Here is a 72,089-nt window from a genome sequence, read left to right as displayed (position 1 = left end):
AATATCATATATATGATATTTAATATTTTACATATATAAGTATATGACTTTAATTTTAAAAATTAAAATAAACAAAAAATTGACAAGTGGATAATATTTATTTCAAAAATGTCACAAAATGATGAGTGTCAAAACTCATGAGAGGTTGACATGGGGCAAAAAACTTTCCTTTATTAAGGAGGATTTTGAGCGTTAAGTTCTAACAGATAGTTTTACTAGAAATGAAGTAAAACTATGTTTAGAATCGCTCTGAAAATATTAGAAGTCTTATGATATTCCAATCAAAAGTCAAATATTGAAAATTAACGAAAATATAAAGTTGAAAATAAGTAAAATTATATTATTGAAAGTTGTAAAGAATCCCATTAGAAACATTTAGGCGAAAACTTCATCGAAATTCGAGTTATAACGAAGAAGTTATGACTTATTGAAGTTTCGCGACAGAACCGGTACGACGCCGTATGACGTAAAAAGTGAGTTTTCGATAAACTATTTTTTAGCTTTAGTGATCTAAACGAAAGTCATAGTATTCGTTAAACCAAGAATTTTCATAAAAAGAACGTCCAAATCTGACTTCGTATGAGGAAGTTATGATTTTTCTAAGTTTCGGAATAACAGTAGACAGCTAAAACTCGAAATAAAGATCGAGTGATTTTTAGCCGACGCAACCTAAATGAGAATCGAATGTCTCGTCAATAGTAGTACAACGGTAAAAAGACAGACGAAAGTAGACATCGGATGAAGATGTTATGAATTTTTAACGGACTTTTCCAGTCCCGACCCGTTAAAAATATAATATCAAAAATAAATTCAAAATTAGCCAACGGAGTCTAAACGAAAGTTGTAGAGCATAATTTCACCAACACGTGGATATATATAACGTAAAAAAACAGAGCTCGTATGCAACATATGTGAATTTTTGAAGTTTTTAAATGAAAATTCAAGACTTATCCGAAGGGTACGCCTAGCATACTTCGCTTCATACGCCCAGCGTACTTCACACGTATGCGACCCGGAGTTAGCCACATCCCTACTTCTTCGCATGCAAACACGTATCATAACTCTTGACATGTCCGAGGCTCGGGTTCCGATCAGACGACACCTTGCAACTACGCCCAGCGTACCAAGGAACTACGCCCCGTGTAGTAAGCTGCTTCGGACCCTATATAAGGGATGTGAAGGCTGTCGTATTTATGTTACAAAATCTCTCATTTTACACCTTATATTCTCTCTAAATTTACCCTAACCTCCCCCGAAGTCTCGATATCATCCCCGACACCCGAAGCAAGTCCCGACGCCCCGAAGTTCCCGAGAAAATTATATTTTCAAGTCGAAACTTTGCCCGAGTAACGCCGGTTTTCAACTAAAATCCCCGGTTTTGTCACAGAAAGTCATAATTAAAGTCGAAGTGCTGCCCAAATTAATACGTTAATCCCTGGTTATTTCGCGGTGAGTTCAATATATAGGAACAATTGTATGTTATGTCTTATATGCAGTGTTGTAAAACTCGCTGATTTTCCCGAGTACTCGTCCGAGTACTCACTACTCGGCCCCTTACCGAGGCGAGTAACAAAATCCGAGTACTCCCCGATCCGCCCCTTATTAAAGCAAACACTATTGTAAAACTCGGCCAACTCGGTAATTAATATGTATAGTATACTTAATGATTTATTATTTAACACACACATATGTGAATATTACTACATATATCTATATATATATATATATATATATATATATATATATATATATATATATATATATCTTAAATCTTCAATAATTATTCACGAAGTGGGACCATTGTGTGTTTTTTTAGTTTTTGTGTATTCACATGTATCTAATTTTGTTATATATTTCATTCAACTTATGGTTTTAACTTATGATTTTGACATATATAATTTCCCTAAAAATTTTCTTTATGAATTACCGAATCCGAGTACTCCCCGAGTACTCCTAAGTACTCCCGAGTACTCCTAAGTACTCCCGAGTACTCGCTACTCGGTAGTCGGCCGAGTAGGTACCGAGTAGCGAGTTCTACAACCACGGTTATATGTGTCGTGTGCTTTTCCGTGTTATCATCTCGTGTTATTATTTCCGCTATTATGGTAGCAAAGTTGTATCTTTGACCATGTGATCAGTGAAAGGACTTAGATTCACGGTGGTACTGGTATGTAGCCTCTGCCCATGTAGAGCATGTCTCGTAAGAGAATGACTTCTATTTTATGGCATTGGCAGAAGGTTAGATAAGGCTAAAAGCCTAAAATCTACCAAAATGTTTAATCAAAAATCGTATGTCTTCTGTGCCATTTGTGTCAAAGTGTTATTGATCTATATCAAGTATTGAAATTGTAATGTCTCATTGATTGTATATCATCTATTGATATGGAAAGCTTGTCGCATTTCACATATGCCTTTGTTGGTCCTTGTACCCCTTTGCTTCTGCCATATTAAAGTATATATATTGCATAACGTTATATTGTATCTATTATTGAACTCACTAAGCGTCACCGCTTACCCCTCTCAGTGTTTAACAATTGCAGGTAATGAAAATCCAGTATAGTCATATATTGTTGGAAGATTTAGAATAGTTTATACTATTACTTTTGTACTTGGGTTTACGTATGTATAAAACTATATTATCCTGGGTAGTTATGTAATAAGAATAACACTTTGTAATATACTAAAACTTAGTCGGTTTGTATCCAGTCTTTTGTAATCACATTATAAATGTAAAATATTATTTATAAATATGCATGTAGCATGTTTTGGAGTGATAATAGTGTCTTTAGTATGAAAGTTAGAGTTCTTTCAATCATGGTATCATAGCAATAGTTTAAGTGAACTAAATACCACGGATTGGTATTTAGACTTAAACCGTCGAAAGTTCAACATATGAACGAATTCATTGTAAGTATATGGATACAAAACATAGGAAATATTTAATTAAAAGTATTAGGTAATAATAAATCCTAATATTCTAAAATACTATGTTGCTCCAAAAAATTTCAGAAGAATGGCTGAACAGGAAGGTAGTTATACACCAAAAGTGGGTGGAGATCCTCATCCTGAGGAAGTAAATACTCCAGTATCCCCTTGTGAGGAGCGACTCTTGGGTAAAGTCACTGGTATTATTTGGAAAACTCTTGAAGAACACAAGAAGAATAATAAAGGCAAAGAGAAAGCCACTGGAGAATCTTCAAAAGGAGAGACGAGACATCCCTCATTCAAAACTTTCAAGAGTAGTGGTGCTACATAGTTTTCTGGTTTCCTTAATCTCATAGTTGTTTTAACTTGGATTCAGAACACAAAGAAAATATTTCGTATTTCCAATGTGGATATTGAAGACAAGACTAATTATTCTTTGGCAATGCTCATCGGAGAATCCTTGGTCTGGTGGGAGGCAACATATGAAGCTCTTAACGGGTATGACCAGGAAAATTTATCCTGGGAAATGTTCAAAACTCGTGTGCTAGGGAAGTATTTTCCTCTAGACATAAGGAAGAGATTAAAAAAAGAATTCCTCGAGCTTAAACATGGAGGAATGACTGTGAATGAGTATGAAACTCAGTTCAATCAAAAAATATGGTTTTCTGCAAAGTATATTCCAACTGAAGACGAGAAAATTCAGTTATTCATGGAGGGACTACGGTATGAAATCCACGATTTCGTAAGCAATCGGGATGTTCTATCATTTGATAAAGTTGTTGAGTATGCTCGAAAGTGTGAGCATGACTTAAAGATATGTGGTGCCACTTTTTCTGTTTCGAAGCATCCACGTACTGATCGAACTGTTCCTGTTTGCTCTATTTCACTAACTCAATCCGTTCAATCTGAACCTAGCCAGCAATTGCAATCTCAGAGCGTCATTCGTGGTCGCGATAGATCACGATCTTTTTCTATTCAATCGTCATCATGTCGCATTTGTGGAAATAATCATCTAGGCCAATGCAGAATAGAAAAGGGATACGTGGTCTGTTATGGATGTGGAGAAACGGGTCACATAAAGCCAGTTTGCCCAAGGAAGGATGTTACTTGGTATGCATGTGGTATTACTGGCCACAAGAAGCGTTTTTGCCCTACTCTTACTAGTCAAATGGCGGGAAGTCAAGCTTCCATCCAACAACCAAAGAATACTCCAACTAAAAAGGAGGAGGTGCCAAAAGCTAAGGTTCATGCATCCAAGATTACCACAGAGGAAGCATGTGAGGATCCAAATGTTGTGACGGGTACATTTCTTGTCAACTCTAGACCTGCCCACATCTTATTTGATTCTAGTGCCACATATTCTTTTGTGTCTCATGAATTTTCACATTCTTTTCAAATTGCTTGCTATGCACTCACGCAACCATTTCATGTAGATACCATAGGAAGTGTATCATTACTTGCTGGTAAAGTCCATAGAGATTTTGTCATAGAAAATGAAGGTTATAGTTTTCTTGCTAATCTGATTCGTATCTTCTTACTCAACTTTGATATTATTCTCGGCATGGATTGGTTATCAAAAAACCGTGCAGAACTCTTGTGTTATTAAAAGATAGTACACATTCCCATTGAATGGGAGAATCATATTTATGACTACGGTGAACAAAGACTCAAAATCGTAATAATAATAATAATAATAATAATAATAATAATAATAATAATAATAATAATAATAATAATTCCTAAAAATTCGTAAACTTATATCGAAGGAGTATTCTACTTATCTAGCCTATACAGTTGATAACTCAAAAGAGAAGAAGAAAATTGTAAATGATGTGTACCACTGAAGATTATTTCCAATCGTGATACTCGCTCCACCTGTCATTTTTAGGCGAGTATGCAACGTGAATTAGGATCTCGAATTGCTCTAAGCACAACTTATCATCCCCAGACAGATGGTCAAACGGAGAGAACAATCTAAACAGTAAAAGATATGCTTTGTGCATATGTCTTGGAGTTAATGCTCGTCAAGTGGAAACACCATCGAGGCCTAAATTATAATTGGGAAAATAAAAATGAGATAAGAACAAAATATCCCCATTTATTTAAATCGTAATGACTTCGGGGACGAAATCCTCAAAAGGAGGAGGTATTTATAACATACACGTTCAGTTATCATGTTATGTAATTTTAAAAATGAATAACATTATGAAATATTATGTGATTTTAAGCATTGAGTTATGACAGATAGTTTTTACTAGAAATGAAGTAAAACTATGTTTAGAATCACTCGGAAAATATTGGAAGTCTTATGATATTCCAATCAAAAGTCAAATATTGAAAATTAACGAAAATATAAAGTTGAAAATAAGTAAAATTATATTATTGAAAGTTTTAAAGAATCTCATTAGAAACATTTAGGCGAAAACCTCATCGAAATTCGAGTTATAACGAAGAAGTTATGACTTATTGAAGTTTCGCGATAGAACCGGTACGACGCCGTATGACGTAAAAAGTGAGTTTTCGATAAACTACATTTTAGCTTTAGTGATCTAAATGAAAGTCGTAGTATTCGTTAAACCGAGAATTTTCATAAAAATAACGTCCAAATCTGACTTCGTATAAGAAAGTTATGTTTTTTCTAAGTTTCAGAATAGCAGTAGATAGCTAAAAACTCGAAATAAAGATCGAGTGATTTTTAGCTGACGCAGCCTAAACGAGAATCGAAGGTCTTGTCAATAGTAGTACAACGGTAAAAAGACAGACGAAAACGGACATCGGATGAAGAAGTTATGAATTTTTAACGGACTTTTACTGTCTCGGCACGTTAAAAATATAATATCAAAAATAAATTTAAAATTAGCCAACAGAGTCTAAACAAAAGTTGTAGAACATAATTTCACCTACGCATGGATATAAAGAACGTCAAAAACAGAGCTCGTATGCAAAAGATATGAATTTTTGAAGTTTTTAAATAAAAATAAATGAAAATTCGAGACTTATCTGAAGGGTACGCCTAGCGTACTTCGCTTCGTACGCCCAATGTACTTTTGCACGTACGCGACCTGCGTTGGCCACATCCCCCTTTTCTTAGTGAAAGATAGTAATGGGGACAGTTATTCTATATATTTTGATATTGAAAATCATATTTTTGAGATTGCCAATGATCATCCTTTTTGTAGTGAACTAGAAAGTTCTTTCGCATGCAAACACGTATCATACCTCTTGACACGTCCGAGGCTCGGGTTTCGATCAGCGACACCTCGCAAGTACGCCCAACGTACCGAGGAACTACGCTCCACGTAGTGAGCTGCTTCGGACCCTATATAAGGGATGTGAAGGCTACCGTATTTATGTTACAAAATCTCTCATTTTACACCTTATATTCTCTCTAAATTTACCCTAACACTCCCCCCCCCCCCCCCCCGGGAGTCCCGATATCATCCCCGACACCCGAAGCAAGTCCCGACGCCCCGAAGTTCCTGAGAAAATTATATTTTCAAGTCGAAACTTTGCCCGATTAAGGCTGGTTTTCAACTAAAATCTTCGGGTTCGTCACAAAAAGTCATATTTAAAGTCGAAGTACTGCCCAAATTAATACTTTAATCCCCAGTTATTTCACGGTGAGTTCAATATATAGGAACAAGTGTATGTTATGTGTTATATGTGCTATGTACTTTTCCATGTTATCATCTCGTGTTATTATTTCCGCTATTATGGTAGCAAAGTTGTACCTTTGACCATGTGATTAGTGAAAGGACTTAGATTCATGGTGGTACTGGTATGTAGCCTCTGGCCATGTAGAGCATGTCTCGTAAGAGAATGACTTCTATTCTATGGCATTGGCAGAATGTTAGATAGGGCTAAAAGCCTGAAATCTACCAAAATGTTTAATCAGAAATCGTATGTCTTCTGTGCCATTTGTGCCAAAGTGTTATTGATGTATATCAAGTATTGAAATTGTTATGTCTCATTGATTGTATATCATTGAATCAAATCATCGATTGATACGAAAAGCTTGTACCATTTCACATACGCATTTGTTGTTCCTTGTACCCCTTTGCTTCTACTATATTAAAGTGTGTGTGTGTGTGTGTGTATATATATATATATATATATATATATATATATATATATATATATATATATATATATGGCATAACGTTATATTGTATCTATTATTGAACTCACTAAGCGTCACCGCTTACCCCTCTCAGTGTTTAACAATTGCAGGTAATGAGAATCCAGTATAGTCATATACTGTTGGAAAATTTAGAATAGTTTACACTATTACTTTTGTACTTGGGTTTACGTATGTATAAAACTATATTATCCTGGATAGTTATGTAATAAGTATAACATTTTGTAATATACTAAAACTTAGTCAGTTTGTATCCAGTCTTTGCAATCACATTATCAATGTAAAATATTATTTATAAATACACATGTAACATGTTTTGGAGTGATAATAATGTCTTTAGTATGAAGTTAGGGTTCTTTCATCATATCATCCCATTGTATAGTACGGTGGAAGTATGCTTGCGGGCCTTAATAATTTTATGAGTAAATTACACGAATGATCTCTATGGTTTAGAGTAATTTATGCGTTTGCTCACCAACTTATTATGTTAACTCGGAATGTCCCTACTTTTTGTTTTTGTTAAACATTTGGTCCCTGTGTTACCTTAAATTACTATTTTTTTTCATTGATTTTTTAATTTATTTAAATAAACACACCCCCAACTCCACCACTCAACTTACCGTACCTACAACACTTATTTTTCCTATTTAAATAATAGTTTTTTTAGGCAAAACAGTGACCAAGCACGTAAAAGAAACAAATATTAGGGACCAAACACATAACAAAAACAAATAGTAAAACCTTTCTGAGTTAAAAAATTAAGTTAGGTGCGCAAATTATCTCAAATCATAGGGACCATTCATGTAATTTACTCTAAATTTATCCGTTTTTTCTATAAGTATAAGTTAATCTAAAAAATGGCAAAATATACTATCCGAAGTACGAATAGTTAGGGGTGTTGGACTTATCTTTTTGGAGGCCAAAAGTTCTTTTGACAAAAGTTACAAAAAGTCAGGATTTCCTCACTTTTCCAAAAAGTTATTTTTCCTTATATCAAAAATCCAAAAATTGTTTTTAAAATGTTTTTACAAAACACCTCTTTGCAAAACAATATATGAAACTTTGAATCTGTATAGAGTTAGGCTATCCAAAGGCTACACACCTATCGCAGATGCAAGTTAATCTGTTTGATCAGTAAAAAAAAAATAGTAAGTTTAATCATTTATAAAGATGTCATATCTCAATGACTCAATGAAAGATATAACGCAAATATATGGATGATAGCTAACGCCTTTAATTAAAGTAAATGTGACACCCACCTGTCCACCTCCATAAAGAGCACTTGACTTGGTAAAGTTTTTTTACCGCTGGTAAATAACTCATTAAATAGACTAGAAAAGGTTTAGAAGGTACAAAACGATAATAAGTTGGAAACTAGTAAACAATTTTTTTTCTTCAACAAATCATCGTATTAGCACTGGATCACGTTTCTTTTCAAAAAATCTACACTTACAATGACGTGGTGAAAGTTTGTGAATGTAACAACCAAAACAATCTCTTAGGATGCGTTTGGTTGGCAGAAAATAAATGGAATTCGAACGAGAATAATTTCAATTCTCTCGAATTTATGCGTTTGGTTGGATTTAGAGGGGGAAAAAGATTCCTAAATGAAATAATTTTCTATCACATGGAGGAAAATGAATTCCTTCCAAAGTTTGATGGAAAACATTCATTCTTCTCAAAGAAAGTGGCAGATTATGAAAATAATCGTTGTACTTATCAGAAAACCCGTCACTACTACCACTACCACCATTACCATCACCGACCACCACCGCTACCATTGTCGCCGCCACCACCACCATCATCGCTGCCGCCGGCACTGACCACCCACAACCACCACCACTGCCACTGACCATCCCGTGTCGTCACCACCACTACCACCACTATCGCTGCCACCGACCACCACCACCACCGACCACTACCGCCACCGTTACCACCACCACTACCACTACCGTCATCCACCAACACCTCCACCACCACCACCACCACTACCAACGCCACCACCACCATCACCATCACCGTCACCACCACCACCACTACCATCACCCACCACAACTACCACCACTACCACCGACGTCGCCACTACCACCGACATCGCCACTACCAACACCATCATCGTCGTCGTCACCACCACCAACGTTGCCACCACCACAGCCACTACCACCACCAACACCATCATCGTCGTCGTTACCACCACCATCCACCACTGCTACCATCACCACTACCACCTCCACCACAAGCAACACCACCGCCACTATCACCACCCTTGTCGCCGCCACCATCACCGCCACCTACAATTGTCGTTGTTGCCATCACTGTCGCCGCACCACCGCCACTGCCCCCACCACCACTACCACCACCGCCTAAATTTTACCGTTTTTATAATTTATATAATGTATATTTATATATAAGTTAGAAAACAAGGTAAAATTAAGCAAAAACAGGAAAAGGTGGAATTTTGTCATTTTACATGAATTCTAATTCCATTTCCTACTAAACCAAGCAGAATCTAGAATTAATTCTAATTCCATTTCTTGCCAACCAAACAACATATGGAATTGGATTCAAATTCCTGACAGATTCCTTTTTCAATTACAATTTAAATTCATTCAGCAACATTCAGCGAACCAAACAACACCTTACTCTTGTTTCTGGTCACAAAACCGATGATATGTCATCTGGACCTAACTACACAAGGTGGAATTCTACTTGTTTTATATTTAAGAATAGGGTAAATGTCACTGTAGCCCTACGAAGTTTCATCATTTGGTTTAAATGGTCCCTTTTGTTTTTTTTTTTTTTTGGCATTTAAGGGGTACAAAGTGTAGTTTTATCGGCTAAAATGGTCCCTTGATCTGTTTTAAGAGGTTTCTTAGCCAAGTCATAGTCCAAGTCATCTAATGAGTTCAATCTGAGTCAACTCGCCCTACACGTCACCGAGTTGAGTCGAATCGTTTGCTTGGGCCCTAAGGGTCACTGTGGTCCCAATATATATAAAAGGTATGGTTTAATAAATCAAATCCTTTTCACGAGGGTCACTGTGGTCCCAATATATATATACCCATTTTCGGCCAAACATTTACCGACAAGAAGGAGACAATCCTTTTCACGAGAATCACAACATGGCTACCCCACCACCGTCACCAGATTCGATATCTTTAAATTCTCGAGACCGGATGAACTTCAATGACATGCACATAATATTTTGCGATTGTGAGGAGAGAATGGCGGAAACACAGGTGGAGATGGATCGCATTAAGGAGGAAATGGGGCGTGATTCTGTGATATCAAGGGTCGAAATGCTTGTTGTGCAGAGTCGATTAGACTGTAACGATAAGAAGATGCAAGCTATGACAGTTGTGCTGGTGGGACTCATGGTGGTGACGCTTGGTTTTCTTGTGGACAAAATGCACACTCTAATGTAATCATGATTCTGGTGTTGTTTGTTGTCTTAGGTTGTCTGTGTTTTTTGTGTTAATTTGCAATGTTGTCTATTAGGGTTTATGTGGATTACTATCTTTTTGGTGTAATCGTTTGAAGTGGATGATGAAGTCCTGTCTTAGTAGGCATTTTGTATAAATGACTATGTAATCGTTAACTAAGCTATATATCAGTTTAACATTTAAATAAACTATTTTTATAACACTAGCCCAAGAATTGTCCCGTTAGTTAATGACATACTTGGGGGTATTTTTGTCATTTGACATTGTAGTCACGAATATATACCACTCACATAGATCTGTTACCATTTAATCCTTGTTTTTTGCTTGCTTGTCCTTCTCTCGGTGCAAATTGAAGGTATGAAGATGGAAGGAAGCATGAAATCAGTGGAATGTTCCTATGGGTAGGATGCTATAATACGAACCTCAACCACTCGGAGCAACCCAGGACGACCCTACGCTTTCCCCAAAAAAGGTAAAAAGTGATTGCAACTTTCCTTGTACTGTATCCCTAGATTTGAAAACGATTTTCTGCATAAATCATTTGTTTCTCACAAATAACTAATCTCAGGATCCCGGAAATAGGTTTATTTGTTAGGTAGATGAAGTTGATACAACAAGCACAACTGGTGAGGCTATCATGATTGCAACTTTGCATAGGTCGAATAAGAAGCTTCAGTCTGATGTTTAGAAGATGAAAATTGTTTATTTCTTAGTTTGACTATTTTCTTTGACATAATAGTGTACAAGTTGTAATGGGTTGTTAATGGTATTTTCTTGATGATTTGTAATAATTTGGATAAATGTGGCTCTGTAATCCTGTTGGAAATTAATGAAAACATCGTTATTTAGTGGACCACAAAAGTTGTAATGGGCTATTTTTTTTGTCATACTACTGTCCCACTTTATCAATAATTTGCATGGACATATTTTAATTGGAAATTAGTTTAGTGGACCACATAGATATACAATAATACAGGAAGTTATTAACACAACCATGCACGTCCATTACATAATATTAAGTTGTATATCGGATCTCAAATAACATAACCATACACATATATGTAACACAACCAAATGTACTAAAAGCATGCATCAAACATCCATACGTAAATCCAAGAACATCCAACAAACATCCATAAGTAAATCCAACAACATCCAACAACTTAAATACAAAACAAACACATTATCCTTATTCAATATCTAGTAGATTAGCACTTGTATTCCCTTATACATTCTTTCCTTCAAACCCTCTTAGCCAACTTCTTTTTTTATAATCCTTTCAGAATGTTTCCTTGTCCTTGTAGCCTCTTTTCCTTTAGGTTGTGTTCCACTACCTCCTTCACCTCGATTACCCCCCTTCATTTGTTTTTTTTTCACTTCCTCCTTCACCTCCATTACTACCTTCATTTGTTTTTGTTCCACTACCTCCTTCACCTCCATTACTTCCTCCATTTTCTTTCTTTTTCCTTTTGGCCTTAAGTTTTTTGGGCTTGTCAACTTTAGGACATGTAACCTTGTTATGTCCAACTTCTTTACACACACTGCATAAAATTATCTTTCTAACCTTTGAGACCGTGTGCCATGTATCCTTTTCACTTGGTTCCTTTCTTCTATTCACTTTCGGTCTGCCTGACATTTTTTCCTCAATGGTGGTAGTGGTGGACTATAGTCGGTACATGGCCACATATTGCTCCCATTCATCCCCTTCATTGGATACTTGTAAGTGTTCCTGTAAAATGCTCCAAAGTACATTGGATCCACATAACTTCCAACATCCCTGTTAAGAAAGGAAATGGTTGCAACTGAATGCACACAACTATAGCCATTCAGTTGCCACACTCTACACGAGCAGGTTTTCTTGTCTAAATCCACCATGTAAGACTCAGCCATGTTTCTTGTCTCGAACTGGTTTAAACCAGTTGGTAGAACCTGCAAGTATCTAAACACATTGGATGGAAGTTAGTATATGTTTATAGTAATCAAAGTAAACATATTAAATTATATTTACCTTTGAGATTTTTAAGTTTATTAAGTAAGGTTGTAATTGCAGGACATGGTTTAAACTCAGGCCATGAACTACCTTTCATGCTCAAATTAAACTATCTTTCCATAACATACAATCTAATTTCCTCTAGCATTGTGATGATTGGTTTTTTCCTTGCATCTCTTATGACATTGTTAAAACTTTCAGATAATCAATTTCTACTGCATCACACATCCTACCCTCCTGAAAGAAAGCTCTGCACAATGATTTAGGGTTCTTCTCCATAAGATATTCAAAGGCTGCAGGGTTAAGATTTTGGATTTCCTTCATTGCTGCATTAAACAAAGGCTCAGTGGATGCTTTGCATGCCCTCCAAAACATCCTCTCATAATGTACTCCTGTGAATCTTTTCTTAAAGTTGGCTACAGTATGTCTTGCACACTGCCTATGTTTTGCAATAGGAAAAATGTCTTTCACAGCCTCCAACAAACCCTACACCATAAAGGGAAATTATTAAAACAAATAACTACAATTAGACTAAAATTAAAGGATATGGTAGTTAACATACCTTATGTTGATCTGACATCAAAGTAATACCAAAACCATTTTCCATTCCTAGGTCATCCCTTCAATTCTCCAAAAAGCATTTCCAATTCTTTTCGTTTTCCCCACAAACAACTGCCCATGCAATTGGAAATATGTGATTATTAGCATCCTTTCCAATTGCACATATTAACTCTCCTATACATAAGCCTTTCAAGAAACACCAACCATATTTATTACTCTTCTTCAACTACCTCTGTCACAACTAGTATTTTAGCTAGAAAATTATATTCTCAAGTAAACATCATCTATTGTAAGGCATGTATTCTAAGTAAAAATCATACTCTATGCTTAATCAAACCCATCCATTTGAATCCAAACTCTTGATTTGAGTTCAAAACCTAATACAATACATTCCATATAGTCAACTATGGGTTGAAACCCCTATAAATCCTGGTTCAAGTTAATATGGACTAGGATCCTCTTATTAGGCCTAATGGACCAATAAACTTTCAGTTTAACTACTTTGGGCTTGGAACTCTATTTGGGCCCTAATTGGACCCACATTCATTAAACTATAGCATTTGGGCCATAATGGCCCTAGAATGTCTCATATCATTTTCATGGACCTTATTGGGCCAAAACCCACATAAATGATGCTAATGGGCCTAAAACCCATTGTGTTTACCCTTTTGGGCCGTAAACACACATGTGGGCCCAATGAGCCGAAAACTTCCTTATTAGGCCTTATAAATTTGGTTGATAATCAATACTAGCCCAACAATTCTTTTTCTTTTCACCTCCATCTCCATTCTCGGGTTTAAAGAGAAAAAAAAAGAGAAAATGAGATTTATTAAGGACTTTGACACCTCCTCATTGCTTAATGGTAATCCATGAAATATCCTCCATATATCTAGAATTAAACCTACATGTAATAACCAAGCTAACCCCTCTCTCTTCCTTCTTAATCTCGGCTGAGAGCTACTCCCCACCATCACCCTTCTCCATTTTCAAACACATTACTCTCTCTAAATTCTCCAAAGTAAGCCTCTCACTTTCCTCCTAAAAATCGTGACTTGGTGTGTGTTTTCAAGAGGTTTTCATCAAGTTCTTCACACTCTTGGTAAGTTGTTATTGTTGGATTATTGTCTAAGTCCGTAACTATAATTGGTATGTACTTGACCCGACTCTGCACGGTCCATTTGGGTTGCATGGTATCGGAACATTTGGATAGACCGTTTGTGAGAAGAGGACATTTGTGACATATTAATATATTATAAGATCTAATATATTAATATGAAATCATGTTATTTAATTAGTATAGATCAAGAATTAATTTGGACTTAATTAAGTGCTCAAAAGAGACTAATTAAATATACGGGGATTGATTGCGTAAATCATTCATTCTTATATATGTGGGCTTATGATCCAAGATTCCTTATGTTGGGTTTAACCCATGAGGTGACCCATGGATACTCTATGGAGGTTAAAACACATGGAGCATAAGGAATGGGTAAAGTCATGAGTTACATGGTGTAACCCTAATAGCCACACTATATAAAGAACCCTTTAGCTTAAGAAATTGGCACTAGTGATACATATATGAGGGCTAGCCAATTTGAGCATGCGTGTCTTCTTCTCATGGTTATTCCATGTGTTGGTGATGTTGTGTGAACCATTTGAGGTGTCACACTTGGGGTACTAGGCTCTTGAGCTTTATGGAGTCAAGCTACATCAAGAGGTATGTATTCTAACTTGTTATATTACCCAAGTATTAAAAGATTGTATGCTATATAAGGTAATACCTTGGAAAATTCATATTTGCATGTATAATAGAGAAAACATAGATCCAAGGTATTTAGGGTTGCATGTACACTTAGGAGTGTTAGAATGCTCAAAACCCAACAGTTATCATACACAAATACTTACTCTCCATTTTATGTTGAGAACTCTTCCTTACAAAGGTTCATTTCGTGTTCTAGCTTCCTAGGACCATCTAAGTTCGAAACTCCTTCCAAAGAAGCACTCAAGGCCGAAAACAACATCATCTCCTCTCATCTCTTCATCAAAACCGAATTCAAAACCCAATGTGAGTTCATACCCCTTGTTTTTCGGTTTTACAATTTTTTGAGCGAGGATACAAGTTGCTTATGTGCTAGATCTATGTATTTGTGCATGTTTATGTGTGATTTCTAAGTTATATGTTGTGATTATGTGAGGAACTTCATAGATCTCGACAATATATGTAAACTAAACCACTTTATACAACTTACCTTGAAGATAAAAGTATTATACATGTTAAAGATGTTGAAAGACTAAGCTCGTGCTTGTAAAAAGGACCACTTTTGATAAGTGGGAAATCTCCAATAAAGTCCTAATATTTTAGGCCAGTTTACCATTTAGTCCCAGATTAAATTTTGTTTACAAAAAAGGACAGATTACCGGCTAAAACTTCGGAATAACCCTTCGTGGCCGGTTTCACAGATTTAGCCAGTATCTCATCTTTTTTCGTCAATTAATCCAAATTTTGGGGCTTTTTCATTAATTAATCAAAATTTTAGGGCTTTTTCATTATTTATTACCAATAAACCAAAATATTTGGAATTTTCTGAAGATTACCTTTAAACTAGTATATATTACATGATCTAACTTAATATGTATCATTCCCTGTCTTCTTTCTTATGCTCTTCTAGGTTCACCGTGTGTTTTTGTCGTCATCGTCAAACCCAACAACAAAAATCTCACTCACAAGCATCGTTAACTCCATTGATTTTCCAAAATCATCCATTCACAACTCTACGATCATCTTTCAATCTCCAAATAAAGAAATGAGAAAATCATTGTTGATTATGTGGATGCCCCTATTATCTAACCATGACTTAAACCATGGTTCCAATACTCAGATGTTCCTATTACCTAACCATGACTTGAATCCTATTTCGAACTCATATACTATTCGCATTGTCCAAAGTGTTGTTCACAATAAAATACGAATCCCACATGGTTTAACCACTGATACATTGGCTCAACTCTTACATGACCCTTGTTTCCTTACAATAGGGTTTGAAAACCATGAAGAATGAACCATTAAGCTTAAAAAAAACTCAACATAGGTAAAAAAAATCAACTCGATATTATGTACTGAAAACCATGAAGAATGTTAATTCTAATTGTAAAAAAATGTCAACAATCTATCCATCTTAAATTATTAAAATATTAATTTGGTATACCTACGAGCTACGATTCCAACACTCGGATGTTCCTATTACCTAACTATGACTTGAACCTTATTTCGAACCCATACACTAATGGCATTGTCCATAGTTTTCTTAACAACAAAATACAAATCCCACATGGTTTAACCACTAATACCTTGGCTCAAGTCTTACTTGACCCTTGTTTCCTTACAATAGGTGTAACATTCGACTCCCAGGTATAATATTTAATTAATTTATATTCTTGTAGTCTGATCAACTTGACGAGTTGGAGGCTGCAACTCGCCGAGTAGAGAGTGTTAATAGTCGCGTAATTTCTAGAGTCTACTCGACAAGTTGGAGGACCCCAACTCGACGAGTAGGAGCTGAGTGTAAAAACCCTAATTTTCAGGGTTTGGGTCCTATTTAAAGGACCTTAAGCCTTCATTTCTGCTTCCCTTATCATCTTAACACTCTGAGAGTAGGTACTTCTCAGGATCGCGGGAAGGCGCCAGCTTGCTTGTATACATCAGTTAGAAATCATGGTTTGAGGATTCTGGGATTTTATTAAACATTCGTTGACTTGTGTTTTGACAATTTATACATTTTGTGGTTTTTGGAAAATGTGATATTGAGTTTATGTGATTTTAAAAATGAAATTTTTATTTGGAAGATTAGAGTGTTACAATAGGGCTTGAAAACCATGAAGAATGAACCATTGAGCTTAAAAAACTCAACATATGTAAAAAAATCTCAACTCGATATTATGTACTGAAAACCATGAAGAATTTTAAATCTAATTGTAAAAAAAGTCAACGAGCTATCCATCATAAACTATTAAACTATTAATTTGGTATATCTACAAGCTATCCATCAATAAGATTGTGTTCCGATCTTTATCAAAAAGTTCATCATTTATTGGTTTTTGTCTTGCCAAAAACTAATGCATTCCTCTGGAAGCCCCAAATAGACTAAAATATAATAATGACAATTGTTGTGATGTTACGTTTAAGTCATAATGACAATTGGTGTGATATTACAATAATTGTCATTATTACGTTTTAGTCTATTTGGGGCTTCCAAAATGCTTTACTTTTTGACAAAAAAAAACAATAAATGATGAACCATGTGAGATTCATCTTATGTTGGGGCTTCAATAGTGTTGTAAGGAAACAAGGGTCAAGTAAGGCTTGAGTCAATGTATCAGTGGTTGAACATGTGAGATTCGTCTTCTATTGTTAACAAAACTATGGACAACGCCATTAGTGGATGGGTTCAAGTCATGGTTAGGTAATAGGAACATCAAAGTGTTGGGACCACTGTTTAAGTCATGGTTAGGTAATTGGGACATTCACGCATTCAACAAGGATTTTCTCCGTTCTTTATTTGGAGATTGAAAGATGGTCATAGAGTTGTGAATGGATAACTTTGGAAAATCAATGGAGTTAATGAGGCTTGTGAGTGAGATTTTTGATGTTGGGTTTGACGACACCGATAAAAACACACGGTGAGCCTAGAAGAGCATAAGAAATAAGACATGGAATAGTACATATTAAATTAGATCATATAATATATATTAGTTTAAAGGTAATCTTCAGAAAAGTCCAAATATTTTGGTTTATTGGTAATAAATAATGAAAAAGCCCTAAAATTTTGATTGATTAATGAAAAATCCCCAAAATTTTGATTAATTAACGAAAAAAGACGAGATACCGGCTAAATCTATGAAACCGGCCACGAAGGGTTATTCTGAAGTTTTAGCCGGTAATCTGTCCTTTTTTGTAAACAAAATTTAATTTGGGACTAAATTGTAAACTGACCTAAAATATTAGGACTTTATTGGAGATTTCCCTTTGATAAGTAAACAAAAAGAATGGAATTTTTATGAAACTTACGGTTTTACATGGACTAAAAGAGTAATATATACATAAAAATGGTTCTTTATGATAACCATAGTTTTAAAAGGGCCAAAAGTGTTAAATTTCATATAATGGGCCTTAATGTGGGCCTTCACGGTTTCTTTGGGCTTAAATTGTAAATTTATGATTTTTATGGATTAAATTGTCAATTTACACAAATTTGAGCCAAAAACGTAATTTTACGGTTTTATGGGTTGAAATTGTCACTTTATTTGGATTTGGCCATAAAATGTTGTTTTTACAAAACTTGGGTCGAAAATGCCATTTTTATCTAAATTGGGCTGAAAATGTAAATTATATATATATATATATATATATATATATATATATATATATATATATATATATATATATATATATATATATATGATGAAAATGTCATTTTTATCTAAATTGGGCTAAAAATGTAAATTATATATATAGCTAGGCCGAAAATGTAAATGTTTATAATAATGGGCTGAAAACATCAACTTATATATATACTTGGGCCAAAAATGTTAATTTATATACAAATGTGCTAAAGACTTAAATTTTCATGTTTATTGGGCCTAATATGTATAATCCATGTTAGTGGGCCTTAGTGGCCCATTTACATGCTTATTGGACATGGATTATACGTTACATATTTATTGGGCCTCAGTGGCCCATTTACATGCTTATTGGGCATGGATTATACATTACATGTTTATTGGGCCTTAGTGGCCCATATACATGCTTATTGGACCTAAATTATACATTAAATGTTTATTGGGCCTTAGTGGTCCTTCTACATGTCTGTTAGGCCTCGTACATTCATATACATACTCATTGGGCTTTTCAAACATAACATGCACACGGAAACATTATATTATATAATACAATATTCGCGTAAACTCAGTTAAGGATGCTAGTGAGACATGTCGGTTGATACCTCTTGAGTGTACAATCGTAGCATGTAGTTATAACCAGAGTCTCCTGGAAGGAGAGCGAGAGTTTGTGTATAGTTCTATACGAGGTGACACCCCACACCTGAGTTGTTCACTACAGCTAGACTAGGCCAGTTTAGGGTGACAAACCTTACCTTAAACAAGTTGGCACCTAAAAAATGTCACAACAGGCGAATTTGTCATAATCAAGTATGGTTAAAACGACCCACATAGAGATTCTCTCCATCATAAATTTTACGGAAGACATAAAGAATCTTGTTAATACAAAAACATACATACACTGATATTCGATCTTAGGGTTTGAGACCACGACACTTTGTAAATAGAAAATATAGGATTTTCTGGGGAAACATACAGTTAAACAATACCTTCTACTTACAACAGAAAACACAGGGTTTCTATCCAAATTACATTCTTAAATACATCTCAACAATAGAAAACACACATGCATTAATACTTGATTTTGATACATCACTTTCAAACCATTTTATAGAAAATATTGGATTTTCCGGTGTTTCACGAACAATACAAAACTTTTCTTCAAACATGCTTATGAACTCACCAACATTATATATGTTGACATTTTCAAAATAACTTGTATTCTCAGGGAATCATTAAGCAGAAAGGTCTGCAAGAACATGTGGAATTTGTATTATTTTGTTATCGTCATACATTGAATATTTTTGGCATGTAACTTATGATACTATACTTGATGTAAACAATGTTGGATGTATTTTGATATGTATGATGATGGTGTTGTCTTGTTTCAATTATATACATTGTGATGATATTATAAGATGAAGTAACACACAAGCCCCCATACGTTTTCCGTCGTCTGGTTCGGGGGTGTGACAACCTCTCCATCCTTGCTTTAGTCCCTCAAAACATACGTAAAAGTTACTGAAATAAATCTTCCCATCAGGCATACTATTGACACCAATCTTCACAATTGATCCAGGGTTTGATCTTCTTATCTCCTCACCATAAGACCAAAGTTTTGAATAGTGCTCAACAAGTGTTCCTTCAATTAGCTCAATGGCATGTTTCTTTGCTCTCTTACACTGTCCCATACTCACATCTATTCCAAAAGTTAGTTTGACCTCTTCTTTAAGCATCCTAACACTCATTTTTTTTTCTTATTTAAGAACTTAGTTGTAAAATGGCTGCCAATCCAAGCATAACTAACAATTGATCCCAATTTGAAATTTCTTGCACAATTGTGCTCATCTATGAGTGACTTAATCTGGAAAGATTGTTCTTCACTCATCCATGAGGCACAAAGTCTAAACTTACACTGGCCAGAATAACATTTCACTAAAAGTCTCATACTATCATTTTTCTTGTAGCACAACTAATATCCATTAGCAACAGCATAATTACATAACATATGTTTTAACTGTTTTGGACTTTCAAATCTCATACTTAACACAAGTTTTTTGTTTTTTCCAGTTAACATTTTCATTATAAGTTGTTACTTCCTCAACAATTGTGTCATTGTCATCCATACGAAAATATGCATCCTCATGAGGAGGACTTGATGAGATTGACTGCACCTTGGGGCATAACTTGCTCAACAAATCATCATTTATGGTCTTATTCATAGGAGTGGAATCAACATGTCCAAGGTCATCATGTACATTACCTTGCAAGTCATCAATCTCATTCTGAAAAGCTCCCAGGCTATGCAACTCCTCATTATTCCCCCTACACCCGACTTCAGGACTGCAAACTTCAGCTTGGTCATCCACTATCCATTGATGGACATTAGAACCAAGATGATCCATGTAAACTTGGATTACACATCCATTGTCATACCCTACTTGAATAAACTCTTGGTAGTCTTTCTCGATGGCTATTATCCTCAATCCATCAGGAAAATCTATATCTAGCATGCAAAAATACACATTCACACATTCCTCGTTTGCAAATCTTTGAATAAACAATAGAAATTCCTTCAAGTCCATTCCCGCAAAATCGACGTCTTCAAAGCGTTGCTCAGCTCCATCTTAGTAACTTATTGTGGGATACCTAGTAAAAATGCCAGCAAAATGAAGATCGCCCTCCATATACACAACCATAACATCGATTTGGAGAGATAACAGTAAAAGAAGAACGGGGAAGAAGATAGTGGCGGGTGAGTATGTTATTTACAAAAGGGTTAAGTAGGTCAAAAGGTCATTTATTGATGTGGTAATGAAAATTTCGACGTGGCAATATTTTAAATGACATGTCTTATGATACCTGCTGACTAGGATGGGGCTAACCGGCTGACCCCTTCATTTTCTATAGAATGGCTTCAAGAGTACGTAAAACTACACTTTGTACCCCTTAAATGCCAAAAAAGAAATAGTGACATTTACCCTTAAGAATATTTTACGACAAAAAAAATGTTTAAAAGTTTTTCATAACTAGAAGAAAAAAAAAGATGTGCTATCACAATCCCGATGGACATTGGAATGAACACCAAGAATTATGCAGACTTTTACAACTTAAAAAAAAAAAGAAATCAATGTTATTAGGTTGTCCGACATGGGAGGCCAAGCGACGTGTGAAGTCTAACGTGACTGGCCAACCTAGGGATGAGCATTAGAACCGCCGAAACTGGAACCGGACCGGAACCGGAGCCAGAATTGGTAATAAGGTCCGGTTACCGGTTCTCCATTTTTATGAAAACCAGTCCCGGTTCTAAAAATCGGAACCGGTTTAACATTTTTTTCATTTTTTAAAATACGCATAACTTACTCATATGAAGTCGGAATTATTTGATTTTTTTTCCAACATATAATTTGGAGTTTGTAGTTCATTTTTTACTGTACAAACATGTGTTTTAGTTAGATATTGAATCAGACACATGCCCGAAAGAAAGAATATCGATGTTGCGTTTTTTTCTATTTCAACATTTTTTTTGTTTTTTTTTTTAATCTGTCATATTTTTTTAAATAAGCCAACTCAATCATATGACGTCGGAATTACTTAATTTTTTTTTTCAGCATGTAATTTGGTGTTTGTAGTTCATTTTAGACTATAAAAACACATATTTTGGTTAGATATTGAATCAGTTATAGACTTCGGAAGACAACATATCAATGTTGCGTATTTTCTGTTTCACCATTTGTTTTTTGAAATCTGTCCCGCTTTTAAAATACGCATAACTCACTCATATGAAGTCGAAATTACTTGATTCTTTTTTCATTGTGTAATTTAGTGTTTGTACTAAAATTTAGAATGTAAAAAGTCATAATTTGGTTAAATATTTAATCATTTACAAGCTCCGGAAGATAACATATCATCTATAATATTTTGAACAAGTTCTATTTTGAAAAATAACCGAAAAACCGGAACCGGAACCGGAACCGGCGGTCCGATTCCCGGTTCTTATAATATACGAAAACCGGTTCTGGTTCCGAACTGGTCTTGTTCTAAAGCTCATCCCTAGGCCAACCTACGCATGAATACCTCTCCAAACGGGCATAGGTGTCATGCGACGTGAACCCCGCTATGAGCGAAGAGGAAGATTTTGATTGGTTAATGTCAATTTAACTGTTTTGCGTGCTTTAGAGGAATTAAAAAAAATCAAAATTTAAATTTAAACTTAATCCATTTACGAATAAATACATACAGTTGAACATATTTTTACATCCCTTAAAACACACTCTTTCATGAATATGAATAATTTTTCTACTTCAATTTCTTCTTCTTCATCATAATGATGGGTTGGTTTTCCACACGTTGTTGTCAATGGCACACAACATTGTACGTCAGATAGTCGAACATTCAAATGTCGAGAAGAAGCGTGGAATTTCGATCAACCAGGATCGTATCACGACAAACAAATTTTTGGTACGTGATTACTTTGCCCTTGATAGTTTATACGACCTATCGAAATTCGAAAATCATTTTCGTATTAGTAAAAATTTATTCTTACGTATAACTAGAGATTTGACAAATAATTATGAGCTTTTTCAATTGAGATGAGATTCTAGAGGTAAACGTGGTTTTATTAGAATTCAAAAATGCACAACAACTTTTAGACAATTAACATACGGCATAGTCGTAGACACATCAAATGAGTATTTTAAAATGTCTAAGAGGACGTGTCGAGAATGTGCATATCTTTTTTGTGAGTATATTATAGATCTTTATGGTGATCTATACTTGCGAAATCCAACTACAAGCAATGTCGAAGAGTTGTATACTGCATATCAAGCTAAACATGGTTTTCCAAGAATGTTTGGTAGCATTGATTGTATATGTTGGGTGTGGGAAAATTGACTCAATGCATGGCGTATCAATTCACGCGGGGTGATCATGGTGTGCCAAATATTATATTAGAAGCAATTGTTTCACATAACTTATGATTTTGGCATGTATTCTTTGGTGTGGCGGGGTCAAACAACGATTTGAATGTGTTTGGAGTATCTCCGCTATGTAACGACATTTTTCAGGGTAAAGAACCAAACATGTTATACGTTGTCAATGGACATGAATATAATTATGGGTATTACCTTCGTGATGAGATATATCAAGTGTACGCTACATTTGTCAAGTCATACGTATAACCGTTCAATGAAAAACGCAAATTGTTTAAGTTCACACATGAATTTGCAAGGAAGGATGGCGTTTTGAGTCCTCAAACAAAAGTGACACATAATCAAACATCCGACACGAGCATGGGATAGGGCAAATTTATAAAGGTGATGAAAGCTTGTGCTGTTTTACATAACATGATAATAGAAGGAGATGGTAGGGCTATTTGTATGTATAGTCTGAACGATAGACTTAATCCACTTGCATTAATATAAGTCAGCAACCCATCATAAATCACATGACTTTTTGAAATACAAAACAGGGTAACACATCACAATTTACATCACAATTTGACTGAGCACATATGACAAAAGCAATCCGAACAACACGATGACAATGCCGACGAAGGAAATGAGGATGCGGATGATGAGAACGAGGTCGATGACGATGACGACGAGTAGTATTTTTTATTTGCTAGTTTAATTTCAATGTTTTTTATTAGTAATGTAAGCTTTAATTTTTATGTATTTTCAATTTCTAATGCTCATGTATTAACGTTTCATTTTTTTTTATGTTTTTTTTATTAGTAGAAGTTTTGTTGAATTTTAAAATTATGTTTTTTTATTTAATTTATTGTTCTTTTCTATTTGTAAAATATTTATTTATGTTTAATAATTCGGTTTTTTATTTAACATAATGTAAAAGAAGATAAATAATACGGAGTGATAATCATTTCCAAATTATAGTTACGTGGTAATGAAGATGTAGTGGAGATGATATGACAACATTATTCTAATGGGTTGAAGATGATTATATCTTTTAGGTTTATGATGTGTTCATTATCCTACAAGTTTCTTAATTAAAATTTTGTATTAATGACATAAAAATTATCCCAGTACAAGTTGTCATCTAAATACTTGTTATTTGTGTCTGCGGTGTAGTAATTTTAATTTCATAAATTATCGGCAATTCAAATAAATCCAAAACCGAACCAAAAGTTTTCAATGTTTATTTTCAGTTAAACTTTCAATGGTTATTCCTTTATTATGCAAACAAATATGATCAATAAAGAAATCCATTTATTGATTAGTATTATACAAGTTTTTTAGGATTATTTCTGATTATAAAGATGAGGAGAGTGTTTACGTCTTTTACAGAGATAAGAAATTAGGAGCGAGTCCCGGTCCCATCTTTTTGAATGGGACAAAACAATTGCAAATTTTGTTTTATTGATATCAGTTCTAATTGTAGTCTAATGCATGTCAAACATAATATAATTTGTTCTTTTATGTCTTGTGCTACTTAAAACGGAGATTTAAATCATTTAATGTGATAAGGGGCAACGGGGAATAGTTTAGATGTCACCGAAATACGAACCATCAACTTTATAATATTTGCAAGAGGATGCTAGTAAACAATAACGAACTTACATCCCAAGTAGCGAATTGATAAATTATATAGCATTAAACTTTATACAAACACATGAGTGTTAAAAATATTAGAAAAATCTTAATATTTTAGTTTAGTGGAGTTTAGTGGAAAGAAAAGAAACCTCAATTTTCGATTCTAGAGTGGAGTGGTTTCGGAACCCATTTGTTCTCTTGGTGGCTGGTTGGATAACTCACTGCCTAATCAATGAACATAAAAGACCACTTCTATTACCCATCAAAAAGCAAATCCATGTATAAGAACTTGCACAATATTTGTGTAGATGAGTGTGTGATATTGCGGAAGAAGACTCCATTCAAGAATTTTCCTATTAGATAAAATTTGATTTCATTAACACAACCATTTGGCAAACTAAAAATATTTTGAGTAAATTACACGAATGGTCCCTATGGTTTGGGGTAATTTGCACGCTTAGTCCCTAACTTATTTTTTTAACTCGTAAAGTCCCTATTGTTTGTTTTTGTTGCGCGCTTGGTCCCTACTTTTTGTTTTTGTTACGCGATTAGTCCCTATTTTACCTAAAAAAAACTATTATTTAAATAGGAAAAAATGGTAGGATAAGTAAGATAAGGTGATGGGGGTTGGGGTGTGTTTATTTAAATATTTTAAAAAATCAAGGGCAAAATATTTTTTAGGTAAGACAGGGACCTAACGTGTAACAAACACAAATAATAGGGACCTTCTGAGTTAAAAAAATAAGTTAGGGACCAAACGTGCAAATTACCTTAAACTATAGGGACCATTCGTGTAATTTACTCAAATATTTTATTTTCAAATTTAGGATTAAATATTTGTATTTTTACCTTTTTCTATTAGTGCTTTTAAAATCATATAATTATAAACAATATGGTTATGTCCGATCCGAAATCAGGTAAACCGGATATCCATTTTCCAATAAAAAATTTGATTTGGATTAAATCCAAAAGTCGACTTTGAAAAATCAAACCGATCCGATCCCGATTAAAAAAAAATCCTAATCCCAAATTTATCTGGACTTTTGTGCAGCGTTTTCTCCATAATTGGCTCAGATAATTGATAATTCCTAAGGGTTAATGTCATAAAAACCATCAAGTTTTTAGGGTTTTGTCGGTTTTTGCCAAAGTTGAAATTTATGTTGGTTTTTACCCAAACATTTTCGGAAAAATGTTCGGTTGTACCCTTTTACCGGTGATAACAGGTTTTTCAGGTTACCATTATATTAAATTCGCAAAAAAACCCTTAAGTTTACTATTTTTTTTGCGTTTTTACCCTTAAGTTTATAATTTTTTTTTACAGTTTTACCATAAGTATATTTTTTTCATAATATACATATTCATATGATTTTTCTACTTGAATACGTATAATATGGAAAAAAATACATAGGGTAAAAGTCTAAAAAAAAATTATAAACTTAAGGGTAAAAACGTAAAAAAAAACCCTGTAAACTTAAGGGTTTTTTGCGAAGTTAATATAATAGTAACCTGCTATCACCCGTAAAAGGGTAAAACCGAACATTTTTTGGAAAATGTTAGGGTAAAAACGGACATTAAATTCAACTTTGGACAAAACCGACAAAACCCTAAAAACTTGTGGGTTTTTATAACATTAGCACCAAATCCTAATTCATAATAAGGAAGGATGAAGAGATTACAATAGTCTTCAATTTGGGCCTAAAGCCCAGTAGGCAGAACAGATGAAGACATGAACTAGTAACGTATGAATTGGGCCATAGAATTAGTTGGGCGGATAGGATAGACGTGCAAACGGTTGGCTTATTTGGATAAATATCAAACAGACAGTTACAATAAAAACTTCTATCATCAATTTCGAAAGAAAAAACAGCATTAGTGATTCAAGTACGAGGATTTTTGATGCTTGCAATGGTTGTCGAGGAAGAAGATCTCAAATTCACAAACATGACTAAAGGTATATATTTTCTTACATAAACTGAACATGATAACATTTGTGTTTGTAAGTATTATTCATTAATATAAGTATAACATGAATGTGGGAATGATGATGATTTTTATCAGATATTTTTTGTTATAAAAGTTAAAGAAGAAAAAACATACCTTAAAGTTTTAACTACCTTTTATAATATTATAATCATTGAAAATGCATTTTTGTATATAAAATATCTGTATAATATATGATAGATCTTCATCACTTTCTTTTGAAAGTTAAACGTGATAAACGTTGACACGTTAAGGGCACGAACCCAAATAAGCAATCCAGTGCGGGACGTTTGTGATAGGCAGTATCGATACGTGACGTGTCAAATTAATAACCGTAAGATGAGATTACTTTGAAGTCAAAAATTGGTTTGATGATGTCAGATATTGAAATGGAAACAGCTAATAAATTTTGAAAAATAGTCAAAGCATCGTCGGCAATGACTCAGAACCCCGTCGATTCTCTCATCTATTAGCTTTGGCGGTTAACTACACGCTGGAACTGAGTCATACTATCCTCATATTCTTCACTCGATTTTCCCTGCGCGTGTACATCACTTTCTAAAATATCTCAAATAAACCGTTAATATATTTCACGCGGTGATGGTGAGAGTGGGCAAGGCAAGCCTATCACGTGTATCAATCTATCTATCATCGCGTTTTTTTATAGGTGAAAACAGTAACATATAAATCTAATTTCAAACGAGGACTCAAAACTTTTCCAAATAGCAAACAAGGACCTCTCTCAAAACACCTATAAAAAACTTCGTATTTTTCATTGTTCATCATCAAAACAACACCAATTGTGTTATATCTCCTTTTTATTTTTCGTTATTCTCAACATGACTGTTTGCATCGACCAACCTCAATCAGGTAACTTTTTTTTTTGAATAGTTATTGTTTATAATAGAGAGTTGTTTGATGCTATGAATAATAACATTTTGTTCTTGTTTATTTGTAGATTCCGAGGTGGTGGAAAATAAGAACTATAGTAACAATAATAATAATAATAATAATACACATGAATTGGTATTAGATGGAGGGTTTGTAGTGCCTGATAATGTGGCTAGTGGTGGTTTTGATGCCCCAGAAATAAATGCATTTGGTCACACATTTAGGTATTTTTAAATTTTCAAACTCTCAAATAAGCGTTTTTTTTATAAACATCGACATCAATGAACGATGAATGATATTGAGATTGTTCTACCTTGTAGAGACTATGACGTCGAGAGTGAAAGACAGAAGCAGGTGGAAGAATTCTATAGGATGAATCACATTAACCAAACATATGAATTTGTGAAGAAAATGAGAGAAGAGTATAAGAAATTGGATAAGCTTGAAATGAGTATATGGGAATGTTGTGAATTATTGAATGAAGTCGTAGACGATAGTGATCCTGATTTGGATGAACCACAAATCGAGCATTTGTTACAGACAGCTGAAGCCATAAGGAAAGATTATCCAAATGAAGATTGGCTTCATTTGACTGCCCTTATTCATGGTATATATCTATATCTATATTTATATATTTAGATGTTTCATGGTGGATTATGTTGTTCATTATGGATGATATTTTTTTATTTGTAGACCTTGGAAAAGTTCTACTCCTGCCAAGATTTGGAGAGCTACCACAGTGGGCAGTTGTGGGTGACACACACCCTCTTGGTTGTGCTTTTGACGAATCAATTGTTCATCATAAGGTATATATATTTTTTTAATCTAGAGGTTAATTATAATTAATTCATAAAGATTATAGAATTAGTGACAATTGATAAATTATTTAATGTTTTTTATATATGGTGCAGTATTTCAAGGAAAACCCTGATGTTAAGAATCATGTTTATCAAACTAAGAATGGGATTTATTCGGAAGGATGTGGGCTTGAAAATGTGATGATTTCATGGGGCCATGATGATTATATGTACTTGGTATGAAATCTAAAACATATATATAAAAATATATATTTGTTCTTTTTGTGGATATGTTACCTTCAATGTAGGTCCCTAAAAGCATAATAAGTTTGATTATAATAAAAGAGAAATTAAAAACAATTTCTGCATTTTTAATTTGCAGGTGGCAAAGGAAAATGGGACTACTTTGCCTCAAGCTGGATTATTTATCATTCGTTACCATTCTTTCTATCGTAAGTTGCTATATATATTTAATATTATTTCTTAAAAGAAAATTAGAGTATGAATTTATTTTTTTAAATTCTGCCAGCAATGCATCGTTCTGGTGCTTATAAGCATTTGATGAATGAGGAAGATGTTGAGAACTTGAAATGGCTTCAAATCTTCAAGTAAGTACGCAAACTTTTGTGTACACGTAATGCAAATGTAATTAATGACATAAAAGTATTTAATTAATGATATATTATGTTTAATTGTTATTTGCAGTAAGTATGATCTTTACAGTAAAAGTAAAGTCCGTGTTGATGTTGAAAAGGTGAAGCCTTACTACCAATCACTCATTCAAAAGGTAAGACATTATTTTTTATGTGTATTTCATCAAATATTAATGAATTTTCACTTGATTACATTTTGTGTATTCCTTTTTTCAGTATTTCCCAGAAAAGCTAAGATGGTGAAGCAAGTTTCTACAAGATTGATAAGAGAAAAATTGATGATATATTGAGGGAACATTGTTGTACTACTGCAATTTGTAGTGTTGCTATCTATTTGATAAGAGAGTTGGGAAAAAGGAAGTTTGTTCATACGTTTTCGTTTTTATCCATTGAAAGATTTCTTTTCAAATTAATTGAATCTGTTATCTGTGTAATAATTTTTCATGTTTGCTTCGATAAATTTATAACAATACCAGACAAACAAGCTTGTTAACGTTTCGAATACGCTAAAATTACATATGGGACATTGTTGCTATTTTTATGTGCATGAAATCAATCTATTTCGTATCATATCATTACTATATTTATATTATATTATTTTTGAATTTTTTTAATATAATATATTCATAACAAGTTGACAAGATTTCTTTTATTGATTATTCTAATTTGAGCATCATTTTTTATGTATATATTAAGGATAAAAGAAACAATATATACAACAAAAATATAAACAATTAGAATATTAATAAGAAGTTTTATATTGGCTAAAAAGCTTAAATAGTTTTCAAAAATAATCATAGTCCAAGTATATATATATATATATATATATATATATATATATATATATATATATATATATATATATAGAGAGAGAGAGAGAGAGAGAGAGAGAGAGAGAGGTGTTATTTTGTTTAAAGTAATTATTGTGTTATTGTATGCATAAATATGGGTCAATAAAATTTACTTATTTTAAACAAGTGATTAATATATATTATTGAATTAAATATAATTGAAAAAATCATCTTAATTAACTATAAGGGTAATTTAATCAACTAATATAGATTTAATGAAGGAAAATTGCATTTTTTTAAGGGATCATAGATTCTATTAATTTTAAAAATCCGATTTTACGAATTATATTTCTTTTAATTCAGACATTCTGACAGAATCTGTTTATGAGTATATTCAAAAATAAAAATATTCTTAAACCATAAATAATAACAATATTCTTGAACCTATTTCTTGATGATGACATTAAAAACTTCTTGAAGAATAACAACTTCTTGTAGAATAACAAAATCTTGAACAATCAATTGAAGAATAAAAACAAAAAATACATTATTTCTTATAAAATACAGGTAACAATTGTTAAGAATTACATTTATTGTTAAAGAATAAAACTAAAAAAACAATTAAAACAGGGAAGAAAACATCAAATCTAACAACGACTAATACATTCTAAAAGAATAATGTGGTCCATTCTTTAAGCAACAACTTCTGCGATTCCAACAGAATTGGAATTCGTCATTCCATTCCAATATAATTGGAATCTCACCAATATCATCCATTGAATCATCTATATAAATGAATAATATTATTCCAAGATTCACAATGTACAGAAAGCCAAACAGGATCTGAAATAACAAGAAAGATATTAAGCCAACAACAAATTTATGTTAATTGTCAAATACCAAATGAAAGTAAAAAATCACTTGGGCAGGATACAGTTGGCCTCCTGTAACATATTGATAAATAATGTTTAAAATATATATATATATATATATATATATATATATATATATATATATATATATATATATATATATATATATATATATATGAGAAAATGAAAGAAAAACCATTGAAATATGAATTTAAAACCTTAAAATGGGTTCTTGAGCTTTTGTTCTGTTCTTTGACATTTTATGGTCAATCCATTGAAGTCTGAATTAAGTCCACCGAAGTAGTCCTGTTTTCAGAAATGGCATAACGAATTACAATCAGGACCTGTATACTAAAAATAGTGGAGAAAATGCTTGGTAGTTTGTTTTAATAATTCCTGTTTTTTTAAAGATTTGTGAGAAAATATCAATAACTACATCATACGTTATGATGAGTGAAACTATGAAAGACATTGCATTGTACCCATTAGGTTTACTGAGTCGAAATGAAAACAACACTTAACAATGTCTTTTTAGTATAATAAATACAGAAAAGTAATAAACTTGCCATGATTTATGAATTTAGGCTCGATGATGTTGCTTCCAGTGCCACTAAAGCGGCTGAGACTATGAGTCGATGTACAACTACTGATCTCGATTTCGCCTCTGATCGTTTCAACATATTCAGAATCTGGATCGTCGGGGTCAATTCTGGACCTATCGAGAACTAAATCTACGGGAAGAATTCTCTCTTGGGTGTAAGAACCCACCTCCGGGCTTGCGTAATCCACGACATCTCCAACTTTGCAGAAATAGGTTCTTATTGAAAAAAACACAGAAATCGACACAGTAGAACCGTAGGCGATGGGGGAAGAAATCGGCATTCGAAGTAAGGAAGAAGACGTGATGATCAGTAAGGAAGAAAGGGGGAACATCGATTACCACCACAAAGACCACCTCTGTTCGATGCTTGATCGCTCGATTCTTCCCTCTCCCGATCTATGAAGAAGACAATGAAGGGTCGCTGATGTCGATTTGTTCAATTTAGGGTTTTCAGAATCGGTTTTTAGATAAAGAGGAGAACGAGATTTAAACTGGAGAGATACCATGATTATAGGGATTATTTTTGGAATTTATTAAGCAAATTACTAAATTACCCTTTTTATTTATTTAATTATTTAATTTTGATTGGCCCACATTTATGCATACAATAACACAGTACTTAGTTAAAACATTTGAACCTAGCTCTCTTCTCTCTCTCTCTCTCTCTCTCTCTCTCTATATATATATATATATATATATATATATATATATATATATATATATATATATATATATATATACTAGCTGTAGACACGCGCAAAGCGGCGGCGAAAAATAGTTTCTCATTCGGCAATAAGTTCTATATGGAAACATGTTAGATTTCAAGTAACACAAAACATATGCATATTGTTATCGATCGGTTTTACGGAAACAAATTAATGTAACCCTCGCAATACAAAAGAAAATAAATATTTTGGTGTGTAGTGTACGTTTATAGTCCTTCATTTTAAAATTCAGGACACATCCATACAAAGTGACTTGCTTATACCTTTCTTTTATCTAGCATCCATCACAAGAATTTTATTCATAATGTAATATTTTATACTTTTCTTTTTATATCTAAGCCTATATTTTAATACATTATTCCATGCATGATATTGACTTTCATAAAATTATAATTGGAGAAATACAAATATGACGAAAAAACAACAAAACTAACAAGTAATAACTAAATAAAGTAATGAATCAAATAATATGTATCTAACAAAAGGTATTATTGGAAAAATAATAAAAAAGATAATAAATAACAACACCTTTCAATAAAAGACAAACTTTAGATATGTCTTGCCTTGCTTGCGTCATCACTCCAACGTAATTCGGCCTGACATTAGAGGGGGCAGTGATCCAATAGTCTCCATGGAGTATGGAGTTGAGGTTGGCCAACTTAGCCTCCTCAATGCCGTTTTCCAGCCCATACCCATCAGCCTAAAATAGATAAATATCCCAAGAAACCTGAATCAACACCCCTTCCTTAAGCTCCCCTTTCGCCAACATAGCAAGATCCATACCCTTCCAATAGAAAGTTATGTTAGAAGTAGTACTATGAGTCTATGATGATATCAGTAGCATCTTCACTTCTACCTACAAAACAATATTATCTATTAACCAAATTAATTAAAAAATTAAATAAATGATTCACAAGAACATATGTTTTACAGATATGGATAAACATTCCTTGAGCTCTCTAACAATGACATGAAACATAATTCATGCTTATTTGTAATATAGCTCTAAAGTAAAAATTGGTTTCCGGGTTCATTAATACCAATAGCAAAGTGTTAAGTCAGCAAGTGTAAATCTAACATTTCCTTAGGTGGGATAGGTTTAGGTTGTTGTTTTTAATATGATTATGAGTTATGGAAGCTTACATCCATTATAGTGATTAGAGAATCCGAAAAAAGAAGAGGTCCCACTGATGCAACATCACTTATTACAGTCAATCTGGAAGCCAAATCCCCCCAGGGTCTCAACCTGCAGGTTTTATATTTTTAACATATTTATTACGACATAATTACTTTAAACTATTGATTTTCTTTTTCAAATTATTAGGAAATAATTCAGTATGTGTGTTTATAAAACTCACCTGTGCAACAACAAAGTCCACAGAATCAGCAACAAATGGTTCATGTGGACCATTTGGGATTCCTGTTAGGACATACTGTTTCAACAGGAAAGAAGGGGTCTAACTAACAATGTTACATAAGGGTAAAATAGTCATTTACTCACATTTCATTCAGTCCAAAAAAAAAAACTTTTGTGTATAATTGTATATAGAAAGTGTCCTTTTTTATGATACGTACACACGGGCCCAAGGCATTGTAGCTAAGAAATATTTTGTATCCAAAAATGCATTTGAAATAATCAAAGACTTTACTCTTCTTGGCCTATGTTGAGCAAAAAGTAGTGCTAAAAATCCACCAAGTGATGTTCCATGAAGATGTCTGTTAAAAAAAAGATTCATTAGATAAATAAATAACAATAACATCAAAAATGGAATCAGATAATCTTACATGGTGGACATCAATAACATCTAAAAACTTCTCAAATGCTTGAACCCACTCTTGATTGTTCCAAACACGAGGAATATCAACAGAAATCACTCGATAATCCTGAAAAAGAAACAAAACAAAAAAAAAAGATTTCTGAAAACTTTGTTATGAAAAAGAATCCTTCAACTTGGTTTTTGTCTTTAACAATCTTAAAGTTGTTGTTACCTTCATGGAGAGTGCCATGATTTGTTTGTAGTAAACATCTGTTGTTCCAGCAATTCCAGGATTCATAATATCTCCATTATTTTGTGCAAATCTGTAAAATTTATGTCAAAATTAATGTCTATATATGTTATTCTTATATCAATTTGGATGTAAAATCTAATACCAACATTTTTCTGTTTATAGAACTTGCTATAAAGATTAATGCTTTATGCTTGTAAGTAATACACCAATCGGAAGCTATAAATTAGCCAATTTAATCTCAAAAGTTGAAGTATAGCTCCAGTTTAATGTGAATTTCAATAATTTTAGGTTCATTGAGAGTAAACATCGAACGATTGATGTTTAATCGAAACTGTAAATAGGGTTTAGACATAATGAAAGTAACAATCGATACCAACTAAACTAGTGATTTATCGAATTGGGTAAGTCAATAGATGTATAATCAAGTGAAAGATCGACGAAATCTATGACCAGAAAAACTTACTGGGATCTTGTGGAGAGGGACTTGGGACTTGAAGTAGATGTAATCACCGGGCGCTGAAAACCCACCTTTCATTGCTAAATTTGACGATGATCATGAAGAGCATGACTAAATTTGGTGGCCATTAACAGAGAGATTCATGTTATTAATTGTTGATCGTAGGTGGGTTGAGGTTGGGGTTAAATTTTAGGAATAACAAACAATAGAGAGAATGGTGTGCCAATGGATAGATATTTGCCAAGATTTTAGGAATAAGCATTGACTCAAACCGGGGATTAAAGAGATCGGGTCAAATTTTTGGAAGAGATAAGATTTCAAAGGTAATCAGATTAAAATTTAATATTATTTTATTCATGATTAGTTGTACTTTACGCTTAGAGAGTTGAACGTCTTAAAAAAATATTATTATTTTATTGGATCTATTTATAGAAATAGTAGGATTTCTTTTATAAGTTAGTAAATATATATACATACATATATATATATATATATATATATATACACACACACACACCTTAATAAGCATTTAGCCTCAAATGCTGAATTTTAAGAGGTATAACCTTTAAAGCATCATATACAATAAGTTTATGCATATATTTTATCTGGTCAAACAGTTTGATAAGTCAAATATAAAAGTAATTCAAATCTCCATCTCCTTGACCATTGAAAAAGTCAAAGATATGAAGGGGGTTCATTTACCTAAGTGTGTGCAACTTTTTTGGCAAAGATCTCAGATTTTGACTTGGCATTCTCATTTGAATTCCATGCAATATTATCGCATGATAATAGGTCATTTGAAATTCCCTTCTTATTTATCGCTCAAAGTACAGAAGTGGCATCCTCGATTTCTCATTCTCTTCCCCGTCATCCCCATCTCCCTTCATGGCTTATGCGATTGAACTATTCTCCATCTGTTGATTTTTTTTGATATTGAATGGCATCTTCTCCATCACCAAAATCACTAAAACCGGAACCTGTTTGGGCAAGAATAGGTCTTTTGTTTGATTCCATGGATGCCTTTCTTTTGTTTCCATAAGTGAAGGGGCCTGTTTGGGTTTTTTTGTCGATGTGATTTTAGTCAAAATGATTGGATAGCATAGTGTTGTGTGTTTTTTTTTATCTCTCAGACATGGTGAAGGATTGAAGCTTTACATTAAACAATCGGCCAATCCAGGTTTTTTCTCATGTCTTTTACTGTATCAAAACCTAACCCTGATCATTTGAATCTTCAATTCAAATGTTTTAGTTAAAAATCACAGGTTTTGAATTGGATATGGTTCTTTTTAAGAGAAACTTCAATATGTATTGATTTTTGATGTTTGATTCAGGTGGTGTAAGTCTCCAAAATTGCTTGTGTATCAATCAGATCCAATTGATGGTGCGGAATCTGTATGTGTTCAATTTTAAGTGTACTAGAACGTGTTTCCCGCTTCCTGATATGCCCCAGCCATCAAGAACTTCCAGAGTACTCCTTACACCGGGTGAGCAGACAACCATTCAGAGAGAAGATAGATTCAGAATTCTATTACTTATTACTTATTACTTCAGAGGGGTTGAGAAGTAGAAGGTTGCATATGTTGTATACCAGGTCGGATTAGAAGTCGCGCAGAGGAGACAACATATGGCTAACAGATAAGAAGTCTTTCACATATATAACCTGTAGAGAAATAGAGTTGCATATGTTGTGTACCAGGTCGGATTGGAAGTCACGCAAAGGAGACAACATATGACTAACAGACGGAAAGAAAGAAAATGATATTCTACAGACCTAATTTATCGGAATTTACCAGTCGCCCCATCCAACCGGAATTAAGGACAGAATCCGCACATCGAGGAAAAGTTAAGCCACGGTTCCAAGTACGGGTTCAATTATTGTGACGAGTAGATTCCCATATATATCTCCCTGCTCAACCTATCCGAGCGTCGTATTGTCAGGCTGAACGGATCTAACTAGGTCAAGATTTGTCAAGTCTATAAATTTCCTAAGTTCAACTCTCCCTAGTCAAGTCCATTTAAAAAAAATTTGTGCCTACCGACGCATCAAACCAAAGCATAGACCCTTCAACTTCGGGTACGTTACGCAGACTCAGGTTGCCTGTTATCACTTTATCATATCACTTCCCAGAACATCTCCCTCAAGCAGCACATTTCATAACCAACAATTTTTTTTTGATTATCTGATTTTCTAATGTTTTTGGATTTTTAAAATTTTCTAATTTTTGTTTTGTTTTTATTTCTCCCCCTAAATTTGTGCATAAGAGAGAAACGAAAGTAAATGCGCAAATATAAACTATCCTAAAACAAAACTAGTCTTTAAAGCGAATCAGGTTAAGAAAAACTCAAAAGTATAGAGAATAAAACGCAAACCGTAAGTCACCGATTGAATTTGCATCCAGAAGGTCTGAGAACAGCACGCGTAAACTCAGAACAGATCTGAAAATTCTTCATGTCGTTAAGCACAAACCCCGTTTGTGATCTCTTCCTTTCTTCCTTTCCCGCCAAGGACACATACTCTCAAATAATGTTCTGAGTACTGTACAGTTGAGAGCTGTCTCCTATCATGTGCCTGGAACAGCTACTACCAACAAACCGAAGTCTAATGATATGCCTCCATAGCTGCTCTGACACAGAGCGGGATTAGTTGGTCTTTGGAACCCAGTCCATTTTGAAATTGGGTCGACCTTTGTCATCGACACACGATATTTTCTCCCATGACATGTCCAGTTTATCACAAACAGAAGACATAGAAATATTAGAATCGTTAGTTGATTTGGGAGATTGAGCCTTTGGAACCCATTTGTAGTTGGGTTTAACCCATTTCTTTTTTGATCCAATGGGTGGCTCAGTACTTGCTTTTGAACTTGATGTCGGCCGTTGAGATGATTTTGATTTTGGCTTCACGGGAGCATCTCTTGGATTGGGCTTCTTGGCCGACATTCCCTTCTTGCCCTTGGGATTTAGATTCTTGGCCTTCTGCGTTGAATTTTTGGCCTTCTTGGCATTCCATTCGTCAATGTCTGATCGTGATCTCGAGGGGTATATTTTGGAGTATCTCCCTCTTGGCGCGTTATGCCAGCCTTGTGCATAATAAGGAACGTATGCGCGATTTAGACAATTTCGGGCAATATGACCAGGTGTTCCACAGTGAAAACAAGTGTTTTTCTTCACTGGGAAATTGTTTCTTCCTGCCCCTGGTGGCGTGTCCTTGCCTCGTTTCTGATTGTTCCCACACGTACAGTTGCAAAAGGTCGGCTGTTTCACTTGACTTGGTGGCCTGTACTTCTCAACAGCAGGTTGATCAGAAGCAACTGAGTTCGAAGCAACAGATTCAGAGTTCAAGGAGATGTTGGTTTGTTCAATGGTGTTCTCCTTGTTCTCATCCTCTGCTACTTTACCTTAACATGAAGTAGAGGCATTAGTATCGTTCAGCTCAGCACCCTCAGTTGGCCCTGATTGTTCAGTCTTAAGTGAATCTGGAGCAGGGGTTTGGCCATACTGAGCAGGCATTTCTTCCTCATTGGTCTCAGAGGGTGGGTTATAATTGTGATTAAAAGGAGGTGGCACATTGTGATACCCTAGACCCTTGGTTTGATTATCTTTAAAACTCAATTGATTTTCTACTAAGGACTCGACTGTCTTACTTGATGCAGTATAATTTTTGAAACTAACATCTGTTTTTCCATACTTTATTTTCAAAGCATCAAGTTCTTTAGTTACAGCAGCAAGTTTGCGTTTAATGTGATCATAATTTTCACACTTGTTGCTGTACTCTTCTTGTAATATCCTAAAGTCCTTAGTCTTGGCCTCTAATTGAGCTTTTAAAGGTTTCTGACCTTTCCTTAGAGTATAGCCTTCGTATTTGAGGTCCTCATTTTCTCTTTTTAATAAATCAATTTGTTCGCGAAGAAATTTAATCGTAGCTTTACAAGATGGAGTACATGAAACTTCATTTACCGGAATTGATGTGGAACTCATTTTTTTATTTAGTATTTTTTAATTTTTTTTATTTTTAATTGCCCTTTGACTTAAAAACCGAGAAAATCAACCTTAAAAGTCAAATTTAAAAAGTCAAACTCAAAAATCAAACTTGAAAAGTCAAACTTAAAAGTCAAACCGAAAAGCCAAATTTGAAAATTAAAAGACAAAGGAGAAAGTCAAAATTTAAAGTCAAAAGTCAACTTTTAAAAGTCAAATTCAAAATTTTAAGATAAAAAAAAACAAAAATAAAAGTCAAAAATAAAAAAAAAAAACTAAAATTTTGGATGAAAAAGAAATTTAAAAATAAAAAGAAAATGAGTTTTGGGCAAAAAGTGTTAAATTTGCGAAAATATGAACCGGGGATATAATATTTGAATTACAAAAGGGAAGGAAAGAATCAAGAAGGCGCCTAGCTGATTTGGTAAGATGCGAAGCTAATGATGCAGGAGACCCGGGTTCGATACTCGGCTCCTACAATGCGTTTCACCCTTTTTTTTAAATGTGCGATGCGAGGACTTCTGCTGCTGCTGACCGAGACCGAAGCGAAGACGCTGGACTGTACACGAGATTAAGCCGGCCGCACACCAAGGCGCACACTCCGAGCCGCACACTGCTGAGCCGCACACACCGAGGCTGCTGAGCCGCACACCTTCAAGTGGCCGCACTCCTTCAACAGATTCGCGAAAAAACGACGTTTTTCACCCTTTTTTGCTCCACAACTCGATCGAAAACTCGTTTTTATGAAAAATGCAAAGAAGTAACCCCCCTTATTTTTGCGACATCTATCCAAAAACGCTATTCTCTTTTCAAAATAAAATCAAATAAGCTCTAGATCTGAAAAAAATTGATTGATACAACCAAGCTCTGATATCAATTGTAAGTCCCCAAAATTGCTTGTGTATCAATCAGATCCAATTGATGGTGCGGAATCCCAATCAATTGGATGATGTCAGATCAAATAGAAGAGAAGGAGAAAAAGAATAACTTGAATCTAATGATGTATTGATGATATGAATTATGCTCCTTACAATAGATTCTCTCTCACACACACTTCTTCTCTAGTTTCTCTCTTCTCTAGCCTTCTCACCTTACACTCCCACATGCACTCCTCTATTTATATGGACCTCCATACACATGTGTACAACCGCACACCTAAAGCAAAGTATAAACCATATTTTTGACCAAATGATTTGAGAAATTAAGCATCAAGAGACAAGAATTAACTTCATGACGATGATTTGCTGCAAATAGGTCAAAATTGGCCACCATCGCAACCTGTACTTACACAACCACCATCAAATGCATCCGTACTTTCTTCTTCTTCTTCTTCATTGACTATTGATTTAAATCTACAGTATATTCTCACAAACGAGCCCTAAATGTATATGTATTCAAGCTTCTTGTTTTATTTTGTAACTTGTTGTTCCATTCTCAGATGGTGTGTGGTACGTGTAATTTTTTGCAGGTTGTCAAGTCAGCATTTTTGTTGGATTTGTGGTTTCTCTTAAATGAAAAACTTGAATTAATTTTTTCAGTGTTACCTTTTCATGTGCAGGTTCTTTGATTATGTTTATGGAACGATTTTGGGCCCTAAACCTCACGACGATGAATAAAGGTAATAGAGTAACAAGCATTATTGGTTTTTGTGTTTTCTTACTGTCGTTTTTTGTTCTTTTGATAGCTTAAATTTAGGGTCTTCATGTAGCTGGATCTGAATCACAAATAATAGATTGTAGTTGGATATGGACCTAAATTTGTGGCTTATTTCGACACCTCATAAAATCGAAACAAATTTTTTGTCTCATCTACCCGATCTCAGTTTTGACATTTATAACACGATTAGAAGAGTACAGACTTTCTCAAGTGTAAAGCCCTTCTAATTATGTTTCTTTTTTTCTTTTTCAAAAAAATTTAAAATGTTGTCAATTTGAATCTGTAAGCCAAGATCTGAAATGTTTTACTAACATCCACCACTAAAACTTCTCCATTTTTTCACTGTGATTTAAGGTTCACATTTAAAACATTTCGAGTTTGATTTAATGGTGGATATAAGAATGGGATATGATGATTCTTTTTGTTTCTTTATAATTCTCAGATGCTCTCTTTTAGTTACTATATGTTTATTGTGCAGAAAATCTCGGTGTCAACTATGGACTCGGTTGTTAACCAAAATAACATAATGACCTAACATCGTGTATTGGTTTTCTGTGATAGATGTCAATGACTGTTATTTGATGGAATATTGGTGAAATTAATGTGTGAAATTTGCATGTGGATCTTATAAGCAGGTAAAAAAAAATTGTTGGCTAACTTCAGGTTTGGAGAAAACGAATGGCCCAGGCAATTGGACCTGGAGAACACCAGATTATAGAGTAAATTACACGAATGGTCCTTATGGTTTAGGGTAATTTGCACGTTTGGTCCCTAAATTGTTTTTTTAACTCGGAAGGTCCCTACTGTTTGTTTTTGTTACACGCTTGGTCCCTGTCTTACCTAAAAAAACTATTTTGCCCTTGATTTTTTAAAATATTTAAATAAACACACCCTAACCCCAACCCTCATCACCTTACCTCACCTATCCTATCATTTTTTCTATTTAAATAATAGTTTTTTTTAGGTAAGATAGGGACCATTCACGTAACAAAAACAAAAAGTAGGGACCAAGCGCGTAACAAAAACAAACAGTAGGGACCAAGCGCGCAAATTACCCCAAACCATAGGGACCATTCGTGTAATTTACTCCAGATTATATATAATATTCATCACAAAGAGCCTGATGGCAATGATGGTTGTGGATGTTAGTAAAATTCATTGGTGGTTCTTTTTTACAAATGTTGTTGGGGTACTACTTTGAGATAATAAATAAGTTTTATTCATTATGTTTTTAGCGATATACTTTGATGCGAAATCGATTTTTTTTTCCGAACATTTTCTTTTGATAAGAGTTTGTTTGGTAAAAAGTTGAAACTTTTTTTGTCTAAATTTTTTTACCAATGGAATTTTATTGAAAAGAATCTAGGTTTACTAAACTTAGTTTTTTTTACTGGTGGTGTTATAAGTTATTTCGGAGAAAAAAGGTAAAATAATTGGTAAATAAGGTGCTTATTTAGTTGTTCTTCGTATTGGAATTGGTATAATTGTTAATGTCATTAGCAATTTAACTAAGTAATTGTTCTTGATATTGGAATTGGTGTAATTCTGTTTGGAATTTTCAATTTCAATAAGTATTTAAACAATTTTTATAAAAAACGCTATTTGAGAAGTAAAAAGCCCTTCAATATCCTTCTAAATGTATATTCTAAATAATAGTTGTTATATATAAGAATTAATATCATAAAAGAATTATGATGTTCTAAATTTGTTTCACATTCTTAAACCTTTTAAAGATTTTATCATTGATTAAAAAATAATGACTACGTTTCTCGATAAAATTATTAAATATTAATTATGTTTTAATTTTGTTCATCCTTCGATCTAGGCAAAGAGTACTTGGGTAAATTATTTATATAACAAATATCATAACTTTATTAATATGTATAATTTAATAGATGAATATAAATAGCAATTACATTTAAAAAAGAGTCAAGATCACTGAGTTTGACCAATTTTACTCAGTTTTTCTGAGTTTGATCGAATTTGACCAAATTTTTCTGAATTGACCGTGTTGTACCCGAGTTTGACCGAGTAACACCGTGATTTACTGATTCTGATTGAGGTTGACTGAGTCCGTGATTTTTTATTGGTTCCTAATAAAACGTCTCTAGACATGTCAAAGTCCAAATATGCCAGTTTTATAACACTAATATGAATACAAATCAATTTCAATCACAATAATTTATTTATATCGTTTGCATTGTGCAAGTAAAATTTGCATAAATTTCCAATATTGGTTTACAACTTACCCAAAATAAGAAACACACTTATATTTTTAAACCAAAAAATCATTGTATTTATACTATTAATCCAATAAAGCAACTTAACTTAACATTTTCTCAAAAATAGCAACCAAATTTTAATTTTTCAAAAAACAACATATATTTTGTTTTTAACCAAAAACCGCTACGTACTTTTCTTTTTTAACACAAAAAAAAAAGTAATTTAACCCAAAATAGCAATATACATATATTTTTAAGTGAAAACTAATTGACTTTAAAAACTAATTTATGAAAGAAATTATTCGTACTCGTCGCTTAGCGTGGGTAAACAGCTACTTTATATATATATATATATATATATATATATATATATATATATATATATATATATATATATATATATATATATATATATATATATATATATATATATAGGACTAGGTTATAATGTGGATGGACAACTATTGTGTGGACGTGTGGATAATGTTATTTTATGAAAATTACTAAGAGAATATGTTGTTTAGTAATGTGAATACATTCAATCTCACAGAACTATTGTTATTTTACTGGATTCTCACCAATTCTAATTTATTTTTGTTCTCATTTATCGTTTTTTATTTATTTTAATTCTTATAGAATTCGACTCAATAAACATTCTGATAACATTCTAACAGTGAAAATAATTAAAAAAAAAAGTGTATAATAACCTTATATACGATTTAATTAGTGAAAATGCTTAATAATTAAAATAATTATATAAGATTGAACGTATTCATATTAATAAACAACATATTTTCTTTATAATTCTCACATAATAGCATTATCCACACGTCCAGACAATAGATGTCAATCCACATTTGAACCCAGCTCCTTCTCTCTCTCTCTCTCTCTCTCTCTCTCTCTCTCTATATATATATATATATATATATATATATATATATATATATATATAGGGTTAATGTCATAAAAACCATCAAGTTTTCAGGGTTTTGTCGGTTTTGCCCAAAGTTGAAATTTATGTCCGTTTTTACCCAAACATTTTCAAAAAAGTTCGGTTTTACCCTTTTACCTGTGATAACAGGTTTTTCAAGTTATCATTATATTAAATTCGCAAAAAACCCTTAAGTTTACCATTTTTTTCCGTTTTTACCCTTAAGTTTATAATTTTTTTTACACTTTTACCCTAAGTATATCTTTTCATAATATACATATTCATATGATTTTTCTGCTTGAATACGTATAATATGAAAAAAAAATACATATGGAAAAAGTGTAAAAAAAAAAACTTATAAACGTAAGGGTAAAAACGTAAAAAAACTGTAAACTTAATGGTTTTTTTTGCGAAGTTAATATAATGATAACCTGTTATCACCGGTAAAAGGGTAAAACCGAACATTTTTTGGAAAATTTTTGGGTAAAAACGGACATAAAATTCAACTTTGGGCAAAACCGAGAAAACTTGAGGGTTTTTAAGACATTAACTTTATATATATATATATATATATATATATATATATATATATATATATATATATATATATATATATAATTTATAAAATTTATCACTAGCCTTACACAATTTGATTATAACATGAGTAAATTACACGAATGGTCCCTATGGTTTAGGGTAATTTGCATGTTTGGTCCCTAACTTATTTTTTAACTGGGAAGGTCCTTATTGTTTGTTTTTATTACGCACTTGGCCCCTATCTTACCTAAAAAGACTATTATGCCATTGATTTTTTTAATTTATTTAAATAAACACACCCCAAATCCCACCCCCTCACATTACCTCACCTACCCCATCATTTTTTTCTCTTTAAATAATAGTCTTTTTAGATAAGACAATGACCAAACGCGTAACAAAAATAAAAAATAGGGACCAAATGCGTAACAAAAACAAACCATAGGGACCTTCCAAGTTAAAAAAATAAGTTTGGGACAAAACATGCAAATTACCCTAAACCATAGGGACCATTCGTGTAATTTACTCTTATAACAATTATTAATAAATTGGTATACAGATATTTATATAAGAAAAGTTAAAAAAAAAATTAATATAATCGGACCTACACAACTTGTTTTGAGACGTGTTGGTGTATATCGACCGCCATTGACGTCTTGTTCCCGAGTAATTTTTTAAATTCATTAAAGAAAAGGGAAGGAAAATTTTGACAGAAAGAAAATGAGGTGAAAGAAAATATTCATTATTATGTGTTACCGAGTTCAAAGGAAATGAAAGGAAAGGAAATAAAAAAAAAAATTTAGTTTTTGTGTTCCTAAGTTAGGAGGAAAAAGAAAATAAAACTTAAAATTTTCCTTCCCTCACTTTCTTCCCAAATCCGCCCAATTTGGGAGGAAAATTTGGAAGGAAAATATAACTCCAAAATTTTTCATCTCCCCTCACTTTCATTCCATTAATGAAACTCGGGAACACGATTTTCCTTCGATACCCCTCACTTTCCTAACTAGGCAAACACCAAAAAAATCTATTTTTTTATTTTATATTTTTATTTTTTTATTTTAACGAATGCATTAAAAACTAGCAAGTTGCTAGCAAAAGATTAGAAAGTAGAAGCATAGAAACGAGACATACACCAATCAAACCAATAAATAGACTTAAACAAAGACTTATATGTTTGATCCAATTAAAAGCAACTAACTGGATATCATCTGCCGTTCTTAGAGGGGATCTTCTTCTATTGTTGAACACCAACAAGTTCCTCGCCTTCCTGATGAGCCACAAAACCATATATAATAAGGCTGATAAGAGCTTCTTCTGCTTTTACCAATAGTTGGGGCTCTCGAGCACAACAATAACTCTTCCATGCAACTTGGAATCAGCGGGATCGCACCATGCCAAGAAGAAAACCGATTCCAAATAAGAGAAGAAAAAGAAGAGGAGAAAAACACATGATCAGCATTATCCTCTCCAATACAATCCCCTTATCAACCAAATTACAAGCAATCGATATCCTGCTCAAAAGCACCCTCCAAACGAAACAGTTAATTTTAGTAGTAATCCAATTTACCCAAAAGAAGTTGTGCAACGTACCACCATCATTCAACTTCTATGCCATCACGATCCTCAATGACTAGACAAAAAAAATTATCATCGAATCACCTTCCCACAGCCACATGTTTGGACGATTAAAGAAGCACGAACCAACAACAGTAGCTTTTATTTTATATAAAGATATTTGCAAAAAAAAAAAAAAAAAAAAAAAAAAAAGCAATGGCTAGTTATTAAAGATTTAAAAATAGATAAAAGTTAAAAATTAGAACTTCAAAAAGTCAAAGGTTCTCAAAACCTAGTTGAATTAATTTTCGATTATGAGTTTTTTTTTTTTAAAAAAAAAAAAACAACAACAAATAAAACTTTTATTTTTAGAACGATTTTTTTCTTAAAGATTTAAAACGATTAAAAGCTACATACTTAAGGCAAGTTATACATTGCCATCAGTAGCTTGATAAATTGAGGAATCTAACCATTTTTTTTTTTGGTTTTTTCTTAAAATATAACCTTTTTTTGCAAAATAACCACATATTTTGGAATTGGTTGTTTCGAAACAAATTACGGATTATTTTTTGGGTGGCCCAACCCATTTCATTTGATCCGGAATACCTATCCCGGATCAAATGTATATGTCTCAGATCAAGATTTTGAATTTCAAAATCCGGAATATAATTTGAGGCGGCGTTATCATTCCGGAAAGACGCATTCCGATTCCGACGTTCTGACTCGATTCCAACACGCAACTCTCATCTCCGACACACATCGACACCCACCTCCGACATGGAAGACGAGCACTACGACCCCGTTATTTTATGGGTTCGTTATTTGTTTTCTCTTTGTTTGTTTAAGGTTCCTATTTTTCTACTGTTACTTACTGTTCCGAAATTCGTAAACCACCTCCTGAATGAATTGAAAACGTTTCGGAGTTTAAATTAAAGATATCATTGTTTGCAGGACCAACTGAAAAGTAGTTTAGATGTTTAGGTATTGTTGCTTTACACCGAAATGTCGTGTTCTGGATCTTAAATGTTCTGGATCTTAAATTTTCATTTCGGAAGCCTCCGGAACGCAAAGAACTGTTCCGGAACACGATGAACTTGCCCGGAACATGAAGAACAGGTCCGGAATATTGCTCATTTCCATTTTAGAATGAAGTGATAACACATTTTTTATTTGTGCGGCACGATATGGTTTTTGATGAATCAACTACACTCTCATGTAAATCCAAAGTCGGTGGGGAAATTATTTTGGGATTCAGAAACAGACCCGAATGTGAAACTATGTTCCGAAATACATGTTTCTAGAGGTGGTTAGACATTCCTAATGTATATGTGGATCCTTTGCTTCTACATTACGTCTTACATCTTTTGCCACAAAGTTGTCACCAACCCCCGAAGCCAAGTAGAGGAAATGGTTTTTGAGATTGGTGGTTACGAGTTGTCTTTTGGGAAGAAAGAATTTTGTCTCATCACCAGCTTCCGGTTTGGTGACTATTTTCCTGCTTCTGCATCCATTTTTGCCTTTCGTTCTCGTGCCTTTCCTATGGTCCCGAAGAATGTCTCGGTCAAATTACACTGTGTTACGAATGTGTTTCAACATTCACTTAATGGGTTATCGGATGAGGATGCAGCCCGTCTATGTCTTCTATACCTTTTAGAGAAGGGTTTCAATAAGCGGTTGGTTAAACAGCCTATTACAGAAGAGTATTTCTCTTTCATATCCAACCTTGATTAATTCAACAAGTCTAATGTTGTCTATTTTATAATTACTGGTTAATTAAACTTTATAAATTTAATTGTTAACTAATTTTTTATGTGGCAGATATCAATGGGAGAGGATAATTTGGGATCAATTGTACAAACAACTATATACTATATTCAATAAGGTTGACAAGCTTATACATCCAGAAGAATCGAATAAGAACGAACCTCAAAAATTGGCCTACACCCTACAGGGGTTTCTATACGCTTTTAAGGTAAGTGTATGATGAAAATTTTATTATTTATTTTTGTTCCTAACATTCTAACTATTAATTATTTATTTTTATGCTAACATTCATATATGGATTCTTGAGACTTTTCTAGTGAGCAGTTTATTTGGTACCCGAAAACAAAATGGGATCCTTTGGGTTGTTGCATGGTCAAAACTTAGGCCGTTACAAAAGACTCACTGCAACCAGTGTAACATCCCGTTTAAAATAGAATAATTAAATAATAAGTTCGGAACCCCGAGAAATAATTTTTATTATTATTTTATATTATTATAGCCCAAACCAAATAATAATTAGTTGGGAGTTGGTTTCGGGAAGCCAAATGACAAGATTTTCATAAGTCAAGGGGTGTTTGGTATTATGTGGACTTAATATGTAAGGATTTATGGAAGCGAGAACTAAAGAGTAAATTATGGACCTAAGATGAGAAGATTTTGTAGAGGAGGGGCTGATTGGTAAGATTCGGACTTGATTTGTAAGGGTTTTTAGAAGGAGGGGTTAAAACGGTAAATGTAAGACCCGTTTTGAAAGAAAATATAGAAAGGAGGGACCATTTAGTAATTTCTGGACCTAATTTGAAAGAAAAGGGGAATGAGGAACTAAAGGTGTCATTATGGACCCATGTTTGATTGGAGCGGGTATATACTATATAGCGTTCCATCTAAATCCTAACCCTGAAAATAACTCGAGCAGTCACCTCCCTGAGTACCCTCCCTCCAGCCGCCATCCCTAACTTCCAAACCCAACCATCGTGCCTCGTCCTATTGATAGGGAGATCCATTAGCGATCAAGTCGGAGCGAGGAACGTCAACATGAGGCTGTGAAACCTCTTCAGATGCCGCCTAACCGAAGTCGTCCGCCACTGAGCTGTCATGCCCGCTGCCGCCACCCTCTATGTTGGAACCGGAAAGACCATCGAGTTGAGTACTTATTGTCGCCATCGGAGCACCACCTGGCGGGTGCCGTTGTTACTGTTCTGCTACGGGAGATCGTGAAGAACCACCATGGCCGCCGGCCATGGTGGCTGCCGCAGATGATGAAACTGTTGCCGCAAACGGTCACCGTTGCCGCCCATTTCCTATGTTGCTGCCATCGCCGCCCACCATAGGTGGGTGTTGGGTTATTTTCCGAGCAAAGGATGTGTGTGTGGCGTAGTGTGTGCGATGTGGAGTGTGTGTCGTGCGTGTGTGGTTGTCCTGGCCGGAATCACAAGAGGGCCACCACCACCACCATGAGGTGGTAGCTAGCACCTCCAACCACCGCTTGCCGCCACAGTGCGGCTATATGTGTGTTATTTTATGTGAGTGTGTATGTTTGAGTGTTATTGTAAAGTTGTAATCGTGTGGAAATAATCAAAAAATAATCTATAGCCACCACCGTGAGGTGGTAGCTGCCGCCTCCTGCCGCCACCAACCGTCGCGTTGGGAGGCGGTGTGCCTCGTTTGCATGTTGACTCATTTGAGGATGCTTGGACAAAATGGGCCAAATGAAACCATAATGGGCCCAATGAAACCCTAATGGGCCCAATAAAACCCTAGTGGGACCAATGAAATCCTAATGGGCCCAATGAAGCCCTAATTGACCTAAAAGCCCAACCATGTGACTAACGGGCTAGTATTGGGTTGGACACCCTAATTAGGGTTTGGAAAACCCTAATGCCATGAAACCCTAATTTTGGGAAATTATCGGGACCTGCACTTGAATTAATTACTAAACTAAATGTTAATTAATAATCATTTGCAAATTAACCTAAGGCAATATTGGACTTAATGGATTAAGTCCTTAATGGGTTAACTAGGAACACATAACCCTAATCGTCATTTCATGTGAAAACCCTAATTTCAGTTGGGCCTTGAGTTGGGTCTTCCTATTGGGCTTTGGTGATTGGACTATTGATGGGCTATCCAATAACAAGTAAATGGACTAAAATAATTAGACGGGCTTGAGGATAAGGCCCATGTGAGAGACGTGGGCCCAATTTGGAAATTTGGGCCTTAGATGGGCCATAATTAGGCCTTGATGATTATGAGATATTGGGCCGTGGGAATACCAAGAGTTTGGACTGGAATAATTGGATGGGCCTTAAGGAAAGACCATGTAGAGGTCTGGGCCCAATTTGGAAAATTGGGCCATACATTGGACTTTGGCCCATTACTTGACTTTTGGGCCTTTGGAGTGTGAGTAGGACCTCGGGCTTGGAACCCAATTATTAATTGGGTATTGTTTGATGTTGACAGTTCGGGAATCTGTCAACCAGTAGCTGGAGTTTTATCTGCGAGACTTCAGCAGTGTCGGGTGAGTTCTCCTTACTATATCAATAGGGTCTACGGCACCAAGGTCGACCCTTTATGATTTACATCCTGGTTTTGGATGGTTGCTATGTTAGATTACATCTTGGTTTAGGATGGTTGCTATGTTACATTTCATCTTGGTTTTAGGATGGTTGCTATGTTAGATTATATCTTGGTTTAGGATGGTTGCTATGCTAGTAATATGTTAGATTGATATCCTGGTTGTAGGATGGTTGTTATGTTAGAGATCGTTTAGATCTATATGACTATCTGTTATTGCATGCTAGCGTATGATATTTATGTGCACATGTTTATTGGTTTGGGGAAAGGGTTGAGGCAGGTGTATGCAGTAGGCCAAGTAACCCTGGGCGGACCGGGTAGATTGCAGGCCCGGACCGGGCAAATCTAGTTAGGTCGAAGGCCCAGCGAGCAGTTCGGATAGGCTGAAGGCTCCAAGGAGGTCGGTCCAGACGTGCCGAGGGCTCGGAGAGCGGTCCAGATAGACTGAGGATCGGGATTCGGTCCAGTCAGGCTAATGGCTCATTATGCATGTTGTTTGCTTATACGTTTATATGATATAGTTATATATGTATGGCGTTGGTATTTTGGGGGTAACTCACTACGATGCTATTTGTTTTTTAGAAAAAACATCTTCAAACCTCTTATTGCCGCGCGGCGCAACACACGTGCAACACTTTTCATCTCGCAGTTGTTTGTTTTTTAGAAGTCTTCTGAGTCAAAAACTTTTGTGCGTGCTCTGTTTGGCGCAACACTTGTACTGCCTCTTCCAACCTCTTCTTCTTCTTTTTTTATTGTTGAAATATTGATTATATGTTGTTAAAATTTTATTTCACATTTTTTTTTCGTTTTTTTTTTCATTTAATGTTGTTGAATTTATTTTTTGTTTTTTAATATTCAATAATGATAATTTTTTGATGAAATATCATTATTTTTTACTAAAATATCTTTATTTTTTGTTGAAATATCGTTAATTTTTACTGAAATATCATTAATTTTTACCGAAATGTTATACATTATTAAATTTTACGTAATAAAAAGCTATTTTCGGTTTATAAAATTAGTTTACTTTGTTTTTTTTAATATCTGCAACAGTATGCAGATGTTAAAAAAACAAACACGCTTCATATTACAGTCTGCAGCTGTTTGGTCCACCTCTTCTACTGCAGAGGTGGTCCGCAGACTTCATGAATTTTTTCTTCAGAAAATCAAACAACACCTAAGCCTTCGAGCTTACATTTATCGACTATTGTTTTAGGTATTCTGATGATCGCGGGAAGGCGAAGGCGTGATCGTGCACTTCCTTACATTTTTATGATTGATTTTGGGAATACTATGATGTTTAAATTATTTTGGAAGTAAAGTGTAATAACTTAATGGTTTTAAATGTTTTAAAAAGTTTTAAATTGGCTTGAATTTTATGGGTGTTACAACCAATTTTTACTAATAGATGAGGTATAGTTGGTTTTTTATTTAAATATTTATTGATTTTATAATTTATGTTTATTTATAATTTTATAATTTTGATACCAAGGTAATAGACTCGTACAGAAGTTGGAGCTAACGGAAAATGAGATGTGTGTTGAATGGTGGGTTGTTACCTCGCCGTGGATTGAGTGATTTTCCCGACCCTGAAGCTCATAGGGCACCTTCCCTAACACCATCACCCAAAAACCCCTCTACCCATAAGCATCGAGAAAAGACGACACAGATAGATGATCTATCTCACCCGCCACCACCACCACCGCCTCCCGCTAACCCATCAATTGACAAGGACCAAATTATTAGTGACTTGCATAACGAAGTTGGTCAATTGAAAAATGAGGTACGTCAAATGTTGCGAGTCGTTGCGGTCTCAGGAGGAGCGTTTAGCAGAGCATGAGGCTACTTTAGCCATGGTTTTAAAACTTATCAATAAGACTCCCGAAGACGATGCTGGTACCTCGAAGGGGATGCAGGGTCGTTCCAAACATATTTTGGGCCCAGGACGAAAGATGAAAAAAATGCCCTTAAAATATACAAATTTCATCAACTGTTTTTATATTAACTTAATAATTGAAAAAAAAATACGTATACGAGCTTCTAATATAACATTTTTTATTATAAAAACTCATATATTTAAAGAAAAATACTTCTTCTAACTTTTTGAGATACAAAATCACTAATAATATCTTCAAAATCGACCGTGTCTAACATTATATTAATAAAGTTTGTAAAAAATTTGGGCCCCTTTAAAAGATGAGTCATGAACGGTCTTCCCTATCGTCCACCCTCTGGGACGGACCTGGGGGGATGGAGGTACATTTTTAATTATTTCATCGTTTATGGTTGTTATGTTTTTGCATCATTTACAAGTACACATTATTGAACCGTACAAGGATAATACAATGACAATGAGCTATGGGAGCATGATTATGTCTTAAGCACCCCCAAAAACCCACTAAATGACGACCCTAAACAGCCGTTGAATGTCGACCCTAAGCAGCTGTCTCCAGTTATTCACTCGTCGATTGTAAAAGAAATTATACGGGATAAATACAAACCACCGTCACCAACACCTCTTAGGTGTTCTAAGCGCCAAAAAGTTATGTCCATATGGTATAAGTCGCCATGGATACAAATGAAGATGAAGGGTGTTACATGGCAACAACCAGCATCGTTGGACAATCTTTTAGATCATATCGTACACAATGTTTATAAAGAACGGGATGGCTCGTTGTTTTTTGGTCACAATTATTTGATCGGTTTTGCTACACTTGAGTTTTGGACACGATTATATGCAGATAGTCGTGGATGATGGTTGTCATGTGATGTAAGTAATATAATTATTTATTTACTATATAATACACTTCTAATAACAATACTTACTTTGCTGGAAAAAACAAATAAATAAATAAATAATTGGCAACACATCATGATGTGGATATCATTGTTGATAGAGCGTAGAGTGGAAGATGCTCGGTAGACGGTTGTGCCATCAGCTTTCAACATTGATACATTTGACCGGAGGGACATGACTGACATATTCGTTTATCCGGCTTGGGTGGAGTATGATACGGTATAATTTTGTTTAGATTACATTACCTGAGTATTTATATAATAATTAATTATTTCTAACTTTTTTTTGTAGCTTTACATTCCAATCAATATACCACATACTCATTGTCACTATATACGATAGTCATTGGAAGGGCGGCTAATGTTCGGAAAATAAGGATTGATTTATAGGTATGAGAGCATGAATCCACAAACTGCTAGTGGGAGTCAACTACTGGGGTACCGAACCAACTGATTCACTCCCATTTGAGAGCTTCAAGATGACCCTCAAAAATTCCTTAGACGTACCACAACAGATGGGATTGTGGGACATTTTTGTGTTGGTTCCTAGAGCCGTTGATCACCGAAAAATCGATTTCTATAGAGGGTAAAATCATCAGTCCATGGGTTATGGGTTATAGAAAACGACTCGCATAAACATTTTGGGGTACAAGGACAAATATAATTTGAACATTATATTTGTAATATGACACACACACATCTTTTATTTACTTTATGTATTTATTAAGTGTTTGTTCATTTTAATTGCATTTTATATTTTATAAAACCAAAATTTATACATTTTATGAAAACAAAACTTATACATTGTACTCCGAAACCATGTATTACAAATGTATTTCGGAACGATACATTTATGAAAACAAAAATCACACGCAGCAAAAAAAAAAGTTAAAAAAAAAAAAAATTAAATGTATTCCCGAAGAATGTGGTTACCTTAACAAAAAAAAATGTCATTTTTGTAATTAAAAAAAAAATCATTTATAAGGATTAAATTACTCAGTTTCCTACAATTAATACATGATAACATGGTTCAAGTTTAACGATAGGCATAATCGTTCTACAACCTTTTTGTGAATGAACATTTAAAAAAAAAAATTGATAAATACATTGGGAATAATAAAACAAATCAAGAAAATAAAACTAATAAAACAAAATTTCTTTTTACCAAAATGATTTTCAAATATAGGACTAGATCATCAATTTCATTAGAGTACCAATTCATGGCACGATTACGTTACGACAAAAATACATTATACAAAACAAAATTGTGATGAAATTAAATTTTGAATTCGTGTTTGTGTTATGTTTATATCAGGTGTAAAAAACATAACATCATATTGTGTTCAAAATTCGATACAAAATTGACACAATATTAACACATGTTTTTCATGTTTTGTATTATTAATTACTAGTTGTAAAACTCATGTATTACATGAATTCATTTAAAAAAAAATACTAAAATTCTTAATATTTTGAGAAATTTGAATTTGAAAACAAAAATTAGAAAAATATTGAATTATTAAAATTAATGTTTTTTTTTAATTTAAACTAATAATTTAGATAAATAAACATAGGAAGCTAACGAGCCTTAATAGAGAAATTTTGAAATTAGAAGAAAATATCAATTAATGATATTTATAAGCATTTATTATTACATTTATGACAATTATTACATTTAAATATTATATGAAATTTTAATAAAATGGAATTAAAAAACCACAAAATGCCATATGGAATAAATTTAAGTAAAAATAACCACAAAATGACATGTGGTCAAATTAATGAGAGTGTGACATGTAACAAAAAGATTTTCATTTATTAAAATAGACTATTATTGTGTGCGTTTGGGGTTTTCATAACTTGAATACACATATTTTTGTAAACATAATACTTTCACGATACATTGTATTTAAAAATAGTTATAGAATAAGGTGTATTAGTATATGAAATTAAAACTTACGGTAATTTAGGAAATAATCTCAATACGGTAAAGAAATTATAAATTACGGTGATTAAGGAAAACGTTTAAATACAAATTCTTGTAATTAATGTTTACGTTAACTAAATATATCTATAAATTGCAGCAATATCCAACATTATTGTCTCATATATTCGGTTTACATTTCATTCAAAATGAAGATGGTGTCGGGTGTTCTTGTTGTTGCAACCATGGTGGCGGTAATGGTGGTTCTGGTGGCGGCAGAGGAGGCAAATTGTGATGTGAACCTGCTACTAGGTGCATGTGAAATGCAACTAAAAGGAGGAGGAATGACATCGGAAAAATGTTGTGGCGTCTTAACAAAACAGTTACCATGCATATGTGGTTACCCAGAAAGACATGATTGGCCCGGTATCACCAAAACATGTGGTTTTTGTGATGTCCCATTTCCACCTTGTCCCTGAATTGTTATTGTGTTTGCATTAATTACTCGAGGGTTTGTATTCCCAAAGAGGATGCATTTTGATTTGATATGTCTCTTGATTACCAAATGTTCTACGTAATATATGTGTTTGCATTAGAATATATATAGTTGATTATATGTTTTTTTTTGCATCTTTGTCCTTACACACCTGATTATTTTTATTATTTTATTCACTAGCTCATCAAAGACTGAAAATTGTAACCGAATACTACTAGCTATTAGGTCATCTTGATATCATTCAAATCAATATGGTTGAAGATGGGTCTCTTTCTTGTATCTTATTCATTTGAAACTTCAAAACTCTTCAACTTATACTATTTAAATATTCAATTTTTTCAAGTTATACTAATTAATTTTAATTGATTACTAAAATTGTTTTGCCTATATAAGAACAATTTCACACGGACTTCTTTTCTCATTTTGTTTTTAGTATCTAGAGTATATGTATGAATATGAAAAGGAGGTACGTTGTATATATGCACACTAGGTGTGAAACTCGTGTATTACACGAGGTTGATTTAAAAAAAATTAAATATTAGAATGTAAACAAAAAATATTTTTTAATGTACAACTCTAAAATAAGGAAAAAAACATATTTATTGCAATTGAATATCATATATATGATGTTTAATATTTTACATTTATAACTATATGACTTTAATTTTAAAAATTGAAACAAATCAAAAATTGACAAGTGCATAATATTTATTTCAAAAATACCACAAAATGATAAGTGTTAAAATTTATGAGAGATTAACATGTAGCAAAAAAACTTTTATTTATTAAGGAGGATGAATTAAATAAACTTAAGGGTTATTTTATTATACCTTTTTTTTGTGTTTGTCTTTTTTATCTTTTTATCATGTATTTTTAACAACAAATCTAACATACTATTAAACTATTCCTGATCCATCTTATGTCTCAAACGAGACTTAAATCCTTAACTCAATGAAAAAGAACAATACATATACCACTAGGTTAGAAGTCTTTGATATCTTTTTATCATGTTTTAATTGGGTTGATTTTAAGTTAGTAAATCAAAAATCAAAACACGTCGAGTAGTATTCGCATTATATAAAAAATAGTTGTGTCCTGTCTAATTTACCACCCTAAATTTTCATAATATAGTTTTTTTTTTTAATTGTAATAAAATGCCAACTATATGTAAAGAGCTTACATAACAAAAAGAACATGGCTAAATTAATTTACACAACTTATTTTGATCTATTATGCACCTAATCCATTCTCTTTCTAGTTATAATCCCTTAAAAACACGATGTCCCAAGTTTAATGCCTAAATTCAGATCATGACAAATATGTCCCCAAAGTAAAAGGATAATGGTTAAATGTTTTTTTTTTAACATAATGAGTTTAATATATTAATTACTTAATCTGGATAGCTATACATTGTTGTTTCTTTTCAACTTTATATAGATAGAATGACTTAACGGGTTAAGACAAAGAAACATGAGTTAATGTATAAAAACAGGAACACTTTACCTATTTCCCCTTATTTCTCCACCGATTTCCTCAAAAGTCAAAATCAATCAATATTGATAAAACTGATAAATACTGTGAAAATTATTTGTTGGAATGTGGGGGTAAAATGGTAATAAGTTACTAATAACCCACAAATTACACAACCCCATTTCAATTTCTGGTTATCTTTATAAGACCTATACAGAAACTCAAAAGAATCTTTCTCACAGAATGCATTCAAACACAAAAACAGTAGAGACTAACACAATATAAATTGTAAAAAAAAAAAAAAAAAAAAAAAAAAAAGAAGAGTTAATGTCATTACAACAAAGGTGGGATGAAAGACATGTTAAGATGCTTTGTCCATGAGTTGTATGGGTGCCAATATATTAGTCTTGCTTGTTTCCACAATACACCCATTCATCACCATCTCCTCTAACATAAAATGAGCTTTCTCCAAGTGAAACATTATGTCCAATTCACACTTCAAAAACAAAACAATATATGTATATAGTCATCACAATGGGCAAATATGTAATTATAACTTCCCAAAAAAGCACATTGCATGATGGAACTATGGGGAAACATACCACATTGCCAAAGTGTCTGTCCATGGTTTCAACTAAGAGATGTATGAATTCCAGGATTGCAAGCTCATTCTGCCATAAAATATATACAAAATTTTCAAAATTAAAGAAAAGGGTCGATTGTTTCTTGAATATAACAATAAGAGATGACTTACTTCTTCATTGTCAACTCCAACTAGAAAGAACAATGAGGCATAGCGTCTATACACAATTTTGTAGTTCCGATGTTCAACGAATGAGCACTGATGTCAAGAAAGTGCAAAAGAGTGTCATCAACAAAGTAATGATGATTGAAATAGATGTAAAATTACATGACTATCCCTAGCTTTAATCTGCTGATTGGCTAATTATTGGATCTTTTGATTATTCGCTTATGATTATGATTATGATCTTCCATCCTAATTGGTAATGAACTTATGATTATGATTATCTAATCAACTTGATTCTGACATATTTTTTTGTTTTGGCATCATCAAAATCATGTTCATGTTATCATGTTCGTAATGCATACTAAAATGCCAGCAATCCTATTTTGAAGCAACTAATTCATGTAATGTAAGGCACATAGCTGATTAAACCAAAATCAATTAAACCTAAAATCACTTTATAACCCCAGTTGATCATATATTTATGCATCCTAAGCATATGTGTGATTGATCGAATATCATGCATAGATGATAGATCTCTCATTAGCTAATAAATCGTGTAGGCTAAAATCACCCAAGGAAGCAATCCAATTTCAAGCTCAGATCCATTTTGAACTACTAAATCTATGTAAGATAAGGCCCCTAATTAGATTCATCTGGAGTCAATTGACCTACTGTATCTCGATATCCCCAATCGATCTTCTATTTACACATCCTAAGAATAAAAAAAAATTGTTGATTGAATATGATGCATAGATCCTTTTGGAGCTAAAAAATCATGTATTCGCAATCCATGTGATTGCCAAATGCTATGCATAAACATCTGTAATTATAGAGAGAAATTAACATGACTATGACCTGTTGTTCGTTACGAGCGAGGCACTTGCGAACAATTTCACCCTCAAGAGCTCGTCGTTCTTCTAGGGTTAGGTATTCGTAGTACTGGGCAAGACGGGTCTGGCCTTGCTTGTTCACCATCAGTATGAATCTGATCCCCATTGCTTGTTTCTACTCAAAATCTCCAAATCAATTCTCGGTATCGGGTGATCTATGTGATTTATCTGGAAACTTTCGAAGAAACTATAATTTTGAAGCGATCGTTCGTGCGGTTCGACTGGAATTTTAGGGATATATACAAATTAACAAAAATGACAATTGACCCTAGGCATGTTTGGGTTAGCTTTAAAAAAGTGCATATTAGCATATATTGGAAAGTTTTAAAAAGGGTTTAGACAAGAAAAACAGTTTTTTTAAGAATAAAAAAGCTATAAAGCTAGAATTTTTCAGTTTTTTAAAAGTTTTATTTTTTTCTATCCAAAAAACTGTTTTAAAAAGTGTTTTTCAATTACACAAACATTTTTTTAGCTTATTAGCTTTTTGAAAAGCTAAAAAACTAATAAGCTATTTTAAAAAATTTTGTCAAACACTCACATAATATGTCATAATATGTAATTAAAAAAGATAATGATTTAAAAATGTAATATATTTTTTGATTTTTACGTAATTTATTATTGATTTTTTTTCGTTTATATATATCCTTTTAACTTGTTAAATTGTACACGTTTAGTCAGTTTTTGCATATTTAATCTTTAATATTTTTTTGTTGCAAAATAAGTTATTTTTATTTTGTACTTATAAATTACTTATTATTGGTTTTTTAAAGTTTTTATCACGAAATCTTACAAGGGACAACCATTAATAAGGTGTTTGAGGTTGTTGATGCTTATGTCCATCGCGATTTCGACTACTTGGTTGTTTAGGTCTTATGGTTTGGCTTAGGTCTTGTGTTCTGAACGTCGTAACTTGTTCATATGATATCGAATTTTAACGATCTTTATATCCTCGTGTTCGTTTTTTGAGTCTACTACAACTTTCGTTAAGATTACTCATATAAAGATGTAATATATTTTTATTTACGATTTTATTAAAAAAAAACGTTCATACATGCATTTATAAAAAACGTATGGATATAAAGATCGTAAGTAAAAATATATTACTTTTATCGGGAGTAATTTAAACGAAAGTTGTAGTAGACTAAAATACGAACACGTGGTTATTAAGATCATTAAAATTCAAGATTGTAGGAAGAAGTTATAACGTTCATAACACAAGACTTAAATCAAACCACAAGATCTAAGCAACAAAATAGTCAGGGTCGCGATGAATATAAGCATCAACAACCTCAAACACCTCATTAATTATTGCTCCACGTAAGATGTGAGAAAAACCTAAAAAAAATAGTCATAAGTATTGAATGAGTATAAAAACAAAAAAGACTTATTTTGCAACAAAAAAATTATTAAGAACTAAATGTGCAAAAAAATATTAAGGACTAAATGTGTACAAAGTGAGAAATATATTACCCTATTAAGTCATTTTTCTTGGCTAGCCTAGAGTAGCCGGTCATGAAGGCTAAATATGTATAGTTTAACAAGTTGAAAGGGTAAATGTAGGAAAAAAAAACTTAGTGACAAAATATATACAAATTGAAAAATATATTACCCTTTTAAGTCATTATCCCTTGAAAAATCTTTTAAGAGGTTACATTATTTAAAGTAGTTAGTAGGATAATTATGTTTTAAAACTGTTCAACAACTATCATTTATGTAAACGTTAAGAAAAACATCATCCAAATAATTTTTTTGTATAAAAATACCAACGAACTACACATTTAATTCAAATGTTACCTTATTGTAACTAACATTTATAGGTAAGGGCAAGATATTACCGAAAAAATTTAATTAAGAAAAAAAACAAGGAAAAGTTACTATGTTTCAAAATCGTTTAGAAAAACAAGGATGATAACTATGTTTCAAAATCGTTCAAAAAATACATTCCAAGTTTAGTATGTTCAAAAAACAACATTCAAGTAACATCTTTGTATAAAAAAAATACCAATGAACTTTACTTTTTGTTCAAATGTTAACCACGGGTAACTTTGTTTATTGGTGGCACGTCATAATAATTGGTGACATGACATTGATTTGTATATTCTTTCTTTATAAATCGATTCAGAGCTTCTTCATGGATGAACTACTTCTTGTTCTCCTCCGATGGCTTCATGTTCTACTAAATCGATGATCGTCAACTAAAACTCACACATTTCAAAGACACATAAGATTTTTGATGATGTAAACCCTTGTGGTTGTGGGCACCCTTCTTGAATTTGGACATTAACCATTAAGACTAATCCTAGTAAAAAGTTCAGGGTTTGTCCCAACTAAATGGTAAGTTTAACTCAAAGTTTTATCATGTCTTCCTATACATTTTCTTGGTTATGTGATTCATTTTGTAACGTCCCAAAAATCCAGAACCAAAAATTCTGTTTTTATATTAAATAAACATCAACCAACGTGATAATCAAACCCATAAGAAAGTCATAGGGTATCAATAATCATCCAAAATACATCAGAGTTAATAAAGCAGAAAAATCATGGTGTATGTGCGATGTGATCATCTCGATCTCTTCCCCTTCGGACCAGAAGTACCTGGAACATAAACTGAAAACCATAAGCACAAAGCTTAGTGAGTCCCCAAAATACCACATATCATATGTACAATGGGCCTCGCCCGACATACACACAAACACATACAATACATGCAAGAGTCACAGAGACAACTAACATACTATAACATAATCCAATGGGTCGGCATTGATGCCTACGACCCACAAGTACTTGTGAGAAGACTCACGTCGATCAGAAAATAGAAAATCACTCACCCGAGTTTGTTGTACAATGGACCCACACTAAACACAATCAACACCAACCCTAGTTACTATCTAAGGTTAAGACGATAATCATAAGGCCCAATAATAGCCCAAGCCTAAACTAGGCCCATTAATGGCCTAAGCCCAACTATAGAACCCTAAGTCCAAACATGGCCAAAAAGTTTCAAAATGGCCGAAAGTCAATGGTCCAAGCCTCAACAATTGATCCTCACGTCGTGACCAACTCATGGTCACGTCCTGAGTATGAACTCAACCCGGTCCCAACTCAGCGGGTCAATTCAGCCACTCAACTCCTTCGGTCTCGATTCCAATCATCATCACATCGTGGCCACTCCCGGGTCATGTCGTGACCTAAACCGAACAAAATAGTTGCGGATGGCATGCATTCTCACGATGTGGCAGTCTCATCCTCACGTCGTGAGCGCTGCCTTGGCCATCTTTGAGCATTAAGCTCTTATTCCTTTAAGCCACTACTTGGGACTTTGCAAAGGGTCTTCCCTCACCCAAAGGATAATAAAAATCGAAGCTTTTTAGTCATGCATGTCCAATGCATGACTTAAACACTCACTAGGTCAAAAGAGGGAAAATGAGATCAAGACTCATTCTTGGAGTCTAAAACCAACTCCAAAACTCAGATCCAAAGCTTATAATATAGAAGTGGTCTCAATGATCCATAAAGTTGCCAACTTTATGGATCCCATGCATGTTATCCAACTCAACCATGCAAAAAGGAACTTAAAAGCTAGATCTAGCATGCAAGATGTAAAAAGCTTTATGACTTAAAAAGGTCCAAAAGCTCTACAAGAAAGTGAGGTAGAAGCTGGATTGCCAAGAGAATGCTTCACAAAAGTCTTCTTCCACTTCAATGAGCCAAAGACCACCAAATAAGTTCTTAAAGGTCATCAAAAATGGCTAAAGACCTCAAGCAATTCGAGATTAAGGTTTTCAAAAGGCTAGAGAGTGAGGGAGGTTGAGCTTTATGGTTTGGGTTTTGGACCTTTCTGGGTAGTCCCAATGGATAAAGTTGGAAACTTTATCCTTCTAGGTCGCATTTTAGCCTAGATATGAGCTTTGAAGCTCTTGGAGTTAAAGAAAGCACCAAAATTTATTAAGCTTTTGAAAATCAGGAATCCACAACGTGGTTCCAAGTCAACACGACATGTTGGCTTGGGTTTTCCCGACTGATTGGATGTTGGTGCAACACGGCGTGCCCGAGGCTCAACACTGCATGTTGGGTCAACATGGACTGTTGACTTTAACTTTAGACTTTTACCAAGTTTAACCTAAGGGGTATTTCAGGTATTTTGAGTTGTATCTAAGGATTCGTCACTGTTTGATGATAGATGATGGGTAGAGCTGATATTTGGAGTCGCGACTTATTCAACTACTGTTCAAATTCAGAGGTGAGTTTTCCTCACTGTACTTGCGGGTCAAAGGCGCCAAGTCTGGCCCTTTGGATTCGATAACTTGTTATGCATGTTATTGTACTGTTGTGATCTGTTAGATAGGTATCCTGGTATATAGGATGATGTTATGCTTAGTGATCAGTAAATCTATCTGATTGTTTGTAGATTGTTATATGATTATCAGTTATATGTGCACATGTTTGGTTGGTGGTTGAGGCTTTACTGCTCTGTGTGTGAGGCAACAGACCGAGGGCATTCCAAGCCGATGGTTGAGTGGGCCCGAGGGTATTCCATCTCGAGGGTGACAGGGCTCATTGTGTATTGGCATTCCAACCCGATGGTTGAGGGTCCTGGGGTAATCTAACCCAATGGTTGACTAGACCCATAGTGTATCAGCATTCCAACCCAATGGTTGAGGGGCTTGGATATTCCAACTCCATGGTTAACTGGACCCATAGTGTATTGGCATTCCAACCCGATGGTTGATTGGACCCGACATGATGTTATTATATATGTTATTTGTTTGTGTGTTGGTACTTTGGGGGATCTCACTAAGTGTTGGGTTACTGTTTTGGGTTATGTTTCAGGTACTTCGGATGATCGCGGGATGGCAAAGGCATGACCATACACATCCTCATGTTTTTTACTTATGATTTTGGGAGAATCTAATGTTGCACATGTTTTTTAAAAACTATGATTGTAAACAATTTGTGAAATTGGTTGGTTTTAAAAGTTCAAATTTATCATGATTTTTATGAGTGTTACAAGTTGGTATCAGAGCCTTGGTTTGCGTGAATTGGAGGAATACTCGTGTGAATCCAATCTCAAACTAAGGAAAAAGATTTTTAAATTTTTTTCAAAATAATCAAGGAGGATGTGATGTGTATGATTAGCCTGAGCCAGTAAGTAGACCCCAAATTTACCACACTGTTATTTGATATGTTATTTTATGATAAAACAACATGCTAGTTGTAGGATAGGGATCTTTAGGAATTTCATGATATAATTGCCTAATATATGATGCCTTATTTCCTATAGGTTTTTTTTCTTATTGTTGTAGGACCCTTTCGGGTGTGAATTAACTACTAATAGAATACGTTAAGTCACATGTTGCATGGGTTAAATAATTTTAGATTGAAGGATTTGATTCTATTACACAACTCTTGTCTATGTCTAATCGTTTTAGGGTTGAATCTTTTAATCTAAGATTATTTAAGTCATGTTGCATGTGATTGTATTCATGCAGTAGTTAACTGTCACCAATGGGGGTCATTCGATAGTTGACGGTAGGGTGAGATGTGGATCCTAGGATAGCTAAGGGAGTTTGTAGTGCTCATGTTGCGTTGCTTTGCAAGTAATGGGAGTACCATTATGGGTATGTATGGATGTAGCAAGCCAGTTTTTGAATGACTAGTTACTCTCGAGAGAGTAAGTATAAGATTTATGCGTATCTTAGTTGTTAAAATTGTTTTGGGTGGTTGTGAAGATCCTTGAATAAAATACGGGTAGGTGTGAAAGGTAGTATGGGCCTGTATTACTGAAAGCACAGGACCCGTACGTGTAGCAAGGAAGTCACAACCCCGAGGGGTAGTCTCGTTATGTGGTTTGTAGCAATATGTGTGGTGTCATTTATGATGATTTTGACTCATTTTCAGTATGGAGTTTTCGAGGGGATCAGGTTCGGGATCTGGAGGCCAGGATAGGTCGGGGTTGACTGTTGATCAAATTCAGGAAATAATTACCATTGAGGTTTCGCAGATATTGTAGGAAGAATTGTCTGGTATCGTCGATCGAATCACTGGTAGGCTAATTACCAAGTTCTAGGAACGAACTGCAGCTTCGCAGACTGTGAGAGGTGCTACTAAGATAACTGTTGGGGAAGATCTTGATGAGGGGACACGACTTGGAAAGAGGAGGAGAACTTATCCAACAAAGGACGAGGAGGAGCAGCATGAGGATCATTTGCAAGAGGTTTTGGATACCCTCATGATGGAGAGGCTTTATGCCAAGTTCTCCAAGTGTGAGTTCTGGCTGCGCGATGTGCAATTTTTAGGGCACGTCGTCAACCAGAAAGGTATATTGGTCGAACCGGCCAAGATCGAGGTCACGATGCGGTGGGAGGTTCCGAGGACCACATCTGATATTCGTAGTTTCTTAGTTCTCGCATGGTATTATCGTAGATTTATACAGGATTTCTCCAAGATTGTAGTGCCTTTGACCCATTTGACAAAGAAGAATGTGACCTTTCGGTGGGGGCCTGATCATCAGTTGGATTTTAAGACTATGAGGCAAAGATTGTGTGAGGCCCCGATTCTCGTACTCCTTGAGGGTTTGGATGATTTTGTGGTTTATTTTGACACCTCTATTTCGGGTTTGGGAGCGGTTCTTATGCAGAGGGTTCACATCATTGCTTACGCTTCGAGGCCGCTGAAGCCTCATGAGGCGAACTACCCTACGCATGATTTGGATTTGGGGGCCGTAGTTTTTTGCCCTCAAGATTTGGAGACACTATTTGTATGGGCTTCAGTGAACTATCTACACTGACCATAAAAGTTTGAGGTATTTGATGGACCGGCTGAATCTGAATATGCGGCACCAGAGATTGTTGGATGTGGTAAAGGATTATGATTGCGAGATCTTGTACCACCCTGGGAAGGCCAATGTGGTGTTCGATGTGTTGATCCGCAATACCGTGTGTTCAGCTATCCAGGATATCTACATGAGGATGACTGTCACTTCGCCTTTGATGGATTTGATCAAGAAGGCTCAAGTAAAGGGACTGAAAAAGGAAATTGGAAGATCGAGCAAATTAGAGGACATGTTCCATTATTTTTCAAAGATATTCGGGGGTTATTGGCTCAATGTGGTAGAGTTTGGGTTCTGACATCAGGTGGGGTGAAACAGACGGTTTTAGAGGAGGCGCATAGGTCAAAGTTTTCTATCCCTCCAGGGGCCATAAAGATGTATAAGGTCTGAGGTAGAGTTATTGGTGGCCCTATATGAAGAGGGAAATAACTTGGTTTGTGGAGCGGTTTTTGACTTGCAGGAAAGTCAAGGCCGAGCATCAAAGACCCCATGGCAAGATACAACCCTTACCCATTCCCATATGGAAGTGGGAAGAGATTACCATGGATTTCATCACAAAATTGCCTAGGACGGCACGTGGTGTTGAATCTATCTGGGTCATTGTTGATAGATTAACCAAAAGTGTGCATTTCATACTGATTATTGAGTGTATATCCGCATAAAGTTAGTGGACATCTATGTCCGGGGGTAGTAGTTGGGCATGGAGTGCCAGTATTGGTGGTTTTGGACCGGGATATTCATTTCACCTCCAGATTTTGGAGGAATTTTCTTGAGGATTGGGTACTCAGTTACATTTTAATACAACATACCAACCTCAGACCAATGTCCAGAGCAAGAGGACAATTTAGACACCCGAGGATATGCTCCGGGCTTGTGTGTTGGATTTTGGAGGGAGTTAGGATACTTACCTTCCACTGGATCAGTTTTCCTACAACAATAATTACCATGCCAATATTGACTGACCACCATTTGAGATGTTGTATGAAAGAAGGTTCAGGACCCCGTTTTGCTTAAAAGAGGTTGGGAATTGAGTCATGGGTAGTACAGAGGTCGTACTCAAGACTATTGAGTTGATTCAGCAGGTACACGATAGGCTACGGGTCGCGCAAATCCGGCAGAAGAGTTATGCAGATCGGTGACATTCGGATCTCAAGTTTCAGGTGGGTGACTTGGTGCTTTTGAAGGTGTCACTTTGGAAATGTGTCATCTGATTTCGGAAGCGGGGCAAGCTAGGCCCCAGATTTATTGGACCTTTTAGGATTTTGGTATGGGTGGGCAAGGTTTCATACCAACTGGATTTGCCCAATGAGCTCAGCTGTAACATCCCAAAAATACAGGCCAAAAATTTCATTTTTAAATACGTCATTATAAAACCAACAGTGTAATAAAACATTTGTAATATCATGTCATTATAAAACCTAGCATATCTGGGTGCTGGCCTACCCCTTCGGTCATGTCGACCGGTAAGTGGGGACTATTTCACCCCCTACTACTACCACATAATATCATATCACATATATCATAATCTGTCTAGCATAGTTGGGTACTAATCTACCCCTTCGGCCCTATCGACCGGTAATCGGGGACTATTTCACCCCCTACTACCACTATCACATAACATCATATCATGCTAGCACATAAACATAACAAGTAGTAGCAAACATAGACAATTATCACAAAGACAATCATCTAATAACAACTCCTACTGGTGGGCCGGCATTGTGGCCGTAGACCCACCGCTACTAGAAGGTAACTCACCTCACACCGCTGAAGTCCCGTAGACACAATCCCACACTGCTGAAGTCCCGTAGGCTGAACCCCAGCTATTGGTTGACAGATTCCCGAACTGTCAATCACCAAAATAACACCCAATTAATAATTGGGCACCAACACATAACCATAATACATACTTGGATAATTACTATATTACCCCAGGCTTGGCTTATTTAAGCCCAACAAGGCCCAATCCATAAGCCCAAAGCCAACTAGGAAACAAAGCCCAACATATGGCCCAATTTTCCAAATTGGGCCTAGGCCTATACATGGTCTCATTCTAAGGCCGAGCATCATATAATCATTAAGGCCCAAACTATGGCCCATCTATGGCCCAATTTTCCAAATTGGGCCCAATCCCTTACATGGGCCTTACCCTAGGCCCATTAAATTACTCTAGACCATTTGCTTGATCTTGGATAGTCCATTTAATAACCCAAATCATCAAGGCCCAACAATAAACCCAAGTGAAATTAGGGTTTCACATAAAAGGATGATTAGGGTTAAGTTTCCTACTTAACCCATTAAGGACTTAATCCATTAAGTCCATTATCACTTAGATTAATCTTTGCCAAAGTTTATTATTTAATATCTCAAGTTATTAAATAATTCTTGTATGTGTGACCCGAGTAATTCTTAAAGTTAGGGTTTCATTGGCATTAGGGTTTTCCAATCCAAATATTAGCCCATTTATCAATTTGTTGGTCTTTTATGTCAATTAGGGCTTTATTGGGCCTATTAAGCCCACTAAAATATTATTAAGCCCATTAGGGTTTTATTGGGTCCATTAGAGTCCATTAAGCTTCATTGGGCCCATTAGAGCTCCTTTGAGCCCATTAGGGTTTCAGTCCCTTGCCCAAACATCCAAACCAAAACACAACATCAACGAGGCACACCGCCACCCGACACGGCGGCCGGTGGTGGTTTGAGTTTCTTTCCATTATTCCATTTGTTTTACATATTACATTGCTAGACACAATAATCACTCACACACGCACACACACTAATACAAAGCATCTATACACAACAACCTGGTGGCCGGCGGCGGCATGTGGTGACAGCCACCACCTCGCGGTGGTGGTGATGCCTTTTCCGACCAATAAACATAACACACATCCTTGACATACACGACCGGAAATAGCAACACTCAAGCCTACATATGCTAATATGAGCAGGACCACCCACCTAGTGGCGTGCAGCGGTCGGAGAGCGTCTGATGCGGCGAGACAGCCGCATGGCAGCGATGGCGACGGCGACGATCTCGAATAGAGGAAATAGTAGCGCTAGCGGCGGCGGTCGATGCAACATTGGAAGAAAAACAAGAGGGTGGTGTGCTTCGACTAGTAAGAAGGACGGTGGCCATGACGGTCCACCACTCGACGTCAGCCGGCGAGTTCCACCGCCGTTGGCAGTGGAGAGATGGCGACACAAAATAGCGGCGGCAAGGTTGCGTTCGTCGACAAGGCAGCAGGCGGAACGAGGGTTGTCGAACTAAGTGATGCCATCAGCGGCTGAGGAAGGCTTCTATGGTGATGGCGGCGACCGAAGGTGAAGGGGGGGGGGGGGAAACAGTCGGTGGGGAGACATAAGGGTGGAGTGGCGGTTGATGTTCTAGTTTAGGGTTAGGGTTCACATGGTGGAATAAGGTGACGGGTTTACAAGATTAGGCTACAATTTACCATTTAAACCCTGCCCCTTGAAACCTTTTGCAAAATAAGTCTGGATTTTACTAAACAACTCTTATCTTCTAAAATCTTTACAAAACTAATCCAGAATTTACAAAACCGCCCGTTGCTTGACAATTTCTTTTCAATTAATGTCCAGAATTTACCCTTCAGCCCTCAACTCTAAATTTATGACAATTAGCCCCTCGAGACCATCCACTGATATATATATATAATTATTTATTTTAGGGCTACTAGATATTCATTAATTTATTTATTTATTTAATAAATAAACGGGGTTTTACAACTCTCCCCCACTTAAATAAGATTTCGTCCTCGAAATCATTCCATACTAATCCTTACATACCAAGCCACTCTAATAACATAGTCATCTTCATGGGCACGCCCTAACGTTCCCAGGGTAGCTATGACCAATCTTCGCAAAGCCCTAATATCCTCATGTGAATGAATTCCTCGCAACAGGATTACATCTACTTCATCTGAATCTACTATCTTGAGATGGTCTGACTCCCCAACAGGCCACTCATACTGAATCATTATCATTGAATCCAGTCTGTTTCATCCCTCAACATGTTACTCAACTTCTGATAGCTTTAGGTTCTCACTATAAAATAGGTTCACAGACCCAATTATCCCTGCAGATCACTTATACTTGGCCAAGGCTCAGCTGATCCCGCTGTGAGTGACTTGTCACTTCCCAGATCAACCAGCTATTCTGTCCGTACTTTCAACCTGAAACACAAATACTAATATTACCCAACACTGAAACTGCCCGAACATTGAACTGCCTGAAGTAGTATACGCTACTACATAGCTGCTTACCAAAAGCTACCGAGACCTCCTGGGTCTCAATTTGCTTGCCTATCCTCTGAAATACTGGGTTTACACCCGGCTGCAGAGCCAAAGGACTCACTACTTAGTCGCCTCACACGACTTCTGAACGAAATCCTTCTCTGGAACTAGTTGCCACTAGTTATCATGACACTGTGACTTTACTACTTTCTGATATAACCGATCGGGTCCATATGTCAAATCCTGTCATCTTCAAATCCAAGGCTGAAAGTGATTGCTACCTGACCAATGGTAGCCTTATCTCACATGTCCTGAAGCAGTCCGTTGCTTCTCTGATCTCATAACTGTAGTGGCGCTCCTACAGTCCTATCACTGGCTCAAATAGATCTAATCCATCTGGGTAATTCCGAAATCCAATCCGTGGAATTCCTTATCCTTACTACTACACCCGAACTGGTGGGTACTATCGTTCCTTCTGCGTCCTAACAACGCGTTCACACCATCTACTAACCTAGTGAATGTTGTGGCTACACCCACAGTCTTACAACACTCTATCATTATCTGACCGCTAGTGAATGCTACGGCTACCCCCGCAGTCTTACAACACTTTCCATACCATCTGACTACTAGTGAATGCTACGGCTACCCCCGTAGTCTTACAACACTTTCCATACCATCTGACTACTAGTGAATGCTACGGCTACCCCCGTAGTCTTACAACACTTTCCATACCATCTGACTACTAGTGAATGCTACGGCTACCCCCGTAGTCTTACAACACTTTCCATACCGGGTCGGACACGCACTCGACCTAACACATCACTGAAATAGAGTCCTAACCGGAACTCTGACATGGTTCCCGAAACCTGCTATCATGTGACCCCATTGTATCAGCACCGTACCCATGCCCGTGATCAAAGCGTCACAGTGACCCACGAAATCATCTACACCCTCTGGCGGGGTGAGAATCAGTGCCTCGCACAACCGCTGTCTGAGAGTCTCGAAGGCTACCTGCTGCTCAGGCCCCCAACGAAAGGCCACCGATTTCTTGGTCGGTCAGGTCAAAGGAACCGCAATCTCGGAGAAGTCCCATATAAATCTCCGATAATAACTCTCTAGACCCAGCAGACTCCGAATCTCAGATGGAGACCTCGGAATCTCCCACTGCATCACGGCCTCTATCTTGGCCGGATCAACTAGAATACCCTTCTGTTTGACAAGGTGGCTAAGAGATTGCACCCCGCGCAACCAGAACTCACATTTGGAGAACCTTATAAAAAGTCTCTCCCCCACTTAGATTCGACTAAGTCTTCACGGTATGCGAGAATTGAAGGATTCCTAATCCGTCTCGCTTTCTAATATCACACTGATGACAAAATGTGCTTACCAATGCTTGCGTTTAATCACCGATTAAACCTTAAGATCACCCATCCTCTGAAATCTTGAAGAGTACTCTTGAAATTTGTTCCATTCTGACACCTCAATTCATCTCCCAGACTGACCACTGAAGACCTTAATCTTCACTCTGGCTGATGAATCCTCGTTCTCATTTCCAATCTTGCAGTGCCACTGAGCTCTGACCGAACACCACCCATGCAAAAACACAATTATCCTGAACATGCGACGACCAACCACTTATGCATCTAACACTTGCGACTGACACTACCCTTTTCATGTCACCAGTTCTGACCTAGCAACAGTAGTGCCTTGAACTCCAAAGTTCGTCCATAAACAATTACCGACCATACCTGAACAATGATAGAACCTCTGAATGCTGACTTCATTGGAGAACTATCACTCTAACCCTGACCAAGGATCTTCCAAACAATACTCCTGTACAAATCTCGACAAAGATCCGAAATGATAACGGTACACGTGGAACCCTCTCCGCAAGATACGTCCCTCTGTAGGTTCATCAAGGACCTTTCGACATGCAAAATGGCATATACGGTCCTTGATAACCAAAACTAACAGAAAACTGGCTCGAGATCCGACTTATCCAAACTCGCTCTCAATTCCAAAGCCATACGTATTCCCAACATGAATCGGGTAGCAGTAAAAGATGAAATACTCGCAACATCTGGAGGAACCCTAGTCACCTCCAGCTGACATGATCAACCCTGCCACACCTGTAGCAGCCTAAACCCTTGTAGTGACAAACTCCCTCGTGTACTCTCTCGTACGCATTGCACTGACTCTGGCCCTGCTGGCCCTCCACCCGATGATCAGAAGTCATGGGTCTCTTCCCGGGATCCTCTACTATACCCACCTAGCACAACCCTCTCTTTCTAGGGTGCTCCAAATCGATCTCGCATCTACAACCTCTTGGAAATCATATCCTTTAGGGTCTGACACCCTGTCACGCTCACTAGCTCGCCTGCCAATGGCTAAGCTGCAATAACTGGAACATCCTCTGTCCCCAAACTAGGTCACAAACTCTTCCCTGAAGCTTCTTAGATTCTCCAAGACTCTCACCGAGTCGAGTATGGATCCTGTGCTTTCAGTAGTACGGGCCCAATACTACCTTCCACACCTATCCATACTTTCCTCAGCAATCCTCCCGGATCCTCCAAGTCACTTCCTCAACTGGTACACCCAAGTCTAACTGAGCCTCACTATTAACTCACTGAAATATATCCTAGGCTTCCCTAGGTTCCCGAACTCACCCAGTCCTCAGCTACTGAAAGATTCCCA

General features: G+C 35.0%; 3 protein-coding genes and 1 long non-coding RNA gene across 4 annotated transcripts; 2 read left to right on the top strand and 2 right to left on the bottom strand.

Annotated features, from left to right (window-relative positions):
- The first annotated feature begins 27,692 nt into the window (after positions 1-27,692).
- Positions 27,693-29,858, top strand: LOC111918379 (inositol oxygenase 4). Its single transcript, XM_023914051.3, has 9 exons — positions 27,693-27,852; positions 27,941-28,097; positions 28,194-28,480; positions 28,567-28,679; positions 28,785-28,907; positions 29,053-29,122; positions 29,200-29,278; positions 29,376-29,457; positions 29,540-29,858. Exons 1-9 carry the CDS (start codon positions 27,822-27,824, stop codon positions 29,564-29,566), a joined length of 969 nt encoding a protein of 322 aa, XP_023769819.2. The 5' UTR covers positions 27,693-27,821; the 3' UTR covers positions 29,567-29,858.
- Positions 29,859-33,135: 3,277 nt separating this feature from the next.
- On the bottom strand, positions 33,136-34,946 carry LOC111918359 (uncharacterized). The gene is given in 8 exon segments (XM_023914032.3): positions 33,136-33,168; positions 33,456-33,547; positions 33,655-33,769; positions 33,884-34,028; positions 34,096-34,196; positions 34,302-34,362; positions 34,364-34,392; positions 34,786-34,946. Coding segments are annotated over 8 exon segments (648 nt in total). The 5' UTR covers positions 34,858-34,946.
- A 5,132-nt stretch (positions 34,947-40,078) lies between these two features.
- On the top strand, positions 40,079-41,290 carry LOC122195583 (uncharacterized). Its single transcript, XR_006185965.2, has 3 exons — positions 40,079-40,205; positions 40,316-40,375; positions 40,892-41,290. It is a non-coding gene; the product is annotated as an uncharacterized LOC122195583 (long non-coding RNA).
- A 15,523-nt stretch (positions 41,291-56,813) lies between these two features.
- LOC111918378 (AP-4 complex subunit sigma) lies at positions 56,814-58,600 on the bottom strand. The gene is made up of 4 exons (XM_023914050.3): positions 58,282-58,600; positions 57,433-57,519; positions 57,281-57,349; positions 56,814-57,174 (listed from the first exon to the last, which is right to left on the bottom strand). The coding sequence occupies exons 1-4, from the start codon at positions 58,420-58,422 to the stop codon at positions 57,040-57,042; spliced, it is 432 nt and encodes a 143-aa protein (XP_023769818.1). The 5' UTR covers positions 58,423-58,600; the 3' UTR covers positions 56,814-57,039.
- Between the last annotated feature and the right edge of the window lie 13,489 nt (positions 58,601-72,089).

The sequence above is a fragment of the Lactuca sativa genome, chromosome 8, assembly GCF_002870075.4.
Source record: "Lactuca sativa cultivar Salinas chromosome 8, Lsat_Salinas_v11, whole genome shotgun sequence".
Lineage (NCBI taxonomy): Eukaryota > Viridiplantae > Streptophyta > Magnoliopsida > Asterales > Asteraceae > Lactuca > Lactuca sativa.
Note: the sequence above shows the minus strand (reverse complement) of the source record. Positions and strands in the feature narration are given on the sequence as shown.

Excerpts from the sequence above, each read along its gene's own strand:
- LOC111918379 (XM_023914051.3), top strand. The coding sequence starts at position 27,822 with ATGACTGTTTGCATCGACCAACCTCAATCAG. Across the intron at positions 28,680-28,784 it reads AATCAATTGTTCATCATAAG|TATTTCAAGGAAAACCCTGA; the intron begins GTATATATATTT and ends TATATGGTGCAG. Across the intron at positions 28,908-29,052 it reads ATGATGATTATATGTACTTG|GTGGCAAAGGAAAATGGGAC; the intron begins GTATGAAATCTA and ends TTTAATTTGCAG.
- LOC111918378 (XM_023914050.3), bottom strand. The coding sequence starts at position 58,422 with ATGGGGATCAGATTCATACTGATGGTGAACAAGCAAGGCCAGACCCGT. Across the intron at positions 57,520-58,281 it reads TCGCTCGTAACGAACAACAG|TGCTCATTCGTTGAACATCG; the intron begins GTCATAGTCATG and ends TCTTGACATCAG. Across the intron at positions 57,175-57,280 it reads ACAGACACTTTGGCAATGTG|TGTGAATTGGACATAATGTT; the intron begins GTATGTTTCCCC and ends TTGTTTTTGAAG.